This window comes from Aegilops tauschii, chromosome 2 (assembly GCF_002575655.3).
Source record: "Aegilops tauschii subsp. strangulata cultivar AL8/78 chromosome 2, Aet v6.0, whole genome shotgun sequence".
Taxonomy (NCBI): Eukaryota; Viridiplantae; Streptophyta; class Magnoliopsida; order Poales; family Poaceae; genus Aegilops; species Aegilops tauschii.
Window position 1 is genome coordinate 12,603,701 of NC_053036.3, and position 72,089 is coordinate 12,675,789.

The window sequence follows — 72,089 nt, forward strand, 5'->3', positions numbered from 1 at the left end:
TGATTTTTTTTAAAGGAAAGGTATTTCTGGAAAATGCAGGAGCAGGACGTCTGTATACAATTGTACACGATAAATAAATCATTGGCTATTCTCAAGAGAAAAAAAATTCCAATAGATGTACATTCTGAGATGGATCTTAAAATTGCTTCTTCTCCTTATTTTTATATAAAAGATCTTGTTGATTTTTCTGTTTTAGTTTAATTTTGTTTTTTTCTCCTAATGTTTTAGGGCATCCCGACAATTATATACTTCACCCTGCCTTACATTGTGTTAGAATGGAGTACATGTTTTTTATTTAAGGGCACATAATATTTGCACCCCTACTCAACCACGAGATTGAAGCGCCCACTAAATCACCAGAACCGCACCACTATTGGCGCTGAAGAACCTCGGCGTGGCGCTACGATAACCGCCACGAAATCATCTAGAAATCCCACTAAACATGGCAAATTCTATAACAACCTCCCGAAATCCTCTATCCCCAACTAGAAAATTGCCCGCTACATAGTTGCCGAGAGAGGCCACCACAAAATCGTTTCTTCCGCAATTTCAAATGCTATGCTCAACTCCACCCCCGCCACATCCATCCAAAAAATGAAAAGAAGAAACCTCACCTCACCCCCATCCATGCAAAGAAAAGAACGGAAATGTTACATGGCAAACATTAGCCAGGAGGCCAACACCTTCCCTGCCTTATTGCGAGAATGGCAGTTTTATGATTAACAAGATGGTGGTTTTATTATTGAGAGGCTGACATTTATTATTATTGGCATGGAACCTTTTTATTTTTTTTATTATTAATGGGATGGTAGTTTTATAATTTAAGTGGATCGCTATTTTATTTTTATTGGCATGGCAAAAAAATCAGTGACATGTCATTTTTAAGAATTTTTGCGCGGTCGACCACATAAAGGAAAAGAAATTACAGCATGGCATTTTGTTTTTGGTACTTGGAAAAAATAAAGAAATTTGTTCTCCAAAATATGTTTATTTTTAACAGTGAAGCATCTCCACGGCAGAATTCATAAATTTATTTATTTTAGAGCACACAACCCAATTTTCTTTAATCATAGTATCATTTTTGTAAATTTATAAAATAGCATGGCATTTTTATAAAGTAGCATAACATTTTTTTTTCTTCATATTTTCATATCATGGCAATCATACATTTTTGTTATGTTTTTCTCTGTGTTTTATAATAAGAAAATGTGTATTTTCTCTCTGTCATGTCGTTTTTCGAAGAAAAAAAAAACAGCAATATGGGCCTCTGGGTCAATGGGGTTCAGCCGCCCAGTTGAGTGAGTTCTTCCGTCCGGTCGCTCTACCTCGCGCGTAGACCTCAACGCCGCTCGCTCGCTCGCCGTGCTCGGCGTCTTGCCCCCTGCGTGCGTGCGGCGCCACTATGCCGGCCGGCGATGCAGATCCCCGCCGCGGGAGGCCACCGACCTGTGCCCCCCCTTTCTCCCGCCAAACTCCAAGCGGTAATATGCGAGAAGGCCGGCCGCGACGAGAGAGAAGGCGGCGGAGCGCCTGCACGACGGCCTCAGGAAAGCGCTCTTCCTGCGCCGCTCCGCCTGCTCGGCGACACGCTCTTCCACGACCTCCGGTTCAGCTTCCACGCTGCCAAGCGCCTTCGTCGTGAGCTCTCTCCGCTTCCACATTTCGTCGAACAGGTTCCGTGCGTGGCGATAAGCCCCGGTTTTGGCTGGCTTCCCCTGTTCGTTCCTCTTTGCGCGGCCGCACGCTGGGCTCAGGCAGCCGCATTTGGCCCGCCCGCCCGTTCCCTTCCCCTCCTCCTCGCCGTGTGCAAGCGCCGCTCCTAGGTGAGACCGGATGTTAATTATTGTTGACTCCTAATTTCGCGTATTTTTTCAAGTGGTTTTCTTACCCCATGTACCAGATGTGATGATTGCTTTGCTGAACTGATTTGATCATCCTTTGGTCCTGCAGCAACAGATCTCATCGACAACAAAAAGGTTGGGGTGATCATCGGTCCGCAGAACACTTTACAAGCAGAGTTCTTGACCTACCTAGCCAACAAAACCAAGATTCCTGTCATCACTTCCTCTGCAACTGGTGATTCAGTTAATCAACATCATGTTCCGTACTTTCTCCGGGCTTGTGTCAAGGGCTCCTTCCAGGCAGCTCCAATTGCCGCCTTCATCCAGGCCTATGGCTGGAAAAATGTTGTTCTTGTCTACGAGGACAACACTTATGGCGTCGGCATTCTTCCGTCCATTACTGACGCCCTTGAAGCCATCGATGTCCGTGTCATTAACCGTTCTGCCGTCCCTACTTCTTCCCCCGATTACCGCATTGATGAAGAACTGTACAAGCTCATGACCATGCAGACACGTGTCTTCATCGTCCACATGTTGCCAGCCGATGCTTCCCGCCTCTTCGCTCGGGCTTCAGCAACCAATATGATGACGGAGGGGTATGTCTGGATTGTCACAGATAACATTGGCATTGTCCTTGATGTGCTTCCCCAGGATACAATTGACACCATGCTGGGTGTTGTGGGTTTCCGGCCATATGTAGCAAAATCTGCGAGAATCAGCGGTTTCACGGCTCGTTTCGTCACTCGATACAGAGCCAAATTCCATCAAGATCCTAATGTTAGGGTGGCAAGACCCACCATCTTCCAATACTGGGCATATGATGTGGTATGGGCAATTGCGTCTGCAACTGAGAAAGCCATAAATCTAAGGTCTACTCCACGCAACTTAGTAGATGACCCGGAAGTATCTCCTGCTGGACAAGACCTTCTGAATTCCATAATGGATGGGGAGTTTGATGGATTGGCTGGGAGATTCAGGTTTGTTGATAGGCAGTTGCCGGTTCCAGCATATGAGATTGTGAACGTGATTGAAGAGAAAACTAGGCGCATTGGGTTTTGGAGCCCTGTTTCTGGACTATCACCTTTTCTCAACTCTAGCACTCGACCAGTCCAAGATAGACGTAGGTTACGCGCTGATCAAGTCCTGAGAACTGTCATTTGGCCAGGAGATTCAACAACAGTGCCCAGAGGCTGGGACTTCCCAGTAAATGGCAAGATACTCCAGATTGCTGTGCCCGTGAGACGTGATTTTAAGTTTTTTGTGAATGTCGAGGCTAGTCCTAACTCCAGTGAACTTGTTGTCAACGGCTACAGCATTGATGTCTTTGAGGCTGCTGTGAAGAAACTACCATATGCGCTGCGCTATAAGTACATTCCCTATGACTGTGCAAATTCTTATGACAAGCTGGTATCGGAGGTTTACTTCAAGGTTAGCCTCAACCAACTTCTTTCCTTGCCTTTGAATGTGAAGCGTTCTTCATTTCACACGTAATAATTTCCTCTCTGTTTTCATGTTTTGGTGGTAGACGTTTGATGCAGCAGTGGGTGATGTGACAATCATTGCCAATCGAACTAGGTATGTGGACTTCACAATGCCATACACTGAGTCTGGAGTGTCGATGCTTGTCCTAGCTAGGAAAGATGAAGATGAACCAACCATGTGGGTCTTCTTAGAGCCACTAACGAAGGACCTTTGGATGGCTACAGTAGTCTTTATGGTCGTCACTGGGCTATTTGTATGGATGATTGAAAATCCTATAAATGAGGAATTCAAAGGTTCCAAATGGAAACAGTTCAGCACTTCTTTCTACTTTGCATTCTCCACCTGGACTTTCACGCATGGTATGCCATTACGATCAGCCTTGTTTTATACAAAATCGCAAACTCTGCGCATCTTTATACTAAGAATTGCGACTTACTGACAATGTTATTTATTTCGCTCTATTGATATATAATTCCATTACAGATCAAAAGTTCAAAAGCCTTCAGTCAAAAGTTATTGTGGTGTCCTGGTGCTTTGTAATGCTAGTTATAGTGCAGAGCTACACAGCAAGCTTGTCATCAATGTTAACTGCAAAGAGGCTCCAGCCTTCAGTGACTGACCCAAGGCAACTTTTGCACAATGGTCACTATGTTGGATACCAGAATGGCTCATTTGTGCACTCAATGCTGAGGAGGCTTCGATTTGAGGAGCGCTGGATAAAGGTTTGTAGCACGCAGGAGGAATATGCAAAGGCATTGAAGCTGGGATCAAAGAATGGAGGAGTATCTGCCATCTTTGACGAGACACCATACATAAATTCTTTCCTCTTGCAGTACGGCAAAGGGTTCCAGAAGGTCGGTCCCATTGACAGGACAGTCGGTTTTGGTTTTGTAAGTTCCTTGAACCTAAGCCCAAGTCTTGGAGCATGCTGACTTGGCTTCACCTAAGATGTCATACCCTTGTGCAGGTTTTCCCTAAAGGCTCTCCGTTGGTGGAGGATCTTTCCAAGGCCATGCTGAATTTGATAGAAGGGCCTGAAGGTTCTCATATTGAGAAGAAGTGGTTCAGTGATCCGATTCTATCACTGGATTATGGCAGTCTGGACACCGACTCCTTGCGCCTCAGCTCACGGAACTTTGAAGGTCTATTCATCATCAATGGATGCGTTTTAGGTTTGATGATTCTCATAAACTTGTCGAGGCGTGCTTATGCAAAATTCATTGCCAAAAGAAACACTGTTTCTGCTAGTGATGACGAGGCTCAACCTTCGCCGAATGGCAACGGCGTGCCTGCTATCCAGTCCCTCTAGACTGGTGGAGAGTTTCCAAAAAGAAGTTATTTGTGGGTTTGAGTAAGCATATCTTTAATAGTATTAAGTATTACCAGAGAGGTTAGAATGCAGTTTAAATCATAAGGAACACAAAATTATCACAGTTTGTAACCGACTTACTATGACCCCACCACATTTTATTTGTTCATCCGTGTCTGTTCTTGACCAAAGAGTCTCAAGAGACCAAAATCCGCTATTTTTTGGTAACATATTAACATCCAGCAGTGTGTTTTCGGGCTTAAGATCCATATGCACAACAGGAATGCTGTGTAAAAAGAGTAAACCATCGCAGATCCCCTTAATTATGTTGAATCGTGTGTCCCTGTCCAATGGGATATCTACTTCTGAAGAAGAGATACTGAATTACTGAAGTACTACAAGATAATGACTTGAATATCATTTATTTGTAAGCATGCTAATAGCAAAAATATGATCACAAAAAACAAATTGTTAGGCACAATCGTAACTTCTTTTGATCATGTCCAGTGTTGTACCTGAACATAGTGTAACATAGATTAATGGCCAACCTCCAATTCACAGAGTTATCATATAGGAGTATGAGAATCTTCAACATGGATGCAATTTGAAACGGGTAGTATGATATACCAAAAATATTATTCATAAGGCTTCCCCGTGGTAAATATTCATAGCAGATTACACTTTGAACAACGTCAGCAATAGTATATCTTCAATTGTTCTGCTCCACTTTCTTTAGACTTTCATGACAGTAGCCAACCAACCTTACAGCATTTTCATGTTGGAGGGCCATAATGCTTTGGACCTCATTATTGAATGTTTTGTCTTGTGGAAAGGGCGAATTTTCGACAAGTTTCTTCGCAGCAATGGTTTCCCCATCTGGCACAGTTACCAGTTCAACCTCGGATTCTTTGGGCGACATTTTTGAGGAACTTTCAGAAAGACAGAAACTGTTAAAGCACAATCGCACCTCATGAATGATTTCTTAAAGTGCCATTACCAATTTTACGATTCTCTGAGAACTGATCTGTGATATTTCTTCAGAAAGTCTAACGGCAGATCCTTTCGCAGTGTGCTCAGCGCTCGGCCTGCTCTCTTCAGCTCTACCTCTGCTGGCACTAGTGGACATTTCTGATGATTTAAGAAACTTCGATGTGAGTTCTCATTTACCAGAGCAAAGACAAATTTCTACAAGCTATGGGTTGCCAAAATTCTCGTATAGCAGAGCAAAGATAGATATATATTATTTGGCGAGACAGCAGAGATAGATTAACAACACACAAGACTAAACATACATGAATTGTTTGTAGGCTAAGTCATACACATGTTTTTTCCTCTGAAATAGGTGCTCTTATTGATTCATTCATTAACATAGGGCAATAAAATAAAAGTATTTACAAGTTGAAAACAAAACAAATCACAAACATGTGTTGTAGAGTGTAGTACATTTTTGACAGAACACATGTATGGAACCGATAAAAGACCAAATACGTGTACATAGTGTTACAAAAACCAACCAGGTTTTGCAAAGACTTGAATGGGCTAGTGGCGGGTAGAATTGAATCCAACGAACAATCAGAAAAAAAAAATAGCCCTTCAAGACGGAAGTGGTAATCCCTCCATCTTCAAGACAGGTTTATTTGGGTGTTTGCCAAGTTTGTCCGCCAGTTCAGCCTTGAATGTAGCATCATTGCTACCAATAAGCAAGACTTCCTTGAGTTCAGATAGAAAATCCAGGCCATCAAGAGCGTATGTCGTCCCACTGGAACAGTCAAGCTTGAGCAGCTCAAGATTTTTCATCGTCTCTGATCCAAATTCCACTGATAATGGGCTAGAGCTGCAACCAATCTCGAGGATCTTGACCTTTTTGTAGACGGCCAACGCGCATGCGTCTATCTTAACAATAAAATTTAGGCTGGGGCCATTGGGCTCCTTGATACGGAGGCGAAGAATATATAGTTTCGGTGCCTCACCAAGGAATTTAATGTCTTGTTCATTTAAAGTGTCCATCTCCACATCCATCTTCGTGAGTTTGCTAAACTGGTCACTCAATACTTGCTGATATTCAAGGCCACTTGGTAACGGCAACCTATCTTGAAGCCCATACAATTTAAGACTCCGTAGATTCTTCCAGGGCAAGGATATCTGATCATCCAAGCAACAGCCTTGGTTGTCCTTGTCAAGCTGGACAGACAAGGATTCCAGATGAACATGACCCTTGATTGCAGAGAAAATATCCTTGCTGTTCTTCCTGTTAACGCCGGACACTCCAAGCTTGCGCAACTGGGTGAGCTTCTTCAGGGCTTTCGCCATGGCCTTCCCACCAGAAGTACCAATGTTGACAACACCAAGCGTGTGCAACGCCGTCAGTTTCCCAATACCTCTAGGCACCTTAACACCAACTATACGGCGAGGTTTGAAGAACCAGCAGGATGGAGCGGGTGGTGCTGATGCAGCTGGGTCAGTGGCGCCCGCACGTATGTACTGTAGCTTCTGCAACTTGGTGATGTTCTCTGGCAAGGTGAGTACAGAGGTGCTCCTGACATCCAAAGTCTGCAGTTGCCTCAGATGATCCATATTATCTGGTAAATGGTATATCTCACGCCGTCCTCGTAGTGAGAGGAACTTGAGACGACGCAACCATTTTAATATGTTCTCAAGATCCTCATACTCCACACCTGATGCATCCTCTAGATCAAGTACCCGAAGAAGCATCATACTTTCAGACATGAAGAATGATTCCCACTTGCCAAACACCGTCAGTGATCTTAGCCGTGAGAAATCCATGCTCTCAAACACAATTTTGTCTCTCTTCCAGTCATGCAATATGGTAAGGTGACGCCCTGTGCGTTGTGTGGTTACGGCACAATTAGCCCCCAGCTCAAACATAAGGTCGTCTTCTTTTCGCCCTGGGATGATGTACTCATGGAAAAAACCACTGACCTGACACAACAGCGCCATTCTCGTGGCATTCAATGGGTTTGTGACTAAGTTTGGCACCTGCTGGATTATGCTCAGATCAAGGAGCTCGGAGAACTGCCTCTCCCCATTCTCCTCTGCAGATTCATTGTTGCCATCCCTAGAGTATCCCTCTGCAATCCACCTCCTTACTAATCGCCTTCGCCGAATGAGGCGGTCTTGAGGAAAGATTGACAGGTAGAAGATACATGGCTTGATTGAATCAGGGCAAGTCCGGAAATACGAATGCATCCAACCAAATAGATCACATAGACTATCATAATCCGGCTCGGTCTCCAGGTGGTGCATAAATCTCTGATTCAAAGCAACCACAGTATCCATCCTTGTGACCGTTTGTTTGGCCAATACGCCAGCTATAGCAACTATCACTTTGGGAAGACCTCCACACTTCAAAGTAAGTTCTTCTACTTGAGTATGTTGTAGAGCTCTTGTGTCTAATGATTTTTCCCTGTATACCTATATTGTTCCAACAATTTAAGATTAACGTCAATTAAACCATATTCAGTCCTTTTCCAAAAAGAAAAACATATTCAGTTTGATTTTTTGAGGTGCAAAATATATGTGTGTGTGTGTGTGTGTGTGTGTGTGTGTGTGTGTGCACGCGGGATGTGCAAGCTATCTGCAACATTTTTACAGTGTCTTTGTTCCACCCTTTCTATGTCTCTAGACAATACATTGCACTGTCTTGACAGGCAAAAACTCCCAAGGCAGTGCAAATATCGAAAGCAATGTGCAACTTTTTCTACACGAATTGTGCAAGTAGTACAAATGAATGTGAAACAATAAGATCAATGTAAGACAGTAAAATATATCACATTAAGATTCTAAAAAAACATGTTAAGGAAGAACATAGCGCAAATTGAAGGCAATGCAAACTAGTTGCAGAACAACTATCTGCAACCAGTAATTGTAATAACCAATTGTAAAATTCGAGAGTAAATAGAGGAGAAGAATAATCACAGCAATGTAACCTTAAAATCTTTATAACTCAATGACAGATCCACAATACATCAATACTTTTTTTCAACTAGCACCTTGGCCCTCGCAAATGAGTGGGCATCATATTTAGTGTGTCAAAAATGCATAGTTATTATTTCTATCTTATGCAGTCATTTTTTCCCTACCATTTACCCCCTTCGTTGCAAAGTACACGATGTTTTAGACATGGATACATACATTCCTGGTTGTGTGTCTTCAACCTTTATTTGGTGTATGATTATATGATTATGTTGCTAAGAAATAACAATGAAACAAATTTTTTATGAAAAATTCAATGATAATGATTCAAAATTTTCTCAATGAACTGTTTCTACCATCAGGAGCGTGGAGTTGCAAAGACACCAACCAAAATAACCCACAATCTGCACGCCCACAAGATATATTGTTGTATGCTCACTAGCATGGATCTGCAGTTTTGCACCGATTTATCATTTTGTTCATTGCTATACAGAAATACAGACCAATTCAAATTTATTCCTTGGATACGCATACCTTGCCCATATGTCATTTTGTACATCGCTAGCATGGGTCTGTAGACGTTGCTATTTTTTTCCTAAGCTTGATCAAAGCTTTAAAACAAACTGAGTTTTGAAAAAAAAAATAAGGAACATAATGAGTACTATTATGTATCAATCATGTCATGCGCCTGCGCTTTTACAATTCATTAGCAATGGAATGCTTTCTCTCTGAATAGGGAGTATACTTCTATGAGAGCCAAAAATCCATTCTACATGCATATTTCGACAAACTGTAAGGGCAAATGTTGTTAAGTTGAACGTCTGTGAAATTTGTTCCACACATTTTGGAATGCAAATGATTATTTTAGGCAGCACCAATCACCAATAATATAAAAATACCAAATATAGGTTGAGATTTGAGACCATATATAATGTTTCTTGATCATCCTCAGTGAAGGGCGGCGAATATAATAACAATCATATAAGGTGTTATGTTTCTGAAAGCATGTAGGCACAAAATAAGAGAGTCGTTACAAAACACACCTTTCCGAAGAGAGTTGAGGCTGCAGCAGCTTCCAGACCTTTGACATTAAACACAAGCTCTTCGCTATTTGCACAATATGCGGCAATGCTTGCTTCAGTTGTGATGACAATAACAACGCTCTTAGAAGATTTAGGTATTACCAAGGAAGTTTGTATAAAGTCCCATTCCTTCTTGGACTGGACATTATCAATAACAATGAGCCAACCCGATTCCTCAAAATGAAAATCCGGAGGTAAGTTCCTTTGGAAGTCCTTTAAATTGAATGGATGAGATATATCCACCCAATGGTACTTTGCAAATAGGTTCGTGTCGTGCATTGTATCATCGTACAACTTTTTCACGAGAGCTGATTTCCCAACGCCAGCTATTCCCCACACAGACATCACCTGCCTAGAGTTTATACGTGCTTTTGCTGGATACTGACGAAGTTGATTCAGTAGCGACTCACGTCCAATGAGGGGAGAATCTTCCACCATTGGTTTCTTGCCTTTATCTCCATCGCGATCAGAACCCTGTATATGTGTTGGGAAAGGTTTTAACACACAAGTATTGCTAGAGATAGGCAAAATACATGAACAAAGTGTGATTTCTCAGGTTGCTTACAAAGAAAATGATGACTTATCTTATTAGACCAGAAGGTAGGTAACGAGACACATGTGCCATAATTTATAGTCCCTCTGTAACTTAATGTAAGACGTTTTTCAGTTCCAATTAAGTTATAGAGGGAGTATTTATTTACGTACTAGTCATGAACCCGTGCACTGGACGAGTTAGAAATTATACAAACATCATATTATAATTTCAGAAAGTTAAGGTGTTGTTACTTTATTTGATAAAAACTCCAAATATTTGGTCGCATAATAGCTAGATAGAGTAATGGTCATTAGATCTCACTAGAGTGAATATTTTTGTTATTACTTATACGCCGAGTAAGAGAAAAATTGAAAAGGTAGAGAACTAATAGATTTTCAGGCTTCAAATCTAGTACATGTTTCTGGAAGTCATGAAATTATTCCCACTTTTATGTATAGATGTGCTCAACATATCTACAAAATATTTTAAACTGTGAGCAAGACAAAAGTAACAAATGATTTTAGATTATAAGAAACGAAATGAATTTGCGATTTCGGTGTTTGAGGCACCTTTACCTTCTTGAAGAGGGCACAAACAGAGTGCTCATGCGAGAACTGTTTGAGCTCCAGTATCTGGTACGGGTGCCCGATGCACGAGCTTGCTACTTCGGGTTGCTGCGTCGACACGATGATCCAGCTGCCCTTCCTCCTGTCCAAAAGGAACTTCCTCAAAGCATGCCAGTCCGCCATGTTTGACAGGCCTTCCAAGACGACGAGGTAACTCTTCTCTGTCACCACCTTCTGGAATTCCAGGAAGAGGTCCTCCTGGGTGGCCTGCATCATTGTTAGGACATCCATACCTATAGCTGCTCCTTCTTGTTGCTCTTCTTCTGCGCAGAACTGAAGCATCAAGCTCCGGACGAAGTCGTGCGGACTGAAAGGATGCATGAGCTTCACCCAGGCGTGGCGGGTGAAGTTTCTGCAGATCTCTGGGTCACTGTAGGCCTTGGTGATGATGGATGTGGCACCGTGGTCACCGGCTGACCCCCACACTGAGACCACATGAAGCTGAAGGTTACCATGGTCGTCACCGGCTTCTTTGGTGAGCAGCTGGGTGAGATCGCCGCCGAGGACCTGCTCTCTCATGGCGGCATACCTTGCCTCGGCGAGCATGTTGGACGCGGCCACCGTGTCGCCGGCGGCAGCGGCGGCCGTCAGCTGCTGCTGCGGGACGGGCTTGGACCCGGTGTCGCTGATGAGGCTGTAGCGCGCGTTCCTGGTGCTGACGTCGGCGACTCTGGCCTTGAGCTGCTCGATCTCGTCCACCGCCTGGTCCAGCGCGGGCGGGCGCGGCGGGCGCGCCCAGGGGACGCAGAGCCGGCGGAGGCGGAACCAGAAGCTGGTCCTGCCCTTGTCGAGGTGGACGACGAGCTCGATGCAGTCCTCCACGTCGTAGGCCAGCTCGCGGATCTGGCGCACCCAGGTGCGCACCACCGGGTTCTCGACGCGCTCCGCGTTGGCCACGTTGAGAAACGACTGCATCATCTCGAACTCCCCCGTGATGAAGACGAGGTCGCGGCGCGCGCTGAGGCGCAGCTTGGCCTCCTCCTGCACCGCCGCGTGGGCCTTGCTCAGCGTCCCCGCCACCACCGACTTGGCCAGCCCCACCGCCAGCTCCGCCATGGCTGCCTCCTCCTCCTACCTTCCCCGAGTGCTGGCTGGTCCTCTTTCTTGCGTGGTCCTGGATCTAGCACATTCGATTCACTTGTCTGAAGAGCATTGGGGGTTTGGGGATTTGTAGATAGCAAGCAGAAGGGGAGGGAGTGGGAGGAGGAAGAAGGGGATCGGGAATTTCGGTCTGCTCTGCCCAGTCAAAGTCTTCGTCGCTACACGGAGACTTGCCCACTCGCCGGCCAAGTCAAGTCTTCGTCGGAACTTGGTGGCCTCCGACACCTTGGGCCCATGAAAAAACCCTCCCCGTTCTCGCGCCTCCATCCTCCCATTTTCTCTCCTTCAGTTTTTCTCTCTTGCCTTCGTCCCCGCTCCATCACCCCGGCCGCCACGTCATACCCCTGCTGGAACTCGACAAATCCATCACCTCCAACGGCACACCCATGATGATCACCATGCTCGGAAACTATTCGATGAATTGCCCGAGCTAAATTTGTTTGTTCCTTCTTCTTTGAAGCAATGGATTCGAATATGAAGTACATATACGAGCACTATGTTGAGTCGTTCGACTCATCCAACGAGGAGGACTACACAGATGAGACGGCGATGATGTAGGCGGTGCTTACAGACACGGAGCGTGCAAAGAAGCATGTTCTTAATTTCAAATGATCGGTCAAGGGTCATCGAATACTCAACCACAACCTACTGCTGCAGAGACATCAAGAAAAAACCAACAGGCCACAAAAGGCAGTGTCAAGAAGCAGCCGCTGCGCCTACGGCTTCAGCGTCTATTCTTATGGATTCGTCGATGTGTGACAGCAGACCGCAATATTTGTATGGATTCGTCTAATTGTGGCGCCACGGTGTTTGATCATGCATGTCCGATGGTGCCCGTGAGGAACGCGACCACAGCTTCTCAGTGTTCAACGTATATATGCACTCGATAACCCGAACCAGCAGGCCTCACGCATGCACGTAGAAGACAAGTAAACTGCAACTCTTGCTTTAAATTTCTATGATTCTTTCCCTGAAGCACATGTTTGATGTACAATTTTAGATGATTTATTAGAAGACTTGGCGTTGACAACACACAATGTCGGACGAGTTGGAAGTCACATCAACAATGAGAGGAAGCCAGTGTATTAAGTAAGATGAGACGAAAGAAATTAATTAATTTATCAGGTCTTTATTTTTATTGACATGAGTCCATAAACAACCGAGAACGGCTGCCCGTCGGCCTTCATGTTCCTGCTTTCACAGATATTAGTAATCAAATTGTATTAGAAGTTCATATCAACTAAAAATACGCTTCTTAATGCATATGCTAGGGTGAATCCCAAGACAAGGCAATGGTTGAGATATCAGTTGTATCTGTATATGAGAGTCAAATAAAATATATATAAAGAGTACTCGTTTTTTATACGATAAACATTATCCATGATGTATGTCATATTTATATTAAGCATTTTTACTTACCCACAAACCATTAATTATATCACGAAACATTAACGTTTTTTGACACATCCTGCAGCTTTAACTAATCTCCCCTCCATATCTAACAACATTAATACAAATAATTTTTATACTTGAATTTCACTGTTATTATAAATTCAAAGTGTTATGCTCGACCTCCATTTGTCACTAAAATCATGCTACTTTTTGAAGAAAACAATATTGTACATTTCACCAAAATAAATAATGTTAAAATCTATTCAAATAATAAATGTGATAGTATTAACGTTCATGTACTTTAGTTTGTGCCACTGAGATGTAAGTGTGTTTATATGTGCTTGTGTTTGTTTTTAATATCTTTACATATCATGATATAATTTTTTATAGTACACAAGTCCAAAAAATATCCTAATGAAGATTTGTAGTGTAGTATTTCCTGGCTTAATTATAACTAACCATAAATTCTGGATTCTACTAGGATTGTCGTTGACTTTCTCTCTCCTCACTTTGTATTGCTGGGGTTCTCACTCTTTCATGGCCATTCATCATACCACCACTATAGAATAGGCTATAACTGCCACCTCAGCAGTTGAGGACACATAACGCTCGTCACTGGTATCTAGGAAAAATAGCAGTAGCGTGCGTATATTGCTGCCCGGTCCACAAATAAAGCCCCGCCAGTGTGCTTCTCCTGCATCATAGATAGCTTAAACTGATCTCCCGGCGCGCCCCCATGACCTTGACAGTTAAACTTCCCACAGCTGTGCACGCCCTGATGTTTGCCCTCACGTTGTTGGCGCTCCTGACCGGCCTGCCTCGCCGTCGTCATTGATCTCGAGGTTGCTATCTCGGCCCATGGCTCACCTGGCCTGCTCAAATATCCACGCGGTGGCGTCCTGCTCGTTCGGCGTACCTTGGCAACAACATGGGCCGCGCTTTGCGACTGCCAAGCCGGACCCATGCCTGCGCAGCCCCCACCCCCTTGCTTGAGGTGAAGCTCTCATCAGACTATGTCGCCGCTGACCACATGGCCACCGAGGAGGACCATGCAGAGCACAATCGGGTGTGGCCCGAATTCGTAGAGGCCAACATCTAATGCATACCATTAGGCTGTTGGACCTGACCACTTGGTCACCGTCGGGCGGTAGGTCACCCTCCGCAAAATAGGCCATCGGTGTTGAAGCCACTGCTGCTGTGGACCATGACGTAATAGCATTTGCCAAAGCCTATGGACAACCCCCTTTTTATATATATAAATGAACTTCATATTATTCGGAAGGCTTTGACGTGAACAATTTAATGTGATGTATATGTTGCATGTACTAAAAACTTGGAACCTTTTTAGGTCATCAGTGAATAACAATCTAGTGGAAACTGGAAAATAGTACAACCATAGTGCATGGAAAGCTATGGCGTTTTCCTTGAAGATGCTTTGGTTTGAAACCATTAATGTACTACAGAATTTGTGAATCCTTTTGAAATTTTGAATTTAGGCTCTTGAGGTCATATCATGGTACCCCATGCCAAATCTCATGGAGTTTTGGACTAAGTAATCATTTTTTAAATAAAAAAATATGACATGCATTTCTGTACTTGACTACTTAATATTATTTGTATTTCAATTTTGAATCGTGTTGTAATATACATGTGTTGAAATATATTGTCTGCCTCCCTTCATCAGTTCAGACTTTTGGAGCAACTGGCTGGAGCATGAATTCAATATGGTATGAGAGCCAAGAGGTCTTGAGTTCAAAACCCTGCCAACGCAGTATTAAATAAAAACGATTATGCGGCCTACATCGATCCCACATCTATGGACTACAATAGCCTAGACGTGAGGGGGAGTGTTGAAATATATTGCCCGCCTCCTTTCATCAGTTCGGACTTTTGCAGCAACTGGGTAGAGCATGAATTCAATAACATGTAGTTCAAAATTTAGTAATATCCATTAAAAACCAAGAAATCCATTTAATGCCTAAAATATAGCAATTGAATCCAGAAAAATGCCAAACTTTGATCTTAACAGCCTAATGTTGTATGTTCAATGTAGATAAAGTTTAGAGTGTCCTGGATCAATAATTTATAACGCACTTCACATAGTTCCTTAATTTGGTGTTTCAAAAATACGAAAAATAGGCAGCGATCGTTTGATTTGTAGGATTCGAACCCTCAGGATTCACGCCTCAATTTGGTGTTTCATGTGGGCTCCTTTTGTTCAAAGAAAAATATTAGATTTTTGGAGGATTTTTATCTTTAGGAAAAATTCATATGTACATCGTTTGATTCGTAGGATTTGAGCCCCCCCAGGCATTGCACTATTTTTAAACAAACCTCGTTTTTGTAATACTTTGTTTTTCCCGTCATGTCAAGCACCCTTTGAAGCAAATTGCTGTGGTTTCCCAACCATATAGGATTAGGATTCAACACTACGTAACACTCTAAACCTATTTTTTTTCTATTCCTACTAGTGGCCTGTTTTGCAAACGCATCTGTGGACGATTAGGACTGCGGTTCAGCAAACAAATTGGTCAGCACCACCGCTGCTGTGCCCACGTTGTGCCAGTCGGTGGATCCAGCCTACAAGATGCGGCATTGGCGGGCGAGAGGCATATGCAGCCCTCATGGTTTAACTCCAAAATCAGGTAGAGATAAGCAGTACTAGTTGCTTGTTTATTTTTAAGCCAACTTGAACATCGTCTTAATTACGTCTGTCTTCTTCTGCGCATGTTTCAACGTCGTTCATCATTAAACGGTCAGGATGCATAAGCTAGTATGCGCCGCTTTGTTCCTGCTCCTGTCCCTCTCATGGTCCAAGCCGGTGATTACTTCCCCCTCCGGCGGCCCTCGGTACAAGTCCATCTTCAGCTTCGGCAACTCCTTCGCCGACACGGGCAACAACCCCGTCGTCTTCGGATGGTACTCCGTCTTCGACCCCGTCACACGGCCTCCCTACGGCACCACCTTCTTCAGCCGCCCCACCGACCGCAACGGAGACGGGCGGCTCATCATCGACTTCATCGGTACGTGTGCGCTCCTCCATTGATATCTGGCCGGCCGGCCACCGGAAAACGCGGCTGTCGATAACTATATTTGTGGGATCGAGTAGCTGAAAACCTGGGCCTGCCGTATGCGCCGCCCACCCTGGCGCACAACGGCAGCTTCCGCCGAGGTGCCAACTTCGCCGTCGGAGCCGCCACGGCCCTCGACGCTGGCTTCTTCCATGAGAGGGACATCCCCGGTGGCTCCAGCAAGTTCCCCCTCAACACCAGCCTTGGCGTGCAGCTGGAGTGGTTCGAGTCCATGAAGCCTACATTGTGCCGCACAGCCCGAGGTTACATCTGCATCTATCATGCATTAGATTAGAAGTCAACACTTGATGTGAACTCAATCAAATGATACGCTTCTTGCATCCAGAGTGCAAGAACTTCTTGCGCAGATCCCTATTCTTGGTGGGAGAGTTCGGAGTCAACGACTATCACTTCTCTTTCCAACGCAAAACGGTGCAGGAAGTCAGATCCTTCGTTCCACATGTCGTCGCAACCATTTCCATGGCCATCGAGGTACTCTAGCTCCTAAGCAGTCATGAATCATGATTGATCATGCTTTACATACGGAATGAATGACCAATCAAGCATCCATGTTAATTAAATCAATATTGCTGCTGTCAACAGAGGCTGATCAAGCACGGGGCGAGGAGCCTGGTGGTCTGTGTTTTGATTTTCGGCCACAAAAACTGGATTTCGGCCGAATTTCGGCCATCTCGGCCTGAGGCGAAAAGTATATTTAAGCCGAATTTGCTCAAATTTGTCAAATTTTGGTCAAATTTAAGTCAAATTGCAGTCAAAATTTGGTCAAATTTCAGCCGAAATTTTTGAAAATGGCCGAAATTCGGCCATCTCGGCCTAGGGCGAAAAAAAGCTCAAACCGAAAATCAAAACACTGCTGGTGGTTCCCGGCGTGATCCCGTCCGGATGCTCGCCGCCCATCCTGACCAAGTTCGCCGGCACCCCACCGGCAGCATACGACTCCAAACCCGGCTGTCTCACGGCGCACAACGAGGTGGGGCTGCACCACAACGCGCTGCTGCAGGCGGCTCTCGGCAAGCTCCGGGCCAAGCACCGCAACGTCAAGATCATCTACGCCGATTTCTTCGGCCCAATCATGGACATGGTGGAGTCGCCGCACAAGTTCGGTCAGCACCGCCAACTTTGCTGGAAGAATCTACATTAGTTGCTTAGCACACAGACAAAATGTCATCATGGAAGGTGGTTGACGCAGATGGATGATTGCAGGTTTTGAAGAGGACGTACTTATGGTGTGCTGTGGAGGGCCTGGAAGGTACGGAATGAACTCGACGGTTCCATGCGGCGATGCAGCCGCGACGAGGTGCCGGGATCCATCTGCTCGGCTGTACTGGGACGGCGTTCACCTGACGGAGGTGGCTAACCGGCATGTCGCCGATGTCTGGCTGGGCGTGATCAACTCCTTCACGGGAGTCAGCACCAAGCAGGGTGCAAAGGAGCCATGTCGACTGGGTCGTCACAGAATACAGGGGCGGAAACAGTGATGAAGTAAGGGAAAATATGTTGTGGAGCTTAGGCTTAGGTGCACCTTCTTATCTAGCTATTCATTTCTGCATCGTGATTCGTGCAAGCACTTTTCTCTTTTTTGTTTCTTCCATATAAAACAACATATGGACTTCAAACTTTGCAGCACAACAAAACATTCTAACTAGAATGTGGGAAAAAACTTTCAGATTTTTTCGTGCATCATAAAATACTAAAAATAACATTTTTTGTTCAAAAAGATCTCACTTTGTATATTTATGTTGGACAAAAAAAACCTGTAAGTTTTTCTCACATTGTACTAAGAATGTTTTGCTATCTTGCAAAGTTTAAAGTTCATATGTTGTTTTATTTGGAAGAAACAAAAAAAGAGAAAATTTCAGGTACTAAGTTAGTTGTCTCGTACGAATCTCAAAGCTATATTGGAGGGTAAGGATAGGTAGTGTCCAGGAGCCCGAGCTCTAAAAATCCACATCCGTGAAGTAAGTGAACCGAAAGATAATTTGTCCAGTAGATAGTTTCATACAAAGCGTTGCCAAGTAATTTGTTACCGGAAGGGATGAAGCTGCCAGGTCACGGGAGTAGTGATTTACTCTCTCCGTCCCATAATATAAGAATGTTTTTGACATTACACTAATGTCAAAAACGTTCTTATATTATGGGACAGAGGGAGTAAGTTTTAATTGTTTACTGCCATTTTCTTTTGAAGTCCTGTCATTTTCTTTTCTGTGAAATCCAGGTTCAGCTTCATGTTTGTGTTCACGGTCACACATCTTATTCTCGTGTAGCGCGCAGTGAGCTTTCTTTGGAGTTTTGTCTGTGAGGTTCTGCGTCCGATTGGGAAGCCCTAGAACTGACAAGGTTTATTCAAACCCGTGCTAACCCGATAGACGGACTTCTGACTATATCTTCAAATTCCTTGCATTTTTTTAGCATTGACACCCGCTCTGTAGACAGCGGGATCTTGTCTAACTTGGTCATAAAATGGACACGATAACTGCTGACGCATGTCGTCTCACTTCGCCGCAGATTTCCTGAACAAAGCTGACAACTTTACATGGACCCTCGTCGTCGTGTATGGGGCAGCCCATGATGAGCTCAAGGCCGTTTTTCTCCGTGAACTGGTTAAGCTAGCGAAAGATAATCCTTACCCCATTCTTATTGGTGGGGATTTTAATTTGCTACGATTTCCAAATGAGAAAAGCCGAGGTAGGTTTGATAATCATTTGCCTTTCCTTTTCAACGCTGCCATAGACAGTCTAGATTTACGAGAGGTTTCCATGATTGGAAGACAGTTCACCTGGGCGAATAGTCTTCCGGAGCCAACATATGAGAAACTAGACCACGTTTTAATGGATACCAATTGGGAATCCAAATTCCCAATGGTTTCTGTTCGCACTCTGCCTCGTATAGAGGCTATCTCAGACCATGCACCCATCCTCATAACCACTGGATTACCTCGACCACAGCACCGACACAAGTCAAGTTTGAATTGGGTTGGTTACATCGAGATGGATTCTATGAAATGGTCAAAGAGGTGTGGGATAAACCGGTTGCCGGGCTTACCCCAATACACATATAGAACAACAAAATGCGTGCATTACGTAAGTTCCCTGGTGGATGGGCTAGGCACACTACGGGTATCCTCAAAAAAGGGGAAGCTCCGTTTATTGATGATTTAGAAGCTCTGGCAGGGATTAGACCTCTCTATGATCTCGAAATAGAGATCAAGAGTCAATCGAATGCCCGGTTCGCTCGCATGCTGCGCGAGGAGGAACTCAAGTGGTACCAACTTTCAAACTCTCAGTTTATCCTGAAAGGTGATTCGAATACGAGATTTTTCCATGGTGTCGCAAATGGTAGACATTGGAAGAAACTTATTCATTCCCTGCAACAGGAGGAGGGCACGATTGAAGGGCATGAGAAACTTAAGTCTTATACCACTAGTTATTATAAAAATCTGTTTGGAACCCCTGAGGAAGCAAACTTCTGAATGGATGAGTCTCGAACAGATGACATCCCTCAGGGTTTCTGATGCGGAAAATAGCTTTCTAACAGCTCCATTTTGCGAGGAGGAAGTTAGAAAGGCGGTTTTCCTAATAGAGCATAACAAAGCACCGGGTCCAGATGATTTTCCCGCAGAGTTCTACCAGAACTTTTGGGAGGTCATCCAACAGGATCTCCTACTCTTGTTTGGATGTCTTCACGCTGGCCAACTAGAGATGTTTCTCTTAAACTTTGGTGAAGTTATTTTATTACCTAAGGTTAATGAGGCTGAAAGGATACAACAGTATCGTCCAATTTGCCTCCTTAATGTTAGTTTTAAAATATTCACTAAGGTAGCGATGATTAGACTAAATTTGGTTGCTGAACATGTGGTTCGCCCTTCTCAAACTGCTTTCATGCAAGGCAGAAACATCCTAGATGGGGTCGTTGTCCTTCATCAAACAGTTCATGAATTGCGTCCAAAAAAACTGAATGGTGTGGTTCTTAAAATCGACTTTGAAAAAGCTTAAGACAAAGTCAAGTGGTCTTTTCTTTAACAGACTCTCAGAATGAAAGGTTTTCTGCACAGTGGCGCGCAATGATCCATAGTTTCGTGACTAGAGGTAGTGTTGCCATTAAAGTCAATGATGACATTGGCAACTATTTCCAAACGAAGTAAGGATTGCGACAAGGTGACTCAATATCGCTCATGCTATTCAATATAGTGGCTGATATGTTAGCGGTCATGATTGAGCATGCCAAGGTTGAGGCCAAACTGATGGTGTAGTGAATCATCTAGTGGATGGTGGCCTCTCTATCCTCCAATGTGCCGACGATATGATTATCTTTATTGATCATGACCTCGAGAAAGCAAGGATCTGAAATTAATTTTATCAGCACTCGAGCAACTCTCAGGGCTTAAGATCAATTTCCATAAAAGTGAACTGTTTTGTTTTGGTGAGGCTCAAGACGAGGCCCATCTATATGCTGACCTGTTCGGATGCGGATTGGGCCAGTTTCCGATCACTTACTTGGGATGCCGATACATTATCTACGAGGCCCATCTACAGGAATTCGGTTGCTGAACATGTGGTTTGACCGATAAAGATCTTCGTAGAATATGTAGGAACCAATATGAGGATCCAGGTTCGCTATTGGTTATTGACCGGAGAAGTTTCTCGGTCAGGTCTACATAGTTCTCGAACCCGTAGGGTCCGCACGCTTAACGTTCGATGACGCTTGGTATTATGAGTTTATGTGATTTGATGACCGAAGTTTGTTCGTAGTCCCGGATGAGATCACGGACATGACGAGGAGTCTTCAAATGGTCGAGAGGTAAAGATTCATATATAGGACGATAGTATTTGGACACAGGAAGTGTTCCGGGGGTACCAGGTATGTATCGGGTGACCGGAAAGGGGTTCCGGGCACCCCCGGCAACGATATGGGCCTTATTGGGCCTAGGGCGGGACAGACCAGCCCCTAGTAGGCTGGTGCGCCCCATATATGGCCGGATAGGGTGGGGGAAAGGAAAGGAAGAGGAGAGAAAAGGAAGGGGGCAATTCGGCCTCCCCTTTCCCTCTCCCCCCCTCCTCTTTCCTTCTCCCTCCGAAAAACATGGAAAGGGGGGAGGCAGAATAGGATTAGACCCCAAGTAGGATTCCTCCTACTTGGGGCGTGCCACTTGCTGCTCCCTCCCCCTCCCACCTATATATATATGGGGGGGGGGGGGAGGGGCATCGCTAGAACACACAACGGACAATCTCTTAGCCGTGTGCGGTGCCCCCCTTCACAGTTACAAACCTCGGTCATATCGTCATAGTGCTTAGGCGAAGCCCTGCACCGGTAACTTCATCATCACCATCGCCACGCCGTCGTGCTGACGAAACTCTCCCTCGGCCTCAACTGGATCAAGAGTACGAGGGACGTCATCGAGCTGAACGTGTGGTGAACACGGAGGTGCCATACGTTCGGTGCTAGGATCGGTCGGATCGTGAAGACGTACGACTACATCAACCGCGTTGATAAAACGCTTCCGCTTTCGGTCTACGAGGGTACGTGGACACACTCTCCCCTCTCGTTGCTATGCATCTCCTAGATAGATCGTGCATGATCGTAGGATTTTTTTTGAAATTACTGCGTTCCCCAACACTGGCATCCAAGCCAGGTCTATGCGTAGGTGTTATATGCACGAGTAGAACACAAAGAGTTGTGGGCGATAATAGTCATACTGCTTACCAGCAATGTCATACTTTGATTCGACGGCATTGTTGGATGAAGCGGCCCAGACCGACATTACATCGCAAACGTTTTACACATTTCTGACGGTTTTCATACACCACCGTTTGCGATTATGGCATCGCACACAGTTTCTCGAAGGGTCTCTGATCGTAGTGCCGCGTTAGCAGCATCCTGCAGTACTGATAGCGCAAATTCTCAGGCATAAAGCAACCACTCACCAGACGACATTTACACCGCATTAGGTCCGTTCCGACTCGGGACACACCTAAAAGGATAACGAGGAATCATATACATCTTAATAAATAAAAATTTACATGATACGATATATATGTTACTACCCACTATAAAGATAATAATATAACTAGTCTAGAGAGAAGCTCGAACGCAGGTTGTGAATATATAACAGAGAAACATCACCGCTGGTCAGTGACCATGAAGGTAGAGAACGTCCTTTGCATGGCTACGGGGGGCGGTGAGAACAGCTATATACGGTGTCAACTCTATAACCCTCTATTTGGCAAAAAAAGAAAACTCTATAACCCCAATTTTTATCCAAATGAACATCGGCCTTCTAATTGTATTATGCCCTGGTGTCTAGTGGGCACCAGATGGCCCCCCTCCAGTAGTTCTTTCCTCCAATATTTATTAAGTATTTCAAAATAATTTTTCATAAAATTTCAGCTCATTTGGAGATGTGCCGAATAGGTATCTCTGACGTAGCTTTTTAGGTCCAGAATTACAGCTGCCGGTATTCTCCCTCTTTGTGTAAACCTTGCATATTATGAGAGGAAGACATTAAAATTACTTCAAAAAATATTATTATGCATAAAAACACTATAAATAACAGTAGGAAAACATGATGCAAAATGAACGTATCACCACGCCATCCACCTGCGGCTTGGGTCGTGGGACGGTCCAGCGAGCGGCCGAACGCACGCCTGATGCTGGCCAGTAGAACTCTCCCCTGTCGGTCACACGCCGACTGTCTACCTTGTTAGCGACAGGGCCCGCGACAACTGTTGCTGCGCATTCGCCTGGTTCTTCCAGGAGCACAGGCGCGTCCAACCAATCGCCGCGGGCGCCACGCGTCGAAGCGGCGGGTGCTGCACCGGATCCTACAGCGGGATCTTCTGTGGACGGGACAAGCACTCCATGAGCTGTGCTGCCTCGTTCCACACATGTGGGCACACAGTTACAAATAGGAACATTACAGCCTATGAATTACAAAAGAATTTTGAAATTTGGATTAACTTGTTCTACAGGAGAACCACACTCTGTTGAAGATGCATTGGGGGATGCTAAATGGCACAAGGCCATGGAGGAAGAATACATGGCTTTGAAGAAAAACAAGACTTGGCACCTGGTTCCACGTGGTCAAGGTAAAAATTTGACAGACTGCAAATGGGTTTATAAAATAAAAAAGAAGGCAGATGGATCTATTGATCGCTATAAGGCTAGGTTAGTAGAAAAAGGCTTTAAATAGAGGTATGGTATTGACTATGAGGATACATTTTGCCCAGTTGTTAAAGCTGCTACTATCAGATTGGTTTTGTCTATTGTTGTGTCTAGGAGATGGAGCCTAAGGCAGTTGGATGTACAGAATGCGTTTTTACACGGCGTTCTGGAGGAGGACGTTTACATGAAACAACCACCTAGGTTTGAAAACAAGGATGCACCTTTTCATGTGTGCAAACTTGATAAGGCTCTGTATGGTCTGAAGCAGGCCCCAAGAGCCTGGTATTCTCGTCTGAGCATGGAATTGCAGGATATTGGTTTTGTTCCCTGCAAGTCTGACACCTCATTGTTTATTTTCAATAAATCCAATATAACAATGTACATGCTCATATATGTTGATGATATCATTGTTACTAGTTCATCTGATGAAGCAATAACAACACTCCTAAAGGACCTTGGCTCAGAATTTGCCTTGAAGGACTTAGGAGACCTGAATTTCTTCTTGGGTGTTGAAGTCACGAAACACAAAGATGATATAGTCTTATCTCAAGAAAAATTTGCAACTGATCTTTTGAAAAGAGTTGGGATGCAGGGTTGCAAGCCTTCACCAACTCCATCGCCTAGCTCGGAAAAACTATCTTTGCATGAAGGTGAGCCAATAAGTTTGGAAGACAGCACTCAGTACAGAAGTATGATTGGTGCACTCCAATATCTCACCCTGACTAGACCAGATTTATGCTTTGCTGTGAACAAAGTGTGTCAGTTTCTGCATGCACTGACCACCTTGCATTGGACTGCTGCTAAACATATTCCGAGATATGTAAAGTATGCATTAAAGGTTGGACTAATATTCAGCAGGTCTCAGTCCACTCTTGTCAGTGCATTTACTGATGCTGACTGGGCTGGAAGTATAGATGACAAAAGGTCCACGGGTGGCTTTGCTATATTCTTTGGTCCTAAGTTAACATCATGGTGTGCTAAGAAACAGACAACTGTCTCCAAGTCTAGTACAGAGGATGTGTACAAGGCTTTGGCAAATGCTACTACAGAAATTATCCGGCTTCAGTCCATGTTGCAGGAACTTGGAGTGACACAAGTGCAAGCTCCTTGTTTATGTTGTGATAATATTAGTGCTACTTATCTTTCTACCAATCCAATCTTTCATGCCAGAACAAAATATATTGAGATAGATTTTCACTTTATAAGAGAACGTGTTGCTAACAAACAGTTGGATGTTCGTTTCATTCATTCTGGAGATCAGATTGCAAATGGCTTCACCAAGGTGTTCCCACACAAAGCTTTGAGAAATTCAGGCGTAATCTCAACTTGGTCAAGTTGTGATATCTCACGTGGCCCTAGGCACACATATATTTGTTAGTTCGAGTTCTGGTTAGACTAGAGATAATTTAGTATCTACTTAAACTACTTCCTCTCTATCTCCTAATCCCTTGTACTCCAAGACATGTATGCGATCATCGGATATGCCCCATCTCTATCAATAAATACCACACGGCCCTCTCACGAGAGGGTAGAACGCTTCCCATCGTTTTCTACAAAAGGTGCTCGCAGAAGGTGTGTGTGCGTGCATTCACAGGGATGACTGTATGTGCATATGTATGAGCGGTGCATCTGTACTATTAGAAAAAACACAAATCAAGTGGGCACGTGCGACTTGAATAAACCTGAATTTAATAAATTGCTCCTAATTAACCACTACGCAACAGTATAGTTGGCTTCCCTTTATATGGCTAACCGTAGTGGGAGTAACTTAACTAGTTACCGAACGTACTCAATGCAGATTGGCTTATGTGGTAGGTAGTTAATGAGAAGAGAGATGCTTCTGGTAATATAATATGTTACAGTAAACATAACGTGTCACAAGGCAAAATGAGTCTACATCTTAATAAAAAAAAAATTACATGATACTACACATATGTTACTACCTATTATGTGAAGGTAATAATATAACTAGCCTAGAGAGAAGCTCGAACGCGGGTTCTCAATTTATAACAGAGAAACAGCACCGCTGGTCAGTGACCATGAAGGTAGAGAACGTCCTTCGCATGGCTACGGGCGAAGGCGAGAACAGCTATATACGGCGTCAACTCTATAACCCCCTATTTGGCTAAAAAGAAAACTCCATAACCCCAATTTTTATCCAAATGAACATCGGCCTTCTAGTTGTATTATACGAGAACATGTCTATCAGTTTGCTCACGCCCCTCGCGCTTCAATACCCTTCACTTTATAGTATTGTTCAACGACGGGATGCGTATGTTGCAACAGTACTTCAGTCCACCCCCTTAATATTCAGTTTAGAAGGACGCTAACCGGTAACCGTTGGGAAGTTTGGCCCCATTTAGTGAGTAGATTGATGGAGGTCCAACTGTCTCAACAGACCGATCAGTTGCGATAGAAGCTTACTACGAATAGGGAGTTTACAGTTAAATCGATGTATCTCGATGTTATAAACTCTAGTTCCATTCCTAGTTCCAAACATATTTGGAAAGTTAAAGTTCCCCTGAAAATTAAAGTGTTTATATGGTTTGTAGATAAACAAGTCATTTTAACCAAGGACAATTTGACAAAGCGCAACTGGACAGGATCTACTAGATGTAGCTTTTGTGATCAGGATGAAACTATCAAACACCTCTTTCTTGACTGCCCGCTAGCAAAAGTGCTATGGCGGACGGTGCACATAGCTTTTAATATTACTCCTCCGAATTCTGTCAACACGTTATTTGGAACGTGGCTTAATGGGATAGAGGCCGATACAGCGCGACATATTCGCGTAGCAGTATGTGCTTTATTGTGGGCAGTATGGAACTGCAGAAATGATATGGTTTTTAACAGAACAACAAATCTTCACTTTTTGCAGGTTATCTTCCGACGTTGATCCGTATGTGGTCGCTACTCACCCCGACGGAGGCCGGGAGCGTTTGGTTACTGGATCTATCCGGTGGGAGATGGTAGTACGGGATATTTTCAACCGGCTTGGATGGCGGTCATGTAATAGGATAGGCAATTAGTTTCCTTTCCTTGTTTATGCCGGCCGGTTGTGCCGTTTTTGGTCACTTGTTTTAGGCTACGTGTGAGCTTTTCTTTACCTTTTTGTGGCGTTAAGACCTTTGTCGAACTATTTATTTATTTAATAAAGTGTGGCCGTATGCATCGTTCTGATGCAGAGGCCGGGAAGTCCCCTTTTCAACAAAAAAAAATCAGTTTGCTCATCCATCACATGGCCGGCCAGCCACGACGACGTCGTTACCTCCACCAATGGAACAAAGCACGAGTCACAAGGGACGTAGACAGGCTCCGGGCTGCCCGGAACATGGAGAGAAAACTATTCGTGAACAGTGGCTACAGTAGCTACTGCAGTATATTCAAACATGCATGGTCTTGGAGGGCCGAACATGATTTCCAGTTCTTGATTCTCATTACCAACACGATCGGAGATGCATTATTTCAGATTTCCAGCTCGCCCGAACATGCATCATGATCCTCATCGATTCTATCGAACATGCACAAACACGCGCATCACGACGCAGGCAAGCACGCAAGCCCAAGCTTTCGCCGTAGAAACACAAGTCGAAGGGGCACGTGTGACGATTCACCCGTGATTGCATACCAGTTGCCCTCTGAACAGGCCCAAAATTATTTAATTGCTCATAATTAACCAGTACGCAACAGTGTAACTGGCTTACCTCCATATAAAGAAGAGCCGGCGATCAACAGAGAAACACCACCGGCGATCAACGACAATGAAGGTAGAGGACGTCCTCCACATGGCTACCGGCGACGGAGAGAACAGCTACGCCGCCAACTCCAGGATCCCAGTTTGTATCCAAACTAGCTTCCTGCACTCGTTTCTTTCTTTCTTTCTTTCTTTCATGTAATCAAGCTATGCGTAGCACCTCTTTATACATGCTTTTCGCAGATGAAGGCCATGCTGAAGAACAGGCCATTGCTTCAAAGGACCGTAGAAGAGGTATACACCTCGCTCTCCCCTGCGAGCACCATGGTCGTTGCTGACCTCGGCTGCTCATCGGGCCGGAACGCTCTATTCATCGTCGCCGAGATTACTGGCATGATCTCTGACTACAACCAGAACACAAACGAACAACATGGCGTGGAGCTGCAGTTTCTCCTGAATGACTTGCCGAAGAACGATTTCAACCTCATCTTCCAGTCGCTTGATCAGTTCCATACTGTCACTAGGGAAGGGGAGGGCAATGAGGCGGTGACGCCACCGTACTATGTCGTGGGGCTACCGGGATCGTTCTACAACAGGCTTTGTCCTAGCCTGAGCGTCCATCTTTTCCACTCGTCCTACAGCCTCCATTGGCTCTCCAAGGTACACGCATGATTGCACACTTGTCGTACTAAATTATGTTCCAGCCTAAACTAAACATCAGATTGCAACAAAACAGTACTCATCCACACTTGATCATACACTTATATTTAAGCATCATCCAGTGTTTATCATTCCAGTTTTCTCTCCACGAGAAAGCATAGCAAAGGTTATCTATAATACCATAAAAAAGAAGGGACCTAGCTTAGTTAACAGGGCCATACTTTTAAACATCCAAAAATTATGTACAAAATGACCATGTTACTTCTTTACTGGAAGGAGTAAGATGCATGAAAATAATTGACTTGCCAAGTAAGGAATAACTATTGTGGTAATGCGGTTTAATTGGGTCTACATTAGGAGTCTATCTTATAGTAAGTGAAACTTGTATGGCTTCTTTGGTTCATAGAGAAAGTAGAGGAAAAATATAGAAACAGAAAACTTCCTTTAGGAGTACTATTCATTCGCTTGGTTCGAAGGAATGGACCAAAGGAGAAGTGGAGGAAATTCTCCTCTGACCCCATCCTCAAGGGAAAAAATGCCGAAATTTTACAATCCACTTGGACCTCTTTTAATGATCTCTTGCTTGGCAGGACTCCAAAAGTGTAGGAATAGGAAAACGTAGGAATATGATAAGAATGGATGTGCAAAATGGATGATGGGAAAACACATATATTTTGCAATAATGCGGTTTAATTGGGTTCTACATTAGGAGTCTATGAAACTTGTATGGCTTCTTTGGTTCATAGAGAAAGTAGAGGCAAAATATAGAAACAGAAAACTTCCTTTAGGAGTACTATTCATTCGCTTGGTTCGAAGGAATGGACCAAAGGAGAAGTGGAGGAAATTCTCCTCTTATCTCATTTTCAAAGGAAAAAATGCCGGAATTTTACAATCCACTTGGACCTCTTTTAATGATCTCTTCCTTGGCAGGACTCCAAAAGTGTAGGAATAGGAAAACATAGGAATATGATAAGAATGGATATGCAAAATGGATGATTGGAAAACACATATATTTTGCAAGACACGTTTGGTTCATGGAAATAGGAGAAACACATGTATCATTACAAACTTGGCTAAACCAAGTCAAACCAAATAAAATACTATAATTATAATGACATACGCTCTAAGGATCTTAGTCTCGTTTTTGTGCGTAGGAATTTGAAAAAGAGGTCGACATTGATTTTAAAATTCCCGTGTTTTTCCTTTGAAACATAGAGCAAAGGCATAATACCATCCTAATTATAGTTTAGTGTGTGGTTTGACTTTGATTAGACTGTGTTTAGTAGGATTGTTGCGTTTTCCCTATTCCTATGAACTAACACGCAAAATTACAGAATTGATTTATTTTCTAATTCTCAGGTTTGTACCTGCAATTCTATCTTATTATTGTATTTGTCCTATTCCTATGTTGTCCTTCAAATCAAATAGGTTGGTAAAGAATTTTACATACCCATCGGTTATTTGGAATCAACAACGCTTTCCAGATGTCTAAATCTGGAAGAAAGGAAAACATTCAGATGTGGGCAACATGTTACACCACCAAACATTGGAGTCTGTTATACATGCGCCGTGCATGATCGCTTATTTATGCGTGTTCCTCTTTCCCCTCTCTCATCTCTTACATATGGACCAACTAGCATTGCCACCGACACACTAATCCCTTCCAACAACAACTTGGTTAATTCACCATGCTCTAATGTATCAAACCAAGCTTTTTCCAGCCCATTGGAGATGGTCTTAGGACATGATTATGTACACGCAAAACATTATGATAATATAGTCATATATAATGTATCAAATTAGTAAATAGTATTCATACTACTGCAAATTATTATTAGTTTTACGAATGGTAATGTTTGTTCCTCATTTTTACATGTAACAGTATACATGCTCTATGATATTTTTCTGTAGATTGATTAGTCCCACTCTAAAATCTGGTGCTTATAATCATGCACAGTTTTTCCCATTTGATCTCAGGTTTACTAAATAATGTCTCGTTTGATTGTTCTAAATGTCTTAGGTGCCCGAGCAACTCTCAAGTGGCAACTATGTAAATGAAGGAAACATCCATATTGGAAAGACTACTCCGCATTCAATAGCAAATCTATTCAGAGAATAGTTTCAAATTGACTTCGAGTTGTTCCTTACACTGCACTCAAAAGAATTGATAAGTGGTGGGCGAATGTTTTTTATGCTTCTGGGACGAAAGAGCGAAGAAATGCTGACACATGGGGAAATTGGCACCGTGTGGGAATTGCTTTCTGAATCTCTCCAGTCACTTGTCCTCAAGGTATAGTCGGCATGCCTATGTTATTTTCAAGTTTAATATTCGGTTATGATTAGACACTAAAATCTTCTGAGCATAGATCGTTCCTATTCACCCTAAAATACATAGTAGTGGTTTTGTTCTTGTGAATCTCGATCTCTCGTAGAATCTATATCTATATCTATATCTATCTATATCTATATCTATATCTATATCTATATCTATATCTATCTATCTATATCTATATCTATACTTACTTCTACTAATTTGTGACTCCCAAGAAAATCCCACGTTAATCAGAAATTAGGAACCGTTAATCATGTGGGGCCGAATTATTACGGTCTAGATCAATCTTGGAATTTACAAATTAAAAATAATAATTCCTATGTTGCTCTTTGGCCAGAATCCCTACGTAACTCTTGGGCCAGAGAAGAGAACGGACCGAACCAATCTGGCATGTCTCTCTCTATTTCTTATGTATATCCTAGACCTGATTCTAAAAAAAAAACAATTCTGACATGTCTCTCTCTATTTCTCACGTCTATCCTAAACCTGATTCTCAAAAAAAAAAACGTATATCCTAAAGCTGACCCAAACTCTCACGCATCCCCTTTTCCCTTGAGCTTATCCTGCGTACGTATCTACCATCACCCTCTCAAAAAAAAGTCTCTCCCAAAAAGATCAATGTACGATTCGCCGGACGGTCGTTTTGACTTAGAAAACACTTGCACGTATAAATCATCTTTAGCTTAATTACATAAAGAAATTAACTGTACGTCACGATTAGCCGGCCGGTCGTTTTGCTTTAGGAAATACACATGCACATACAAATCAACTTGAAGTAGTCGATCGATTCCCATGTTGGCTGAATGCATACGTATGTACGAGAAAAAGCTGCTGGATCAATCGGTATGGAAGCCAGGTCGTGTCACCGGCAGGAAATACATAAGGGAACTCACGTGGGGCACAAATTTGGATCACAACAAGAGCGTGTTGTTCTATCTCACAATCCTTCTTGGCATCACCGCCATCGCTGCACTTTCAGCATCGACTTCTCGGCGGGCTTCTCAACTACAGATCTCTCATTCCCACGACGCCTCAGATGGGGTCTCCCTTTCTACTCCTTGGCAAGGACGGTCTGGGTGAATAGGCCGCTGCTATTCCGGACCTTCCATCAACATATTTGGAGGCCTGCGCATCATGGGACTTATAATATATACTAGGTGCATCAAGTTTTTCTGTGTTTGGATGATTAGGTTGGAATCGCAATCACTGGCTATGACCGAATGGTGGAAAGAAATGCCGCTAATCTTCATACTCCATGGTGACTTCAAGGGTAGTTGTCTCTTACTACTCTACATTTTCAATCTACCTCTTAATTACAATCTTAGACCACAATCATCTGAGATGGTGATCTGAGTTTTTTTTCCTAGGTTCAATGAGAATACATATATCAGGTTTTTTTGTCCCACATATCAACATGTGAATGATGTCATTCAGGAGCACATATGAATTGTTTAACAGACCTGTAGCACCTATACAAATACTAATATTCAAGTAAAATTTACCATATACAGCTCCTTATATATGTCAATAGTTTTGGAAGAGTGAGAACTTAACAAATTAAATTAAAATTTTATCTCCATGGAAATAGAATCCCTCCCAGGAAGTTCAGTTTAAGATATGCAATTGGTTAATCCATCCTCACATACTGACTCTTGCATGTACACTTCTAATCTATATAGTTATATATGCATGATTTAATGATCACATGAGAAATACAATTATCACATCCGTACAGAATTGGTCTTATTTGCACATTTTAATTTATTTTTCTTTAGAGTTCAAAGTAAAAAAAAGGTGGAGTGCACTTTATGCTAAATGTGCTTTTATGCAAATCATGTTTCATTGTGTCATTGCGTGTTAAATCTTCCTGAAATTTCTTTAGATGTGTTATTACTTCCCTTAATGCGAAGCTTCATTGTCTGTTGACATTGTGGGACATGTCGGTATTTTGATTTCCATGGTGAAGGGAGTGGCAGAGAAGGCCATGTGCGGTAAACAGGTTACAAAGGCAAAAAAAAAGTAATTCACAATGGTATATGAATGGTAGTTGTGTCATGCCGTTAAAATTCTTTGCAGTACGCAAATTTCACTATATTATGATTGTCCCTTAGAACAATATCGTTATTTGCTTTGTTTGAATTATAATTCTATTCAGACTCCTTATGTGGATAAATGTGGTTAATCCATTGAGTTCTAACATAACAATCGAGCAAGAATATTTTGAAAAAATATACCACTAGACCGTGCAAGTGCACGGGTTTACGACTAGTTGATACTAAAGCCTTTTGCTATTTTGCTTTTCATAAATAACCTTATGTAATACAAAAATGCCTTTAGCTTGTGCTGAAACGCATCGCCTGGAAACAATCTCTACGATATTCTATATTTATTTGACATGAATTCTATATCAAGTCTAACTGGGGTTACTGGTCCATTGCAAGGTCGCGTGGAAAAAAGAAAACTTGACTCATTCAACCTGCCACTCTACGCCCCATCAGTGGAGGAGGTGGAGGCAGTTGTCAACCACACAGAGCTCTTCGACATTGAGCATATGGGGATGGTCGAAGTCAACTAGGGCCCTCAAGATGATGATTCCGACGACGAGCACATGGTGCTTGACCCTTCTAGCAGTGGGAGAAACCTCTCCATGACCATCAGATCAGTCTTAGAGCCGCTTATTGCTGGCCACTTCGGCGAGGGCATTATTGATGAGCTGTTCGCAGTGTATGCATGCGTCGTTGCAAAGCATCTTGAGAAACGGAACGCCAAGTTGCCCAGCATCATGGTCTCTCTGAAGAAGGCCATGCATTAAAACCTGAACTAGTGACATGTGCGTGAACGATTTATATGCCAATATGTATGAATAAAGTATATGTTCTACATGTATTGTAGCTATTACGATAAGCCCTCATATTTGAATGTATTTCAACTTCTCAACGGAGGATATTAAGCACAAAATACTTAGTAAATGTCCATGTAATATGTTATACTTCTAAAATACATGTGCAGGTCATGTGTGAGGCTGCCCGGTACAATTTCTGGCGGATCACATCATGGATCCCCACATTATTAAGTGAATCTGAATACATGTAGTGTCAGTGGAGACTTCAATATCATTGGACATAATGGTGAAAAGACTTAGAAAATGCATCATTGTCATTTTACTGATTTGTTCATTCTACTATTCATACTCTTGCTTTAAGGGAGTTCTATATCAGTGGAATCATCTATACATGGACTAATAAGCAAGCCCATCCTACTCTCAAGAAATTAGACAAGATCCTTATGTCTAGTGAGTGGGAGGATTTATTTCCTTTAGTTAATGGGAGAAATGTGGTTAGATGTGTATCTGATCATAAGAGCAGTTTTAGCATGCTCCCTCTTACCCCCTCTTTTCACATGAGAGGTAAGAGTATATAATAAATCTGAGCCGTTGATCTCACTAATTAGTGGTTTGATTAACTCTTACCTTCTTACCTCACATGTAAAAATAGGGGGTAAGAGGGAGCATGTTAAAATTTGCCAGATCATAATGCTCTAATATTACCCTCTGGGAACAATGTCATGACATCACCTAAAATCAATGAATTTAGATTTTAGTTGAGCTAGATTAAGAATGATGAATTTCTTCGTTTGGGTCGTAAAATTTGGAACAAGCATGTAAGATATAAGGATCCCATTGATATCATTAACATAAAGCTTACAGTATTTAGTAATTTTCTTAAAGGTTGGAGTTCCAATAAGTTTGGGCATTCCAAAATGAGGAGAAAAGAGCTCCATGAGGAGTTGGAAGTTTTGGGTAGTATGGATTAACTTGGACCTGTATATCCTAAATTGTTTAGTAGGAGGACTACTATTTGTGTGGAAATAAATGAGATTTTGGTTGATGAGGAATGTATTAGTTACAACAATTTCATGCTAGTTGGTTGTTGTAAGGTGACCAAAACACTTCCTATTTCCATAATATTGCTAATGGAAACAAGAGATAGTACTCTCTCTCTCTCTCTCTCTCTCTCTCTCTCTCCCTCTCTCTCTCTCTCTCTCTCCCCGCGAGCGCGCGTTTATATGTGGTGGTAATACAATTGAAGGGACAAAAAACCTCCTGCCTCATGATATATATTGGCAGCTTAGGGCCATGGTCCCAGGGGCTCTCGGCGGTGGCTGTACCTGTACAGCCACGGCTATGAGGGCAGTGTGGTGGCCAGCCATGACGCCCTGTCGTGGCGGCTCAGGGCTTCGCCTCCCAGATCCATTCTGCTGGAAGTGGTGAGCTGATGGTGGCTCGCTCGACTGCAATGTGCAACAGCGAAGCATCTATAATTGACCATTAGATCAGCATTGTGTAGCAGAGCAACATGTAGAATTGTGTTTTTTTCATGGTAATACGTGTCTCATTTTAAAAATAAACATCAAAACACCTACCTTACAGGACTGAAAAGATACATCTAGAATTTTGCCTGACAAATTACTCGACTGCAATGCAGGCGGATTAAATACATTAACATTTTATAAATGGCCATGCTTTTTCACGGGAATACAATGTGTTCTAAGATTGCGTGCCGTTTGGGCTATATAACTAAACTTTCCTCCTGCTTTACAAATAAAGCAATAATCTGCGGCAAGTTGACGTGACGCAACGAAAACATAAATAATCTACTGGGACATAAACACATAACGCCCCAAAAACAACTTTTCGAGAAGGGACGCTTTATTACTTAAAAGGCTTGAGCATTACACCCGGTCTCTGCATATTTAAGATACACACAACCAACAAAGTCCTCACGACAAGGCAAAATAAAAGAAGAAGGCGAAATACAAAGATGAATATTTGTATGACGCCTAAACCATAGGTGGTCCAATCCTAAGAGCATCTCCAGCCGCGCCCCCAACAGGCCCTCCCCAGGCGTTTTTTTGCAGCCGGCGCCCAAAAAATAGCCCAGTCGCGCCCACAGGAGCCCTTTTTCGCCGGTTTGGGCTGAAACTGGCGCCGGTGGACACAGGCCGAACCCGGCGCGCTGGGGGGCGCCGGGGGACGCGGTTTTGGCGCGAACGAGGATGGGCCCGCCGAGTCAGCGAGACGCCGCTTCGTCGTCCTCATCGCCTCGGTTCCCGTGGGAATCAATGTCAAGGCTGGCCAAGGCTGCCGCCATTGATGCCTCAAGGGCGGCGCAGTGAAGGCGCCACCGACGCGCGTCCCGCCCGCTCCCGCCACGCGTCGCCCGGCATGCAGGCTCTCACCGCCCCGCATCGGCTATAAAAACCGATCTCTCCGCCGGTGAACGCCATAGTCGCCACACCTCGCCTCGTAACGCCACACAAAGCAACACTCCCCCCTCTTCCCCACCGTCGAGCAATGGGTGAGAGGTACCCCGGCGACGCTGCGGCACGCCTCCTCTACGAGGACGACTACCCGGCGCCCCTGGACATGTGGGTGCCGGTGTCGTGGAAGTTGAGTGCCGGCGGCGTCCCGGTGCCACCGGTGCCCGAAGGGGCTGCACGGCGGGCCGAGATCGCCCGCATCCGCTCATCGCTGATGGAGGCGCAGCGGAACGAGCTTAGGTACGCCGCCGACAGCCACACGCTGTGGACGATGTACTTCGAGCGCCGCCGTGAAGACCAGATCGCCTCCGCCAACGGCATCATCCCTCGCGGATGCCTCAACTGCGACGGGCGGCACGAGTGGTCGGGCGTGCCCGGCCGCACCCTCGAGGCCGTCCTCGACCACATCGAGACCGGCAACATGCCGCACTCGTCGTTCTCTCGCCTTCGTGGCAGCTCCTGGGCGCCGCGGCGAATGGAGCCAGGGACGTCCTCCTCGTCGGGCTCCGGCCCCCTCTCCTCCGGCGAATGGAGCAGGGCTGGGCGTAATCTAGGTGTAGTTTGCATGTTTATCTGTTTTTGTACATATTTCTATGAAATATCGCCGAGTTTATGCTAGATCGCCAAGTCTGTTTAAATTTCTATGAAACATCGCCGTGTTCGCGCGATTTTGGCGGCGACCTGCGGGCGTCGATTGGGAACGCAATCGCCCCCAGGCGGCAAGCAAATGCCGGTTCGGCCCCAGACGACTCTCTTTCGGCGTCCTGGGGGGCCAAACGGCTGGAGATGCTCTAAGATCATGTTGCCACCCATGTTGGGTAAAAGTATCCCTCGCCGCAGCCTCCAATCGTGTACACACCTCCGTAAATAGGTTTCGATTCTCCACTCGCTATAGAGAGGACCATAAACGAAGCGTCTCGGTACATCTGTAGATAACCTGCATAAGAGAAGTACTTTTATCATTAAAAACCTTATCATTTCTACATGGCAAAAGCGACCAAATCACGGCAAGCGCTCTCACCCTGAGAAGAATTCTAAACCTGTGATCAATCCCATGTAACCAATTGCCAAATATATTAGCAACACTACAAGGAGGATACAAGCCAGAAGCTATCTGGATGACTGACCACATAGAACGAGCCAATTTACAATGGAAGAACAAATATTTTATTCTCTCTTCCTACGGACAAAATACACATTGTGTACTTCCATGCCAATTCCTCTTAATAAGGTTATCTTTAGTAAGAATGACTCCGCGACGAAGATACCATGCAATGATTTTATTCTTAAGAGGTATCTTCATCTTCTTATTATTATCAACTGGCACGTCTGACTAAATCAAAGCTCTATACATAGACTCCACTGAGAATTGTCTATTCCCATTTAGGTTCCAACGAAAGACATCGGACCCTGTGACAACTGTACCGTGGTTAACCGTTGTAGTAGTATGTTCCACGATTGGAGTCTAGGTCCAATTAAATCCCTTTTGAGTTTTACATTTGACGGAAATGATTCCAAAACCTTGGCAATAGTATCATCCTTGTGACGCATAATATTGTATAGAGCTGGATATTGTTCCCAGAGAGTTGCACTACCTAGCCACTTATACTCCCAAAATCTAATTTCTGAGCCTTCCTTAATTGAGAAGGAGCCATAGCGGAAGAAATGTTTTTTCGTTGCCATTAGTCCGGCCAAAATATGACAGTCCCCAAGCTTCCAGTATACTTGTTATACGGCCTTAGACCCCACATATTTTCTCCTTAGGAGGGTTTGGCATACACCATCTTCTGTCAGCAACTTAAACAACAATTTGCCGAGGAGGGCCCCATTCTTAACCTCAAGGTCATGAATGCCCAAACCGCCTTGGTCCTTGGGATGGAAAACCACACTCCATTTAGCCAGTCGATATTTCTTTCTCTCGCTATCTCCTTGCCAAAAGAATCTCGATCGGAAGTAATCCAATCTATGTAATACTCCTTTCGGCAATTGGAAGAAGGAAATCACATATAGTACCATGTTACTGTTGGGGACGCAGTAATTTAAAAAAAATCCTACGATCACGCAAGATCTATCTAGGAGATGCATAGCAACGAGAGGGGAGAGTGTGTCCACGTACCCTCATAGACCGAAAGCGGAAGCGTTTTATCAACTCGGTTGATGTAGTCGTACGTCTTCACGATCCGACCGATCCTAGCACCAAACGTACAGCACCTCCGTGTTCAGCACACGTTCAGCTCGATGACATCCCTCGTACTCTTGATCCAGTTGAGGCCGAGGGAGAGTTTCGTCAGCACGACGGCATGGCGACGGTGACGATGAAGTTACCAGCGCAGGGCTTCGCCTAAGCACTATGATGATATGACCGAGGTGTGTAACTATGGAGGGAGACACCGCACACGGCTAAGAGATTGTCTGTTGTGTGTTCTAGCGGTGCCCCCCCCTACACACACACACACACACACACACACACACATATATATATATATATATATATATATATATATATATATATATATATATATATAGGGATTGACTATTCGTCACCCTGGGTGAGAAATAGTTATTCTTCACCCCCCTCTAATTTACCACCAATGCACCGTAATTTTACGTTCTGTAAGTTTTGTCTTATTTCTGATGTAAAAAGAGACCGCAGGAAAATATATAATCGCCGTAAAAAATATCTTATGTCACGTAAAATTACAAACGTAAAAACATAGTGTAAAATGAACATAAACTGCAAATTTTCATGTCTTATGACCTATATTTTTATTTTCTTATACCAAATTTTACGTACTGAATCAGTAGGAATGTAACTATTTGAATTCCAAATGTAATTTAATTATGAAGTGATCGTATACCTCGGGTGAAGAATAACTTATTCTGCACCCTAGGGAGCAGCAGGAGACGCGCCCCAAGTAGGAGGAATCCTACTTGGGGCCTATTCCTATTCGGCCTCCCCCCTTTCCATGTTTTCCAGAGGGAGAAGGAAAGAGGAGGGGGGAGAGAGGGAAAGGGGAGGCCGAATTGCCCCCCTTCCTTTTCTCTCCCCCACCCTATTCGGCCATATATGGGGCGCAACAGCCCACTAGGGGCTGGTCTGTCCCGCCCTAGGCCCAATAAGGCCCATATCTTTGCCGGGGGTGCCCGGAACCCCTTTCCGGTGACCCGATACATACCTGGTACTCTCGGAACGCTTCCGGTGACCAAATACTATCGTCCTATATACGAATCTTTACCTCTCGACCATTTGAGACTCCTCGTCATGTCCGTGATCTCATCCGGGACTCCGAACAAAGTTCGGTCATCATATCACATAAACTCATCATACCAATTGTCATCGAACGTTAAGCGTGCGGACCCTACGGGTTCGAGAACTATGTAGACATGACCGAGACACTTCTCCGTTCAATAACCCATAGCGGAACCTGGATGCTCATATTGGTTCCTACATATTCTACGAAGATCTTTATCGATCAAACCGCACAACAACATACGTTGTTCCCTTTGTCAACGGTATGTTACTTGCCCGAGATTCGACCGTCGGTATCATCATACCTAGTTCAATCTCGTTACCGGCAAGTCTCTTTACTCATTCCGTAATGCATCATCCCGTGACTAACTCATTAGTCACATTGCTTGCAAGGCTTATAGTGATGTGCATTACCAAGAGGGCCCAGAGATACCTCTCCGAAACACGGAGTGACAAATCCTAATCTTGATCTATGCCAACCCAACAAACACCATCGGAGATACCTGTAGAGCATCTTTATAATCACCTAGTTACGTTGTGACGATTGATAGCACACTAAGTGTTCATCCGGTATTCGGGAGTTGCATAATCTCATAGTCATAGGAACATGTATAAGTCATGAAGAAAGCAGTAGCAATGAAACTGTAACGATCATAATGCTAAGCTAACGAATGGGTCTTGTCCATCACATCATTCTCCTAATGATGTGATCCCGTTCATCAAATGACAACACATGTCTATGGTTAGGAAACATAACCATCTTTGATAAACGAGCTAGTCAAGTAGAGGCATATTAGGGACACTCTTTTTTCTCTATGTATCCACACAGGTATCAAGTTTCCGGTTAATACAATTCTAGCATGAATAATAAACATTTATCATGATATAAGGAAATAAAATAATAACTTTATTATTGCCTCTAGGGCATATTTCCTTCAGTCTCCCACTTGCACTAGAGTCAATAATCTAGATCACATCGCTATGTGATTTAACACCAATAGTTCACATCACCATGTGATTAACACCCATAGTTCACATCACCATGTGACCAACACTCAAAGGGTTTACTAGAGTCAATAATCTAGTTCACATTGCTTATGTGATTAACACCCAAGAGCACTAAGGTGTGATCATGTTTTGCTTGTGAGATAAATTCAGTCAACGGGTCTGCCACATTCAGATCCGTACGTATTTTGCAAATTTCTATGTCTACAATGCTCTGCACGGAGCTACTCCAGCTAAATGCTCCCACTTTTCAATATGTATCCAGATCGAGACTCAGAGTCATCCAGATCGGTGTCAAAACTTGCATCGATGTAACTCTTTACGACGAGCTCTTTATCACCTCCATAACCGAGAAATATTTCCTTAGTCCTCTAAGGATAATTTTGACCAATGTCTAGTGATCTACTCCTAGTTCACTATTGTACTCCCTTGCTAAACTCAGGGCAGGGTATACAATAGGTCTGGTACATAGCATGGCATACTTTATAGAACCTATGGCTGAGGCATAGGGAATGACTTTTATTCTCTCTCTATCTTCTGCCGTGGTCGGGCTTTGAGTCTTACTCAACTTCACACCTAGCAACACAGGCAAGAACTCCTTCCTTGACTGTTCCATGTTGAACTACTTTAAAATCTTGTCAAGGTATGTACTCATTGAAAAAACTTATCAAGCGTCTTGATCTATCTCTATATATCTTGATGCTCAATATGTAAGCATCTTCACCGAGGTGTTTCTTTGAAAAACTCCTTTCAAACACTCCGTTAAGCTTTCCAGAAAATTCTACATTATTTTCGATCAACAATATGTCATTCACATATACTTATCAGAAATGCTGTAGTGCTCCCACTCACTTTCTTGTAAATACAGTCTTCACTGCAAGTGTATAAAACTATATGCTTTGATCAACTCATCAAAACATATATTCCAACTCCGAGATGCTTGCACCAGTCCATAGATGGATCGCTGGAGCTTTGCACACTTTGTTAGCACCTTTAGGATCGATAAAACCTTCTGGTTGCATCACATACAACTCTTCTTTAAGAAATCCATTAAGGAATGCAGGTTTGACATCCATTTGCCAAATTTCATAAAATGCGGCAATTGCTAACATGATTCGGACAGACTTTTAAGCATCGATACAAGTGAGAAAATATCATCGTAGTCAACACCTTGAACTTGTCGAAATTTTTTTTGCGACAATTAGAGCTTTGTAGATACTAACACTACTATCAGCGTCCGTCTTCCTCTTCAAGATCCATTTATTCTCTATTGCTTGCCGATCATCGGGCAAGTCACCCAAAGTCCATACTTTGTTCTCATACATGAATCCCATCTCAGATTTCATGGTCTCAATCCATTTCGCGGAATCTGGGCTCATCATCGCTTCCTCATAGTTCGTACGTTCGTCATGGTCAAGTAACATGACCTCCAGAATAGGATTACCGTACCACTCTGGTGCGGATCTTACCCTGTTTGACCTACGAGGTTCGGTAGTAACTTGATATGAAGTTTCATGATCACTATCATTATCTTCCTCACTAATTGGTGTAGGAATCACTGGAACTGATTTCTGTGATGAACTACTTTCCAATTCGGGAGCAGGTACAATTACCTCATCAAGTTCTGCTTTCCTCCCACTCACTTCTTTCGAGAGAAACTCCATCTCTAGAAAGGATCCATTCTTAGCAACGAATATATTGCCTTCGCATCTATGATAGAAGGTGCACCCAACAGTTTCCTTTGGGTATCCTACGAAGACGCATTTCTCCGATTTGGGTTCGAGCTTATCAGGTTGAAACTTTTTCACATAAGCATCACAACCCCAAACTTTAAGAAACGACAGCTTAGGTTGCTTGCCAAACCATAGTTCATACAGTGTCGTCTCAAACGGATTTAGACGGTGCCCTATTTGACGTGAATGTAGCTGTCTCTAATGCATAACCCCAAAAAGATAGTGGTAAATCGGTAAGAGACATCATAGATTGCACTATATCCAATAAAGTACGGTTATGACGTTCGGACACACCATTACGCTGTGGTGTTCCGGGTGGCGTGAGTTCCGAAACTATTCCGCACTGTTTCAAATGAAGATCAAACTCGTAACTCAAATATTCGCCTCCGCGATCAGATCGTAGAAACTTTATTTCGTTGTTACGATGATTTTCCACTTCACTCTGAAATTCTTTGAACTTTTCAAATGTTTCAGACTTATGTTTCATTAAGTAGATATACCCATATCTGCTCAAATCATCTGTGAAGGTCAGAAAATAACGATACCCGCCGCGAGCCTCAATGCTCATCGGACCGCATACATCAGTATGTATTATCTCCAATAAGTCAGTTGATCACTCCATTGTTCCGGAGAATGGAGTTTCAGTCATCTTGCCCATGAGGCATGGTTCGCAAGCATCAAGTTATTCATAATCAAGTGATTCCAAAAGTCCATCAGCATGGAGTTTCTTCATGCGCTTTACAAGTGCTACATATAAGTTGCACTATCATTATCAACTTTGCATCTTTTGGCTTCAATATTATGAATATATGTATCACTACAATCGAGGTTCAATAAACCATTTATATTAAGTGTATGACCATAGAAGGTTTTATTCATGTAAACAGAACAACAATTATTCTTTGACTAAAATGAATAATCATATTGCAATAAACATGATCCAATCATACTCATGCTCAACGCAAACACCAAATAACATTTATTTTAGGTTCAACACTACTCTTAGTAGTGTGCGATGGTGATCTTATCAACCTTGGTTTCTAATACACATCGTCACCTCGTCCTTAACTAGTCTCTGTTTATCTTGCAACTCGGTTTTTGTGTTACTACTCTTAGTAACTGAACTAGTATCAAATACCGAGGGGTTGCTATAAACACTAGTAAAGTACACATCAATGACATGTATATCAAATATAGCTTTGTTCACTTTGCCATCCTTCTTATCCACCATAGTATCTAGGGCAGTTCGACTTCCAGTGACCATTTCCATTTTAGTAGAAGCACTCAGTCTCAGGCTTAGGTCCAAACTTGGGCTTCTTCACTTGAGCAGCAACTTGCTTGCTGTTCTTCTTGAAGTTCCCCTTCTACCCCCTTGCCCTTTTCTTGAAACTAGTGGTCTTGTTAATCATCAACACATGAGGCTCTTTCTTGATTTCTACCTTCGTCGATTTCAGCATCGCGAAGAGCTCGGGAATTACTTTCGTCATCCCTTGCATATTATAGTTCATCACGAAGTTCTAGTAACTTGGAGATAGGGACTAGCGAAATTTGTCAATTACAATCTTATCTGGAAGATTAACTCCCACTTGATTCAAGAAATTGTAGTACCCAGACAATCTGAGCACATGCTCACTGGTTCAGCTATTCTCCTCCATCTTGTAGGCAAAGTACTATTAGAGGTCTCATACCTCTTGATACAGGCATGAGTATGAAATACCAATTTCAACTCTTGGAACATCTTATATGCTCCGTGTGTTCAAAACATTTTTGAAGTCCCGGTTCTAAGCCGTAAAGCATGGTGCACTAAACTATCAAGTAGTCATCATGCCGAGTTTTTGTCAAAACGTTCATAACGTTTGCATCTGCTCCTGCAATAGATCTGTCACCTAGCGGTGCATCAAGGACATAATTCTTCTGTGCAGCAATGAGGGAAAGTCCTCAGGTCACGGACCAAGTCCGCATCATTGCTACTATCATCTTTCAACTTATATTTCTCTAGGAACATATCAAAAAATAAACGGGGAGCTACATCGCGAGCTATTGATCTGCAACATAATTTGCAAATACTATCAGGACTAAGTTCATGATAAATTAAAGTTCAATTAATTATATTACTTAAGAACTCCCACTTAGATAGACATCCCTCTAGTCATATAAATGATCACGCGATCCAAATCAACTAAACCATGTCTGATCATCACGTGAGATGGAGTAGTCTTCAATGGTGAAAATCTCTATGTTGATCATATCTACTATATGATTCACGCTTGACCTTTCAGTCTCCAGTGTTCCGGGGCCATATCTGCATACGCTAGGCTCGTCAAGTTTAACCCGAGTATTCTGCATGTGCAAAACTGGCTTGCACCAGTTGTATGTGAACGTAGAGCTTATCACACCTGATCATCACGTGATGTCTCAACACGAAGAACTGTAGCAACGGTGCATACTCAGGGAGAACACTTATACCTTAAAATTTAGTAAGGGATCATCTTATAATGCTACTGCTGTACTAAGCAAAATAAGATGCATAAAGGATAAACATCACATGCAATCAATATAAGTGATATGATATGGCCATCATCATCTTGTGCCTTTGATCTCCATCTCCAAAGCACCGTCATGATCACCATCGTCATCGACTTGACACCTTGATCTCCATCGAAGCATCGTTGTCGTCTCGCCAACTATTGCTTCTACAACTATCGCTACCGCTTAGTGATAAAGTAAAGCAATTACATGGCGATTGCATTTCATACAATAAAGCGACAACCATAAGGCTCCTGCCAGTTGCCGATAACTTTTACAAAACATGATTATCTCATACAACAATTTATATATCATCACGTCTTGGCCATATCACATCACAACATGCCCTGCAAAAACAAGTTAGACGTCCTCTACTTTGTTGTTGCAAGTTTTACGTGGCTGCTATGGGCTTAACAAGAACCGTTCTTACCTACGCATCAAAACCACAACGATTTTTCGTCAAGTGTGCTGTTTTAACCTTCAACAAGGACAGGGCGTAGTCACACTCGATTCAACTAAAGCTGGAGAAATAGACACCCACTAGCCACCTGTGTGCGAAACACATCGGTAGAACCAGTCTCATGAACGCGGTCATGGTTGCTCAAGTTTGTCATTGTACCAGATCCTTGGTTTCCTTTTCTTGGCCCCACTCTTCCTCCCTTTAGGTAGAACAAATGACAGTGGCTCATGTTCACCATCTTCATCCTCAAAAAGCAACACATCATCTTCTTCATCTGATGAAGGAATGAAATTAGGTTTCACGTCCTCCAACACACTTGAATGTGACCTAGTAGTAGGGCTCTCCTAACTACCAGCTTCTTCCTCCTTTTTGCAGTTTTTTGCATTGCTGCTTCTTCTGTTGCAACAACATTGACCTCATCCACCTTCTCCTGCTCCTCCTCCTCCTCCTCCATCTCAAACAAATCCTCAACCTCAGTGTCACCCTCATAATGTACTTGTTCCTCTTCTGAATCCTCATCTGAATCTTCATCTGAATATTGATCTTCAACTTCTTGCTCTGCTAGTTTATTCCCCTCAATTATCTCTGTGTCTTCACATATCCTGTACTTCTCCATGCAGAAAGGATTGTTATCACTGCCATATGCATCCTCACAATCATCACCGTTATTATGTCCCTCCTCTAGCAGTGCCTCTTCCTCCATTACAGCTTTGAGCTTCCCCTTACTGAAATTTCTGCTCTCTTGTGTGCACTGACTATGAAAAACAACACCTTCTTTATCAATAGGAAGAACTGCAGGCTCACTAAGATCATACACTAAAGGTGGTTCATACAATATAGTTGCTAAATCTTCTTCTCTCCTCTGACAGACATTGCTGTACTTTGATCTCACTAAATCTTCTTCTATTTGACATACAAAAGGTGTTGTTGCCCTCACTAGCAAATTCAGAACTAAACTATGCTCATATTCCTTCTTAAGTTGCTGCAGTTCGATGTTTGTCTCAATCAATTCTAACCCATGCTCTCTTTCCTCTCCACTGCCTAAATTCTTCATGTGGTACAGTTCATCAGAGAAGGAATAATCTTGTGTGTGCATTAGTGCATATAAGTTCAGAAATGTCACATCTGAGCTGCATATCTTCCTATCCAGATTATGTTGTGCATCAAAATGAATCCGAACATCCCAAATAGCATCATCCAAACTACAATTGACAGAACAAATTCACACTATCATGAGCAACTAACCCTAGCCCCCTGTTTTGAAATATATAGAAAGAAGGAGAGAAGAGAGGGACTTACAGCACGCCGCCAACAGCTCCACTGGTCCACTGATGGCTACTGGTAGGGTTGGCGACCCATATCTCTGCCAGCCTCACCCTGTCCTCCATGGACAGCGCCGCCTCCTCCTCCAAATCCTCGTCGTCTGCGGTGGAGTAGTACGAACTGGAGCCGTCGACGTCATCCAGACCTAAGTGGTCATCGCTCCCAAGGCCGGGAAGGTCTCCGTACCCGCCCGCACCGTCGCCGCCGCCATCACCTGAGAGGGGAGAGGGAGACGAGGGAGAGGGGAGAGGAAACTAGGGTTCGTCCCGTACGGGTTTGACCCGACCCAACTACATGGTGCGACCGAGCCGGCTGGGATGAGTGACCGCGCGGGTGCGAGCAGGTGCGCGCGGGTAGGCCACCATGGCACCTGGCACATGGGCTCGGTCGGTCAGATACGTGGTCAATACGCGCTTATACGGCTATCAGACCGTTTTGTAACACTTAGGGTTTGAGTTCGTATTGAACTGCAAAAAAAGTGAATAGTGGTACTGACTCGTAACGACGTGCCGAAGTGTGGTAGTGCCTTGCAATTAACTCCAACGGCATGGCGCCTCTGTATTTTGTCGCCTGTATTCGTCGGTCTAATGGGTGTCATGGCGCTGTAGACCCGAAACTTATTCCGACGTAGTGTAGATGTGTCCGAAGTGAAATTTTGTTACCCTGCAATATTTGTATATTGACTGTTAGAATAGGTTTTGTTGTTTTGGGTGAACTAGATTTCTTTAGTTTATAGTTTTTTAGCTCGAGGTAGTGATCAGAGTGTACAGCATGACATAGGTGGTGCAATTGGTGTTCATATGGTGTACATTATGTAAGTAATAAGTTGTAGGAGTGAGTGCATATCAAATTAGTGCAGTTCATTCTTACTCAGGATGTGAATGAGCTGTGCAATACATTGCACAATGTCATCATGGCAATCGATATACAGGAGCCGTATATCATATCTTCTTTTATGCTTGTAGATGTTCCTTGTACGGGTCTTGAGCCTAAAAGGTGAAGAACATGTCTATTGCTCTCATGGCTTGGCTCCGATGAACTTGTACAATGCAATGTGCTAGTGAAAATAAACCAAAATTTTGATTGAGCGTCGTTGCTTGTTTTTATAGCAGAGGTCTGTAAGCAAGTCCCTATGCTATATATAAGCATCGACGCATAAGAAAAAACTGGTTTATTTTCATACGCCCCTCTCAGCATCTTGCATTGTACTTTGTACGTGCCCTAAGACCAATAATTTCTAAAGAACATTGTGTTATGTGGATTAGTAGAAGATATATCGACCATCACATAAAGAGATTCAATATACTTAGATTCCTGCCGATCATAGGGTTCAGACCCAAGATCTTAGGGCTTAGCGTAAGGTCGAACGCTTAGCCCACAGATCGGGTAAAGACCTGCTTTTCTACATTGCTTGTGCCCACACTCCTCATGCTTGTTGGCCACAGATATCCCGCTGAAACATCTTAGATGAACTTCATGCGACAATTTTTCACATGGGCTGCAATGTTTTGAATAAATGTTGTGTGACAATGAGTAATCGTACTATTTATGCCTATACTATGTATGTTGTATAAGGGGTATGGACCTAGTTATATGTAGACCTTGGTGCCCACACGGAGACCACCAACCTAGTTGGTATATGCTTGGGTTCCCTGAAATAAGCCTACTCGGAGAAGAGGAGGCTACCACCATACCATGAATACATAAAGGAGGCCAAGACTCGACATGGGCAACAAGTTCTACACGCACAACTAAGAGGCATAAAGGGTGTTTTCTATTAACTCATAGTATAGAGCATGAAGGCAATACAAAGCATCATGAACACACACCAAGTTTGAGAATGACCGATGCACATACTAGGGTTATACTTCACTCTTGATTGTGCGTTCCAGCTGGGCCTTGAACATGGGTGGCTTCCTCACTTTGGTAGCCTGCTCGAATGCATACGCCATCTCGATCAGCCTTGGCTCGTACCCCTGCAGCCCGCCGAAGCATATGCCAAAGGGAACCCCTTGATCGTTAAACCCCGCTGGCACAACAATGCCAGGGTGACCACCTGTGGCGAGAAGGCTAGAAGCGTCACTGCTGGGTGTCACAATCGCATCTAGTTGGGGTTCCTTCATTAGCTTCTCCAGCCCATTAGCTGACAGCTCCTTTAGCCGTCGTATCGCCACTCTTTCCACGGGGCCAATGCCGTCTGTATTTTGTGCCGCGGTGAGGTCGTCCTGCCCGAAATCTTTCATCCGCTCCTACAACAAGCATGTCATCTGTTAGGCTTTAGCTTGCCTGTTGGCCAGACGAAATCATGACACCCTAAAAGGGTAGTAAAGATTAATTTGTATTACTTGCTTTTTTTAACTTACAACAAGAAATCAAGAGATGATATTAAGGTTTTTTGGGTTTTTGTACACTAACTCTTACCTCCACAGGATGCTGGTTGTTGAAAGCTATGATGTCTGCTAGCGAATGGACCGGGGAGTAGACCAAGTCTGCCAAGTAGGCGTTTATGTTGAGCTTGAACTCTGCCTGTACTGCGATCCCCTCGTTGGAGCTGATCTCATCCAACAGAGCTGTCGGATTGGCCGCGACGTCCAGCTTCTCGATCACCACCGCTCCGAGTTTCCTTTGGAGAAATCATCAAGAACCAATTCACATTTACACTAGCAGCTGCCTGTCATAATCATATTCATCCATCGACAGTGAAATGTAAAGGTCAGTACCTCATTGTGGCGAGGTGCTGCTTGTACACGTTCAGCTGCGTCTGTCCATATCCTTGGAAGAAGCCATTCGGGACGCCGATCCTCTTCCCCCTTAGCCCATTTTTCATCAGGAACTGCGCGTACCCGCCATGCGGGATGTACTTGGACGCCGCTCTGGTGGCCGCGGCGTCGAGCTCGTCGTAGCCGACGATGGAGTCCAGTACGTGCACCTTGTCCGACACCGTCCGGCAAATCGGCCTGCAATTCGTGTCGACTCGCCATGAAATTTCGTGTTGAATGAAACAGCAGCAAGAAGAAGAATAATAATTGCCACGGTTCTATATCCAGAAGAAATGCCACACTTGGGAAACAATATCTAGCTCTATATAATATTGTTTGTCATAAGGGTGATACCATCGCCATGCTTCCGGAATCCTTTCCTCCGAATGTGATATTCCGACGAGATTTAATGGGCCCCAGACTTGCATGGTGAAATGATTTGCTAAATCGTCTCGCCACGGTACATTTTTCACATGGAGTCGATGCATTTCGGTGGAATCTAAATACGAGTGGTAAATTCTCGGTACATTCAATGTATAGAGCGTTGATTCATCTGATGTGCCAGTTGACAATAACAAGAAGATCTCGCGTAAGAATAATCCTTACATGGTATCTTCGTCGAGAAGTCATTCTTACTAAAGATAGCCTCAATTATTAAGAGGAATTGGCTAGGAAATACGCAATGTATTTTTTCTCATTGGGACGAAACAATAAAACAGTTGTTCTTCCATAGCAAATTAGATCGGTCTATATGGTCAATCAACCAAATAGTTTCTGACTTGTATCCTCTACGTAGTGATATTAATATTTTTTGGAACTGGTTATATGTGATTGATCACAAGTTTAGAATTCTTATCAGGGTGGAAGCTCTTGCCATTATTTGGCCGCTTTGGCTATGTAGGAATGATAAGGTTTTCAACAATAAAAGTCCTTCTCTTATGCTGGTTATCTACAGGTGTACCGGTACGCTTCGTTTATGGTCATCTATACAACGTGTGGACAATCAAGACCTGTTTAAGAAGGTGTGTACATGCTTAAAACACACGACGAGGGATACTTTTACCTAACATGGATAACAACATAGATCTTAGGATTGGCCATCGTACAGTTTAGGTGGCATGCAGACTCGATTTCTTATACTTCGCCTTTACTATTTTTTTTAGCTTCCACTTAGCAAGACTATGTGTACCTCAGTTATGCAGAGACCAGGTGTAATGCTTAAACCTTTAAGTAATAAAGCGCCATTTATCGAAAAGAAGAAGAATTGCCCACCCGACGGTGTCCTGCAACAGGGTGATGGGCACGACGCCGGCGCGGCTGGTGAGCCCGAGGGTCGGCCTGATTGGAGTATGGAGCCGTCGGTGTCGGTGCCCAGCGTCACAGCCGCCATGTTCGCCGTCGCAGCCACGCCCGACCCGGCGCTCGACCCACACGGGTCCGACGACAGCACGTACAGGTTCCGCGTCTGGCCGCCGCGGGCGCTCCACCCGTTTTCGACTTGGCGGAACTCGGACCACTCAGAGGGGTTGGACTTGCCGAGCACCACGGCGCCGGCACGCCGTAGCCGGGCCGCCACGCCGGCGTCCCGCCTCACCACGGAGCCGAGGAGCGCGAAGGATGTTGTTTACCGCTCTCTTTCTCTCACTCGCACAAACGAAGGTGAAAGATGGAGCACATAATTTTTTCCAGCGCACAAACGCCTCCGCCGCACGAACGGCGTCTCGGCCGCTCAAACAGCCTCACTTTACTCGGCACATACCCGGGCGCGGCAACACACCGCAGCCTACCCAGAGGAGCTCTCTCACAGCCGACCGGGCGCATACCACGGTCCCGGCGGAGACTACCTCTTCTCTGGCTCCTAGACTCGGCTCATACCGGCGCAATCAACCAATACACAGGGAATGGGTTTTTATACCAACTCGCACACACACCTAGCTAGCTACCACGCACCCACTCACGCACGCATGACCCGGCCACCACCGGCCACTAACTCAACTAACCCACGGCCTGCCTAACCAACTATGCATGCACACGCACATGCACTAACAAACTACTGCTAGCTACATGCATGGCTCCAGCACTTGAGCAGCTCCTCAACGGCCGCAAGACCGAGCCTCTCCACGCGCCAAAAACTGCTGCACGTCTGGCTGCCCAACTTCATGCGCGGAGTCTCGCATGTTGCGCCAACGGACGCGCTAAGTCAAGATTATGGCTGACAAAGGAGCCGGCCGTGGTGTTGAGCGCGTCGCGGGTGGCGATGTTGTCCTTGTGCAGGACGGGGACCCTGTGCAGCGCACCGGTGGGCTGGCCGCGGCTGCGCTCGGCGTCGGCGCAAGCCGCCTGCCGGAGCGCGTCCGGGTTGACCTCGATGACGGCGCGGTTCAGGGCCGATCTGGTCCAGGGTAGAACCGGACGAGCGCCGCCGACGTGAGGCTGCCGTTGCGGAAGCCGAGCTGGATGGCCTCAACGGTGGCCTCGTGGAACTCGAAGTTGTGTGCGGCGCCGGCACCGGCGACCAGAGCGAGGACGGCGGCAGTAGCTTGCAGCCGCAGCCAAGCTATGCTTAGCTGAGCTGAGCTGGACGGTGCCAGTGTCAGTGTGGTTAGTGGCTTGGCCAGTGCGCTCGTTGCTTTAAATTAGTGGCATTTGAACATATTTTGTGGCGGTCGCTTTTGGCATTTTTCAGATGCTCCATGAGTATGTCTGTCCCAGTCACTTTTCAAACGATACATTTCCTGGAAAGATATTCTGAAAAGTATCTAAATATTTGTCGACAAATTTGCGGAAAATGATTACACCGTAAATGTACATAAATATCATAAAACAAACAAAATAAATCCCGATACCACCTTTCTCTTGTCAATTCTATGGCAAGAACGTGGGGGTCTTCCTCACCATGGTAACCTGCTCAAACGCATACGCCATCTCGATCAGCCTCGGTTCGTACCCCTTCAACCCGCCGAAGCTGACACCAAACGGCACCCCTAGCTTGCCGTAACCACCAGGTACGGTGATGGCCGGCATGCCGCCCATGGCGAGCACGGAGGACACGGAGTCGTTGGGCGTCACGACCGCATCCAGCTCATGCTCCCTCATTAGCTTCTCCAGCCCGTCGGCGGATAGCTTGTTCAGCTGACTGATCGCCGCTGTCTCAACGGCACCAATGCCGGTCGTGTTCTCGGCCACCAGGAAGATGATCTGCCCAATTTCCTTCATCTTTTCCTGCCATGTGTGTCAATCTCGTAATTTCAGTTTCGTGACTCTTACGGGAAACAAACATATAAAATCATAACATACAGGGTAACGATGAGAAAATACATGAAGAAGAAAAACATTCAACTCTGAACTAAGCTGACCTCGATGGGATGTGCATCGTTGAAAGCTATGATGTCTGCAAGCGTTCGAACTGGAGAGTAGGATAAGCCCGACAGATATGCGTTGAGGCTTAACTTGAACTCTGCTGCTAATGCAATCTCTTGGCCATTGTTAAGGGAATCCAATATGACACTTAGATTCGCTATGTCAAGGTCCTCGATCACTATTGCTCCATGTTTCCTTCAAATGGACAAACAAGATAATGTGATATGACATCGCTTAGGGTTGATGTACTCTCTCCGATCCAAATTAGTTGTCGCTCAAACGGATGTATCTATCCCTAAAAAGACATATATTTAGGAACGAAGGGAGTAGCATTGAAATACGTCTAGAAATATCCATTTTAGCGACAATTAATATGGATCAGAGATAGTAATACTTTTCAGCAAACTTTGCAGTACTTCAGGCATTGTACATCTCACAAAGAGGGCAGAGATCGAAATTAGGATTGCTCCAATATGGTAAAAGAAGGCAAATTACCTCATTGTGTCTATATGTTGCTGGTAAACTGTGTGCTGCATGGTCCCATTCGCGTAGCTGAAGAACCCATTGGGGATGCCGATCCTCTTCCCGTTTAGTCCGTCTTTCTTCAAGAACTGTGTGTATCCGCCATCGGGGATGTACTTCGAAGCTGTGCTTGTGGCTGCCGCGTCGAGGGTGTCGTAGCCGACAATGGCGTCCAGCACGAGCACCGCATCCGTCACTGTGCGGCAAATTGGCCTGTCGTATGAAACATCAAGGTCTCCATTCGTTTTACTTTACTTGGAGACACGGTTCATATGGCAACCATTAATAATAGTGATTGTGTGCCTCATAATGATGCAGAGACCCGAAGTTTAACCATCATTTCGAAAAAACAACAACTATTTACTGTGTTGTAGTACAGTAGGATGTTTAGCACCATTTGCAAAATACCACTAGGATGGTTTATAAACCAAGGAAAGAGTAGCAACTACCCTAGCCAATTGTCAAGTTGAATATCAAAGTGGACTTAGCGAAACATTTTTATTCAAGAAAAAGGGGGTTGCAATCTCGATCTCTAGATCTGTTGATGTCCATAGCCAGATTGTATGTAACAAGTTGTCCTGCATCTCAATCATTCAAAGCCCACTTTTCGATCTCTCTTTTTGAAAAAACTTACTTTTTGTCAATTCAAGATATATCATGTCACGTGTACCCTCAACAGTTAATCCATAATTTAACCTCACATGACATGCAAAATTCTACTAATTTTAATTGGTTTGGAACAAAGAGGGTACAAAAATAACTATGGAAATGTTAAAAATCCTGTCATAGTTGTAAGCATGGTAAATTTGACGTTTTTCATGGCAATATATATTGCCGCGATGATGGCAATGTTAGTTTGCAAGCACGGTAATCTTTCTGACAAAAAACGAAGTAAGGTGGATTTGCCGTGCTCGTCAACTACACTTGTCATCCCGAACAACATAGTTTGGTATGTTCATTTGCCATTGTAAAAAAATCTGACGTCAGATTTGTAGTGGAGTCCAAGAACTAAAAGTGATTGTTTTATTTGGGTGATATGACATGCACCGTTATTTTCACATTTTTGACAGCTACGGAGTAGTTGACAAAGCCGATTTATTCCGCTTTAACTGACAAACTTCATAGAATTGGCATCAGTATCATAACATTACTACCTCCTTCTGGATTTGTAATAATGCCTACATGAATCTCTAGATTGGCAATTTGACCAATGATTTAATAGCAGTTGCGTATTACAAACTTTATACCGCTGGAAACATCATTTTACTACGAATCTAGCTCGTTCTATCAATTAAAATAAACACAAGCTTTTGCGTATGCGTGAAAAAAAACTACACTCTAGTGATATACAGTACTTTCTTCGTCATTCTTATATTATGAGACAGAGGGAATACTTGTTTATCGAATTATTATATTTCATTGGTTAGATCGATGGTCTATGGATACAGGCAGCAGTGGCGGAGCCAGGATTCGAGTATAGAGAAGGCCGAGTACGTATATTGGTCTAATCTCATTGATAATTACTCGTCACTTCTATTAAAATTGTCTAAAATTGTCTATCGTTGGGGGTGCCAGGCCCCTGCTCGTCCCCCCGGCTCCGCCCCTGACAGGCAGGGATCAGTAAATTAAATCAATCACTTACCCGACGGTGTCTTGGCGTGGTGTGATGGGGACGACCCCAGCCCGGCTGGTCAACCCCACCGTGGGCTTGATCCCCACCACCGAGTTCAGCGACGCCGGGCAGAGTATCGAGCCGTCCGTCTCGGTCCCCAGCGTCACCGCTGCCATGCTCGCCGCCGCGGCGATCGCCGACCCCGTGCTCGACCCGCACGGGGTCGCCGACAGCACGTACGGGTTCTACACCACAGAATGCAGAGCACAATGCGAGGATTAGTTCGTTCGCCATTAGAGCAAGCAGAGTGAGAGGATCACTAGATGTGCTCGTGTAATAAGTTACTTACCCGGGCTTGGCCGCCGCGCGCGCTCCAGCCGTCGGTGCCGGCGAGGCTGCGGAAGTTGGCCCACTCGTCCATGTTGGCCTTGCCGAGCACCACGGCGCCGGCCCGCCGCAGCCGACGCACCACGCCGGCGTCCCGCCTGGCAACGGAACCGAGTAGAGCGAAGGACCCGGCGGTCGTGTTGAGCGCGTCGCGGGTGGCGATGTTGTCCTTGAGCAGGACGGGGACACCGTGCAGGGGCCTGCCGGCGGTCACGCACTTTGCGGAGGAAGAGGAGCGGCGCTCGGCGTCGGCGCGCGCGGCCTGCCGGAGCGCGTTCGGGTTGACCTCGATAACGGCGCGGAGGAGCGGGTTGAGGCCCCGGATGCGGTCGAGGTAGAAGCGGACGAGGTCCACGGAGGTGAGGCTGCCGTTGTTGAAGCCGAGCTGGATGCTGGTCACGGTCGCCTCCTCGATCTGGAAGCCATGGGCGCCGGCGGCCAGCACGAGCAACAGCGCGAGCGCCGCGGCCACTGCCAGGAGCGGCCGAGGCATCCTGGAGCTAACGCCGGCTTGTCCAAGATGTGAAGTCTAGTGTTGACTCAACACAAGCTCAACTGCTCAACCCATGTACTATGCCTGGCCCTGTAAATTCATATCCCATCGCTGCAATCGCTTATCGATGAGATCAACATAGATTAATAACTTTCCCATGATTAAAAAAACCCGATTGTTTTGCCAATGGGCAGTCCAAACGGAACTGGCCAAAATAAGTTCCGTTTAACCAACGGAATCCGCAGACGCCCTGATTCCTTCTAAGGGCATAAACAATGGTTGTTAAAATGCAATTGGCCGAACCAGGCCATTAGAGTTCAAGTTCTAATTTTGGCAATGGTGCTTGCTTTTTTGACTGGGATAAGTATATTTTTCGTCCCTGAACTTTCTTGAAAGTATACAGATCTGTTCGACAAGATTTTGTACTATATATAGTACGAAAATAATGAGAATAAATAATTCTAAAGAAAAGGAGTTGTCTGAATGATAATGTGCCCATATGATATACATATACTAGTAGAAAACAGTGCTTTCGTTCGGGCCTGGCCAGCCCATTAGTCCCGGTTCTGCACGAACGGGACCCATGGGGTGCATTAGTCACGGTTCGTGAGCCCAGTGGGCCACTGGTCCCGGTTTGTCTGCACCTTTTGGTTCCGGTTCCACGCACGAACCGGGACCAATGCGCCTCGCCCCTGGCCCATGACCATTAGTCCCGATTTGTGCCACAAACCGGCACTAAAGGGTTGGCCCTCGTTGCGGTCAGAGTTTAGTCCCACCTCGCCAACCGAAAGGCGCTCACAGCGGTTTATACGCCCGTCCCTCTCTGCTTTGTTCAGCTCCTCTCAAAATGAAAATAGATGCCCTTATACAGGGAATTTGACCTAAATTCAGAGTGAATTTCTCTGAAATTTATAGAAAGTTATTATGAATTTAGGTTGAATTCTCTCTATAGGCGCATCTATGCTCATTTTTTTTATGTTGGGGTTGGCGATCTTTACAAACTTTTTATGTGTTGAATATGCACCATTCAAAATCTGTCTCTGCTTTGAATGGTTCATTTTGAACACACAAAAAGTCTGGAGTTCAAATAAGTTCAAGAAAATGAAATCCCTTTGTAACAGATGAGTTTTCGTCCGAAACCCTGATACTTCGTAAGAGATTGTCCATTTTGTTCACGAAGTGCATCCACCTTTTGTCGGGACCCTCTCAACTTTTTAGCACAAGAAATGCATGAAAAATCACAAATGAAGTCAAAAAGGATTGAAAAATGATGATGTGGCTTTGAATGGTGCATTTTGAACACACAAAAAGTCAGGAGTTCAAACAAGTTTAAAAAAATAAAATCCCTTTGTAACAGACGAGTTTCCGTATGAAATCCTGATACTTTGAAAGAGATTGTCCGTTTTGTACACGAAGTGCATCCACCTTTTGCCGGGACCCTCTCAACATTCTTGCACATGCTATATGGATGAAATGATGATACCATGCCAACTTTCAACCTTTTCGGAGTTCATTTGAAATGCTTTTCAATTTTAGGGTCTTATAGCTCAAATATAATTAGTAAATGCATGAAAAATAACAAATGAAGTCAGAAAGGATTGAAAATTGTTGATTTGGCTTTGGATGGTGCATTTTGAACACACAAAAAGTCAGGAGTTCAAATAAGTTTTAAAAAATGAAATCCCTTTGTAACAGACGAGTTTCCGTATGAAATCCTGATACTTCGAAACAGATTGTCCGTTTTGTACATGAAGTGCATCCAGTTTTTGCCGTAACCCTTTCTACTTTCTTGCACATGCTATGTGGATGAAAGGATGATACCATGCCAACTTTCAACCTTTTCAGAGTTCATTTGAAATGTTTTTTCAATTTTAGGGTCTAATAGCTCAAAATATTTAGTAAATGCATGAAAAATAACAAATGAAGTCAGAAAGAATTAAAATTGATGATGTGGCTTTGAATGATGCATTTTGAACACACAAAAAGTCAGGAGTTCAAATAAGTTTTAAAAAATGAAATCCCTTTGTAACACACGAGTTTCCGTATGAAATCCTGATACTTCGAAACAGATTGTCCGTTTTGTACACGAAGTACATCCAGTTTTTGTCGTAACCCTCTCTACTTTCTTGCACATGCTATGTGGATGAAAGGATGATACCATGCCAACTTTCAACCTTTTCATAGTTCATTTGAAATGCTTTTCAATGTTAGGGTCTTATAGCTCAAAATAATTAGTAAATGCATGAAAAATAACAAATGAAGTCAAAAAGGATTGAAAATTGATGATGTGGCTTTAAATGGTGCATTTTGAACACACAAAAAGTCAGGAGTTCAAATAAGTTTTATAAAATGAAATCCCTTTGTAACAGACGAGTTTCCGTATGAAATCCTGATACTTCGAAAGAGATTGTCCGTTTTGTACACGAAGTGCATCTAGTTTTTGCCGTAACCCTCTCAACTTTCCTTCACATGCTATGTGGGTGAAATGATGATACCATGCCAATTTTCAACCTTTTCGGAGTTCATTTGAAATGCTTTTCAATTTCCTGGTCTTATAGCTCAAAAAAGCAGTAAATGCATGAAAAATAATAAAATGCATAAAACTATAATATTTCTTATGATCAACTAAAAACCTAAAATCAACTAAAATATTCTATTATGATGAACTAAAATAAAACTATAATATTCTTCAATAGCAAAAAGAATCAACTAAAAAGCTTTTATAAAACTATAATAGCAGAAGGAATGAACTAAAAAGCTTATATAAACCTCTAGTATTTTTGAAACTAAAATTATATAAAATTTATGCAACTTAAAACAACGCATTTTTTGTTCAAAACATTAATAGCAAAAAGAATTTAATAGCAAAGAAATTAACAAAATCTGGTTTTGATTAAAATAGATATTTAAAATAACCTAAAATTACCAAATTGAGTATAATGTTAAAACATATTAATATTAAATATCAGGAAATGGAATCACTCAAAAATCTATTTTTATAGTAAATTTATTCATAAAACTAGTGATTCACATACATTTAAAAAAATAAATTTTAAAACTAATGGCACTAACAGAAAGTTTATAATTTTTTTGACCTAAAAGCGAAAAAGAAATCACTAAAAAACTATAAGTATTCAATTTTAAGTAGAAATAAAAAAATAAAAAGAAAAAAGGAAAAAATGCCACCTACTGGACCTCCACGGCCTGAATACGACTAGAAACCCTACAATGGGCCAGGATTCAGGCCCGCAGAAGACCCAATAGGCTCAACAGGCATGGCAAAGTAGAGATTAGGCCCGTAAGCCTGCAATAGAGAGGAGCTCGAGAGGGTTACGACAGCAAAGCTTATAAACCACTCCGAGCCCCTCTCAACTAGCAAGGTGGGACTAAACTTCCCACCGCACCGTGCCAGCACAAGGCCTATGGTCCCGGTTCATGCCACCAACCGGGACCATAGGTGGGCATTCGTACCGGTTCGTGGCACCAACGGGTACCAATGCCCCCCTATGGTCCCGGTTCGTGCCACCAACCGGGACCATAGGCCTCAGTTTCCCGCCCTTTGGGCTGCCGAAAAGAGACCTTTGGTCCCGGTTCGTGGCACTAACCGGGACCATAGGCGGGCATTGGTACCGGTTGGTGCCACGAACCGGTACCATTGGTTTTCCTATATAAGGTAGCACTTGTGAAAATTTCGCCAACTGCTCCCATTCCCCCCGACGCCGCCAGGCCGTTCCTCGTCGTCGTCGTCGTCGTCGCCGCCACGAGCCGCTGCCCCAACGCCGTCGCCCCGCCCCTGACACGCCGTCGACGTCGTCCTCGCCGTCGCCGTAGCCGCCCCCGAGCCGCTCCTCCCCGAGCCCTCGCCGCGCGCGTAACCCCTCCCCCACGAGCCCGCCGTCCTCGTCGCCGTCATCGTCGCCGGCCTCGTCGTCGTCCTCGTCACCGGCCTCGTCGCCGTCCTGCCTCGAGCCCCCAGTGAGCCCCTTCCCATCCCGATCCGTGCGCTGCCGCGGCTGCCGCCACCCCTGTGCGCTGCCGCCGCCCCCCTGCGTCTCGCCGCCGCCCCTGTTTTTGTATGTATGTATGTATGTATGTATGTATGTATATGGATGTATGTATGTATGGATGGATGGATATGCATGTATATGGATGGATGTATGTGTATGTGTTCATAGTTTTTTTTTTGTTCATAGTTTTTTGTTCATAGCATTTTTAGGCTGTATAATTTTATTTTTTTTCAATGTTTATGGTTAGAAGAGGAGAGGAAAAAATTGTGTTGCAAAAGTTACATTTAAGGTTAGTTGATTTAGTGCATTTTAGGTTATTAGTTCTACTGTTAGTGCATTTAAAGTTAGTTTATTTTTAGTTGAACTAGTTGATTAATTAATAAAACTACTTTATTTTACTATATATAGAAGTAGTTTATTTTTAGTAAGTACTACTTTATTTTATTTATAGTAAGTGCTTAATTAGTAGTTGAACTAGTTGATTTAACAAAACTAGTTTATTTTACCATAGAAGTAGTTTATTTTTAGTAAGAAAATTAATAGAACTAGTTTGTTTTTTTAATCAAAGCAATTATTCCCGCATCGACGTCGACGATGCCTATCCCGCATCCTCGTCGTCGACTCGGCGGAGGAGGCCGGCTTGTTCAGAGGGGCCATGTCCGGGACTGGGCTCCGCCGGGCTGGTTTTGGGAGGTGCTACCTTCCGGTGGGCGTAGGTTGGTGAGGAGCCAGCCCGTCGTTGACCCGATCCTTGTTTGGTGGCGGTCGCGTGGGCCAGTGACGGTGCCGAGGCTTCAGGACACCGCGGAGGTGGTACGTCACCGTGTCAGTGAGGAGGACCAGCACGTCCGTCGCTACATGGTTGCGTTGGAGGGCAGGTTCGACAATACCTGGCAGGTTCTTCAGGGATCTCACTGGAGCTATGATCCTGTGATGGTTCTGTCCCTTTTGGTGTCCACCGCCCGCGCCGATACCTGTCGGGCGCTACGGTTCTAGCTGTACTAGCGATGCTATATGTATGATAGTATTCAAGGTGTATTAGTGATAATATTCGACGATGTACGGACGCATGGAGATGATGTAGTTTTGCTTATAGTTGAATGCATCCTAATTTGAATACTACTTTATTTTGTGATTTGATTTTGCTTATTGAATGCTCAAAGTGGAAAACTACTCCTACTTTGAATGCTAAAATTGGAGAGCACTATGCAAGGCGTATGCAAATGATTAGTTGATAGCTTATAGGGTTTTTGTGTTCGCAGAAATCTAGGAGCCCCCGGCCCCTCCATCATCCCCGCCGTCGTCCCCGTCACTGCCCCCTCCGACATCGAGGTGAGACCAGCAAAATCCTCTTTTAGAAAGATAATTAAACGATATTTCGGGTTGACTTTAAGTCTGTCGAGTCTCCACCATATATGAGAGGACGAAGAATCCTGACTGTTGTCGTGGGGGTAGCTTCTCCTTCGTTCCCGTGTGCTAGACAATTTGCTGTAATGCACTCGAGAACGAAAGGAGGAGCTACCATCACCGACGGTCGCAAATGTCAGAGAGGAATCAGTGAGGGAGAGTTCCACCATATATATATGAGAGGACGAAGAATCCCGACTGTTGTCGTGGGGGTCGCTTCTCCTTTGTTCCCGTGTGCTAGACATTTTGGTGTAATGCACTCGGGGACAAATGGAGGAGCGACCATCACCAACGGTCGAATGTATACACCAACGTGAGCTGAGAGTTTTCAAGAAAAGACTCGACAAACCGATAGTCAACCCGTGATGAATAATAATGATCTAACTTAGGTTTTTTAGTACATATATTTAATTGTAGACGTTTAATATTTGAATTATAAACATAGGAATGTCGTACTCGGACGACGAAAGTCTCCCGGGGGAGTGCGACTGGTGCCACGACGACCGAGGTCAGTGCGACAGGCCTCACCTGGACGAAGATTGGCGCTTCAGTATTAAGCTGGAGGAGACCTTCGATGTTGAAACGGTACGCAACGACGACAAGTGTTATTTTTTCGTAATTAAGCACGACTTCAACTATTTCAACGTGTATTTTTCATCTTTTACAATTCGACTAGCTTATCCCATGCCATGCAAGACGCTACGTCTTGGAGAGGATGGGTTTTGAAGACCATGAAAGTATGGAAACATAGAAAATTCACCTAAGAACCCATCATGATATAGATTTTGAAGTAAATCTGTATAATTCTGAGAGCGTAACCCATTTTGGTTGCAAAAATTGGAAAGCATTTTGCAAGATGTATGGTTTTGATGAGGGTATGCTTGTCACCATGGATCTTGATGATCCTGACATCGAGCAAGACAATATGGACATTTGGGTCCTTGTTGATACGCCTCCAATTCTACCACTATGTGAGTTTCTCAAACATAGTTATTAGCTAATTTATATTGTTCATTTCAAAATAGTTGACAACTTATTTTCATTGACAGCTTATTTTGATTGTTCAAACAATGTGCGGAACATGGTAGACAGAACCTACTACACCGATGGCTCTGAGTTAACTTATAAGGAGAAAACTCATATGGTCGGATTTTATACTGATCTTGAGAATTACAGTATCTATTGTAAAACTCCTCCACATTATGGTCAATACGTGCCACTAGTGCACGTGTTGAACTACGGTAACTACTATGGAGATACCCTGGTAAGATTTCTTACTATTACGACATCTGTGCATCTTTTGCATACTTCTAAAACTAGTACATCATTGCTAACTATGAAGTTATTACTATGTTTTTCAACAGATAATCCCAGAGAATTGTGTGCCTCATTTGATGTATTAGAATGGTAGGCTCGATGTTTTGAACATACAACCAGGTCATCCTACGAATCTCAACTGTCCATACCGGATTTCTAAAAGAAGTGGGGACATGCAAATCAAGGAATGGAAAAAATGTATGGACAGTCGTAAGGAGGTTCTTGGAAGCAAAAGAAAGCGAAGCGCAAGAATTGGAGACAGGATGATCTTCATTCTCCATAATGGAGAGTCAGGGTCTATATTGTTTTATGCTATTTTACCTTAAACAGGGTATTTCGGTCCTACCTAATACTGATGATCATGTGCTAAGAACAATTAAGTAGGGTTGGTTCGATGACTATGAGGATGATGATCGTATGACTTGTTATTAATAACGAGTAGAAGTTGTATGATGATGATTAGTAGGACTTGTTATTATATATGATGATGCATGATGCGCGCATGAAGAGTTATTATATATCAGCGGGTGAAATGAATATGGATTGGACTGAAGTGAAGGCAACATGCATGTGGTGCATGTCGAAAGTAGTACAATCCAAACTTGATCAAGTTAGGATTAGTATTACTTTCGACATGCACCACATGTTGCCTTCACTTCAATCTAAGCCATGTTTAGGCATAGCAGTACGTAGCGTTGGTAAACCAAGCACGGAGATATAAGAGAGGACACTTCTCTCTAATAGCTACCTAATAACAACCTAAATTAACCCCCAAAACCCCTAAATCAGCCCATTTCAAAAAAAAAACAAAAACCTCAGCTCCAGCCAGACGCTGACGCGTGGATGCCTATTGGTCCCGGTTGGTGTCACCAACCGGGACCAAAGGCCCCCCTGCCTGGGCTGGCCGCAGCGGCCACGTGGAGGACCTTCTGTCCCGGTTCATGTAAGAACCGTAACTAAAGGCCAAGGGCATTAGTAACGGCCTTTTAGTCCCGGTTCACAAACGGGATAGAAGGCCCTCACGAACCGAGACAATAGGCCCTTTTTCTACTAGTGATACATGGAGCAAGGAGTTCCCTTGCCCGTGTACATGCCCTTAGATCAAAAGTGAGGGTTAATTGGCTATTGACCAGTCAGTTAGCTAGCCCAATCATTTAACTTGCACTTGGCTCATTATATGTGGGCTTAACTAGTATACTTGGGCTGATTGATCGAAGTATTGCATGTTTCATGCATCAGATGCATGACAAAACTACATACGTGGGTACTAGCAGATGATATGACTTGGTACAGGCCAGTGCGTACACGCATGACCTGGCCGGGTTGTACGTGGTCCCAGAACCCAGTGTATATATGATACATCAAATATGGGTACACCGGCCGGCCGCGTATGCATACGCGAGTACAAGAATACCCTTATGCCTGGGTAACCCATGAACTCAGATTCACACATTTGGAGAGGAACAGGCCTACCAGCAGCCACGTGAACTAGGTGCGTTTCAGGTAATTGTTTCTGTGTGCAGATTTGTACGTCAAGAAGAACCGCCAAGGAGATAAGCGTCGCCGCGAGATAGAAAGGATTGGGACGAGCCAAAGCTAAAAGATCAGGACGTTCCATCGCCATGCATCCATATCTCCTCCATTAAAATCGGGAGCAGCTGCTCATGACGCAGCACTCGGCGGCCTACCTCCACTGCCTATATATATACCCATGCATCAGATCGCAGAGGGGAAGGCATGACCAGGGGGACGCGAGACGGCACGCGGCGGACGCGGCCAAGAGCAAAAGAACACGTCCACGGCGACGACGGTGGCTTGCCAATGATCCGATGTTGGACACGCCCACAGCAAGCAGGCACCGGACAAGATGAAGGACGGGCAGCAATGCATACCCTGCTGACTAACTTCTTTTGCTCTATATGTATGCTTTCGTCTAGCAGGCGGCCAAAGAGAAGACACCCAGCTAGGAGGCGACGGCGCGGGTGGCATCACCCAGAAGCGGAGCCTCGCCCGAGGAGAGGCGGACGCGCCCAGGTGGAGATGCGCATCGCATGTGGTGCGGCATCGAGCATAGGGCCAAGACCCCATGTACGAACATCAGAAGAGAAGCCACACATAGGACACGCCTACAGCGGCGACGATGCGGAGGCACACACTTGGCAGCAACGATGAGCGCGCGGTCAATGGGTTGCCTCCAACTGTGTCAGGCTGCCCGCAAGCAAACCGGCGCCGGCTGAGACGGAGAACAGGGAGCAGAGCAAGCCCCACTAATTTATTGTACTTCTTGCCTTTCATCTTACATGTGTTGCAGCAAGTAAAGGAGGGAGAGGCATGCACGCATAGACGCCGCAAGGCTGCTGCCTTTCACATCCGCGCACCCCAGGGTTCACGCACGGGCAGGGAGGGGTGAACCCTCGCACGCAAACATCCATCACGCACACCTCCAACATCCATCCATTCACCAGCGCTCACACCCATCCATCACAGGAGGAACGCAGCAACCAGAGACCCGGAGGCCATCGAGAGATCGCATCTCGCGGAGGCGCTCGGCGGCGAGAGAGTCCTTGGAACCCCGCACATCAAGTCACCACGCGCGCAACACCAACACCGACGACCGTCCCGTACAAGCGCTAGGAGAAACTAGCCGGCCGTGACATGGAGGCGGGGCTCACGTTCCCGGATGGTGACGCGATCGTCTAATTTCTTTTTCTCCTCTCTCACCTTTGGAACAGCATGTATCAAGCACAAAGTCATCGCCAACCAAGAGAGCCGCACCGACGCTGCCGAAGCTTTGCCTACGCAAGACTTTCGTTTCAGGTATCATGTTCTTCGCCCGAGATGACTCGCGAGCAGCTGGAGCTCACCAACGATGTAGACCAAATGCTAGCCTCAGCGCTCTATCATGACGGCCTTCATGGTGCTCGGCGAATAGCCCATGGTGTACAGGTCGCGACGCACAGATTGCAACGAACAGGGCCATGGTGAACAGGTTCATCGCGAAGGAGACACGGGCGTACATGTTTTGCACCACGCTTTTGGAGGAGACGGCGTGACGGAACCGGAGCTTGTCGCCGACGCAGCCCGGGACGCGGCTTTACCTTCATGACATACAGATTCTCTACGGAACCAGTGTCCACAGCGACGCGGCTCACGACCGGCCCCTCCTTCATGAGGCGCACGTCCCTGGCGTATAGTTCAATGGCGAACAGATCATAGGCGTACAGGTTTTGCACTACGTTCTTCAAGGAGATGGTGTGACGGAACCGGAGCTCGCTTACGACACAGCCCAAGACTCCCTTCTCCCTTCATGGCATACAGATATTCGTCCGAACCAGAGTTTGCAACGACGTAGTACAAGACCGGTCCCTCCTTCGAGAGGCGCACCCACCATGGCGAACGGGTCCTTGGCGTACATGTCCATGGCGTCGCCGGCGCACAGGTCACACTTTCGCGCAGCACCGGCCCAAGGCGACGCGGCCTCTACGACACCAACCTCCACGGCCCATGAGGCGGCACCTTGGCCTTGGCAGACCGCCAAATACTTGGCGTCTAGTCGAGAAGAGGCGCCAACCACCTCGGCCACGCCAATGTTAGCGCGCGTCAGTTTTTATACTGATGCCGGTCTATCCGAACCATTACTCCCGCAAGGCATAGCCCCTTGAACACCCCGATGAAGCAACCGATCATCGAGAAGTCCAAGCCGAGCACGACCCATGCTACCCCAACACCAATAACTCCAATGCCGCCAAGACCGACGAGCACGACGGCGAGGGCGAGCGAGACCACCGCAAAGGCCATGCTACATGCGGCGCGTGTACAGATGAGGACACGGGCTCTGCCGCCGCCCACACACACATCACCATCATCATGCATGGAGAATGCGAACCAAAGACGACGAACACGACCACACAGCTCAATCGGAGGTATCCCGTGGAGCCAGGGGAGTAATTAACTAGGAGCCTTCCAAGGCCCCGGGAACCAGGAGACCGCAATCGACATAGTCAGGCCGGCCGCGCTAGGAGGCCATGGAGCGCATTCATGTTTATGGGATCTTGTAGTCTTGTTTATCCAATGAGATTAATGAAATACTTGTTTCCAATACTACTTTTCTTTGTGTACTACGGTACACTGGCACACCCGTATTATATTTTCCCCGACGCATGAGAGAAATCAAACTCCTTTTCCCTTCTCCACGGAGTTTTAGATATTTTTCTCGTGTCAAACAAATTGGTAAGCCCGGTGGTGTAGGGGAACGCAGCAGAAAACAAAAAATTTTCGACCTACGCACCAGCCTAGGACAACTATGAAGACTGCATACAAGGTTTGATCTTTTTCGTTACCGACTCGTAGCGCAGCGAAAGTAGAGTCGATGACGATCAGCGGTGCAGATCCCCGCAGCTAGGATTTACAACCTCCCAACCGCGAGGATGTATACCCTCATCCGCCATACGGACAGCCCTCCGGGAGGCGGTCGAACAGTCCCCCGGACGATGTCGCGGACAGCCCTTCGGGAGGAGCTTCGAAACTCGAACGGTCACTCGGACAGCCCTCCGGGAGGACCCATAGAAATCGGACCGTCACATGGACAGCCCTTCGGGAGGCACTCACGAACTAAGACCGAAACTACGATCCCTCTACAGAGTTGCACACACACGGTGTCATCTATCCGGCAGGGCTTCGCCGTCCAGAACTAGTTCCTGCCGGAATCCAGACAGCCTTTCGGCTCTACGAAACTATTTCGCGGGGAGGGAGAGAGAAGCCAGATCATTGCATGGCACTTGTATGTGAGAAGGGATGAACGTGGAGGGCTGCCCCTCCACCTCTATTTATAGGAAATCCCAAGGGGTAGGGTAGTTTCACACAAAAACCCAAAATGCACATGAATGAAGTCCTTCCACAAGGACCTAAAAGTGAAACCAATGAACAAGAGGGTCCCCAAGGGGGGATACCCCATGTGGCCGGCCACACCCCCATGAGGGGCCCAAAAAATGGCTCCTATCCATCCATGTCAGCCCCAAAATCTTTTGGAGAAAAGCCCCAAAAGGTGGCTTTCCATAAAGTAACCATAAAGCTGATTTTCACTATTCACGACGACATTTTTCAGCGTCCGTTCGAACTAAAAATATTTGTATGGGCTTGGAACATTTCCAGTACCCACCAAAATTATTTTCAACGCGTTCCGAAACAATTCCGGTTTAATGATTTTCATCTGCGAAAAGCATCTAAAGTGGTTCCGGCAGCTCCGGAGCATATCCGGTTATTATGCCGGAAAATTCCAGAAAGCTTCCAAAATGATTCTGACACCCTCCAAGAATTATCAGGCATGTGCCGAAACCAATTTGACTTTATGGTATCGCCTGAAACAACTTTTCAGTTTCACCGGAACTCATCCGGTGACCTCTCTCTGCGGAACTTTTCCGCTATCCGAAACTTTTCCGGTGTCCGAAACTTTTTCGGTGATTTTCTCTCAGACTCCCTGTGTAGTATTCAGCAGATAGATGACCCTTAAGCGTGTGACCCTATAGGTTCGGTGAAGTATAGACATGACCTGGAACCCATTCCGATCAATGATCAACATCGGAGCCGTGGACACCCATATTGACCCGTATACCCACACGAATGAATATTCAAGTGAACCTCCAGTTGCAGTGAGCTATTCCTGTTGCTTCACGATATATCACAAACACCCGAGGTGATATTTATTGCATCCCCGTGGGCCAACACTTTGTCCACTATGCAAGTTACCTCGTTACCGGTTTTGTTCTCTTTTCTCGTTTCGTGTTCCGGCATCCCCGTGATCAAATCACAAAGTGTCTGGCCAGACGATGATGGACACCGTAACACCGAGAGGGCCCGAGTATATCTCTCCATCATCGGAGGAGCAAATCCCAATCTCGAGCTATCAAGTTACTTAACATACTTTCCCATGAACCCGTAAGCCGCCGTAATAGCCATCCAGTTACGGATGACGTTTAACAAACTCCAAAGTTCATGAAGCAAGCATGAAGAAACTCGATACTCTCATGGTCTAAGGAATTATGCAAACATTAACTATCTCTGTGTTATAAACCATTAACTTGTGACGAATGTATCTCATAGCATAACATCAATTCGGGTCAATTCGACACAAATGTCCTTCCTGACATTGTGCCCTCAAAGTTGCTTGGCATGGGAAAACATAATCATCATGCAACACTTGAGCTAGTCTTAGAGGCACGGCTAGGAATACATTTTACCGTTTATTATTCCACACGTGCATATGGGTTCTCCCCAGAGCCTTTATGGATATACGGGCTCGGGAACCACAGCAGTTATAGCATGGAACATAAACATAATTATGAATAGGGAGATAATCAATAACATTTATTATTGCCTCTAGGGCATATCTCCTACAGACTCCCACTTGCACTAGAGACAATAATCTAGCTTATGGTAATGCACTTCACACTTGTGGCACACCGGTGTAAATATGCTTCGCTTGTGGTATAGCCTGATGTCCAACGGATCTGACGACTTCAGCTCCGTGTGTATCTTTGCATGTCCTCACGTTTTCACGTTTTCAGAAAATTCATATTTTGTGTGGACTTGGCTTTGTATGTATGTGAATCACAGGTCGAACCTAGATTCCTCAGACTGAGTTATGGAGCAACTATCTGCAGTAGTGTCCCATTGTCAAAAGCCATCTTGGAACCATACTAAGTTCATGAATGAACTATATGATTCAACATCTTCTTTATCGCTTCTAAAGCGTCAACATACTTAGCCCTTGTTATAGAATTCGCCACAGTAACTAGTTTGAACAAATTCCAACTAACTGTGCCACCACATTGTGTGTTACACAAAACCCTTAATTTAAATCAAAAATCGCATGGAGAAAAGATGAAGACTGTATCGATGTAACATTTTACAACGAACTCTTCATGATCTCTGCTTGCGAGAAAACCATGTCATCAGTACTTACTCTAGTACTCTGTGACATCTTTCACTGTTGTCCCATAATCAGTAATTTGATCACTTTGGTATCCATACTCGCAACACCTTGGGAGTATCGGACATATCTGGTTGTTTTACATACCATGGAACACATGATTAATCCAAACACAAGATTGTGTGGAATCTCCATCATGTATTTTACTCATCAGTGTTTTGGGACACCGAGTCTTGCAAAAACTCTTTCCATGTGACTTCGGCAAGAATCACTCCTTGGCGTTTTAAATGCTAAAAGGTTTTAGCATCTTGTCAATATGTATTCATTGCTTAGCCCCATTAGGTAAATCTATCTCCATAGATCATCATGCCTAATATTGAGGCCATTTATCCTAAGCACTTCATCGAAAAACTATTTTCAAATGAAGTCCTAATTCGTGTCAAGAAATTTATTTCCAATTACTAATGTGCCAAGCACATAAGGTTTTTAGAAATATTATTACGCTCCCACTTACTTTCTTGAATTATAAGCATCTTCGTTACCCATTGATGAAGTCAAAACCCCTTTGACCATTTCATCAAAACACGAAGATTCCAACTCCATTTTGCTCTCTTCTGTCCATTGCTGGAACTCTAAAGTTTGCATACCTACTAGCATCCTCTGGATCGAGAAATTACTTTGTGTATCATATACAAGTCCTAGTTTTCATTTCCATCAGATGGAAATCCTTTTATCATCCATGTTTCATATCTCATGATTGAAATATGTATTAATTGCTAGTTCAACCCGAATCGACTTTAAGTATCGCTACGATGAAAACAACCTCATCGTAGTCAACTCTTGAACTTGTTATTTCAACAAGTCGAGCTTTATGGATAAAACATTTTTATCCGTATCAGTTTTAAGTTCCATAAATATTCGTTAGACTCTAAGTCTTCCGAAAGGTGTATCAAGGTTTTAATCTTGAATCACTTATATGGAAACTAACTCGGGTTGTATTGGCATTTAGCCAATTCCGGAGTTAGGGCCCATCAATGCTTGCTTGTGTATCGTAGGTATATTGTTGTCTAACAACAATATCTTGTTTGCGCACCTGAGAGGTTTGCACGAGCTTTGTCTACGTGGTTCAACTGCAAGTTCGACCGAAGTCCATACATTTTATTGTTGAGACTTCCGTATCAGTCGCAGTAGGAAACTCTGGAATTTCTTCCAAGGTCTCTTTCCTTTGATCTGATGAAGATACTGTTTATCTCGTCGAGTTGCACTATTCTCCCACTCACCTTTTAGAAAGAACCATTCTCTTTAAAAGCATACCTTTCTTTGTGGCAAACCTATTTGCCTCGGTATAGTGAGGGAGGAATACCCAATGACTTGGGATAACCTACAAAGTAGCACTTGTCTGATTTGGAATAGGTTTGTAACCTTTTACACTAGCCCCATATTCCAAATGTTAAGAAAAGATACAACATGGTTGGGCGTACCATACCATGGCTTCATTTCAACAGACCTGATGAAGCTCTTTTCAGTGTAAAAGCCGTAGTCTCTAAAGCATCACTCTTTAAAAGGGATAATGGCAAATTTATTTATGTCATCTTTGATCTTACCATGTCATAAATGGTTCGATTACATTTTCACGGACTTTCCACTTGAAGTGGTGTTCCGGGAGGTGCAAGTTTATGAAACCCCTTTCACAACTCATTAGACATTCGCTAAACTTGTAACTCAAACTTTCCTTTCTGCAATCGAATTGTAGAAACATAATTTTATTGTTACAATAACTTCTACTTCATTTTTGAAAACCTTTCGAATGATTTCAAAAGATCCAGACTTACGTCTCATCAAGTAAATATCAACATATGTACTTGAGTCATTTCTGAAGATAGATAAATCCACTACTTGCAACAACATTTATTGAACTACATACATCAAATGTATGATCACCAATAAGCTTTGTTGCTCGTTCCTTATGGCATGTGAACAGTATTTCAGTCTCTTCACTTTTCGGAGGAAAGTTGCAAGCGTCAGATGATTCAAATTCAAACGACTTCAAAATCCATCATAATGGAATTTTCCATGCGGGTTTCTCCAATGTGACCAAATACAGTGCCACACTTGTGTGGTATTCTTTTAGTCTTGCGACATTCAGCGTCAGTGTTTATGGATGTACCATATTACCATCAATATTCATAACATACGTCCCATCGATGATGGAAGTATGGCCCTTATGTTATTCATAATTCTGAATAACAATTGTTCTTTTCTGAACAACCCTCTTGGATCAAACATTGTGCAATGGCTAGAGTGTATGAAACTCTAAAATGAATTATGAAAGTAAATACATGGGTAATACACCGATGGAAGGTATAGTAACATTTACTATGTTCCATGTGTGTATCTTAACCTCATTCCTGGCTAGTCTTCCAGGCCATAGTAGTTCTTACATCGAGTTGCAATAGAATGCAATCGAGCGGGCATTTTTGTGGTTAACTCACAATACCCAAGAATTAGTGATTAACATGTTTAACCATAATTCGCAAGAACTATATCTTTGACCAGCCTTCTATACATCAAAAACTTGTATGACATTCATACATGAGCTGGATATTCCAGTCTTCTTTCCTTTTGCCTTTATACTTCTAACAGTTTAACTTTTAGTATTTCTCCTACTCTCAGAAGAAGCACCCAACTTAAGAGTGGCATTAGCCCCAGACTTCATAGGCGTGAAAGTCTTACTAACACCCTTCGGACACTTCCTTTCTCTTTAAGTTGTTGTTTTATTCACCTTTCATCATATGGCAGGCGTTCTCCTGGATCCCTCTTTTATCAGTCTAATGCATAGTAAAAACTTTTACTAATAGTTTGCAAACAAACATTGCTTTGGATATCTCATATCTTTTAGCTTTTGTCTGTCTCTGAAAATGATTTTCAGATTCCATGAATATCACATAACTATCCAAACTTTCGAAGTTCGGGTCTCATGGAAGCAAACATATTGCACTTGACTCAAACAGAATTATAGCTTTTGGATCGAAGGACGAGAGTCGCATGATCCATAGCATTAGCGGGATAATACCAAAAGCATGCGATAGGACTATGTCCTTCTCGGCACTCTTGAGGACGATCCTCACATTACGTTACCAATCGTAAAGTTTTAACCAGATATTTAACAGCTATTCAATTTTAATAGAAAAGGTGGAAATGCGAGCCATTATTCTACAACTATTATGCAAACCACACTTAGACAGTGTTCAAAGTTAATTACACTAAGAATTAAACATGTTAATTCAACAGTGCGCTCCCACTCAAATCAATATCTCTCAAATTGATTGTGAGTGATACAAGACCCACATTTCAATTGTTCGCCATTGGTGTAACACCACTGATGACGAAAAATCTCAACCGGTAGGCCAACTTGCCAATCAAATCTCTATGTGACTCTTGTTC

At 44.2% G+C, this 72,089-nt stretch overlaps 4 protein-coding genes and 2 pseudogenes across 4 annotated transcripts; 3 read left to right on the forward strand and 3 right to left on the reverse strand.

Moving 5' to 3' along the window:
- The first annotated feature begins 1,953 nt into the window (after positions 1–1,953).
- LOC109752466 (glutamate receptor 2.8) lies at positions 1,954–6,197 on the forward strand. The gene is made up of 4 exons (XM_040401320.2): positions 1,954–3,269; positions 3,367–3,682; positions 3,807–4,213; positions 4,291–6,197. Exons 1-4 carry the CDS (start codon positions 2,340–2,342, stop codon positions 4,630–4,632), a joined length of 1,995 nt encoding a protein of 664 aa, XP_040257254.1. The 5' UTR covers positions 1,954–2,339; the 3' UTR covers positions 4,633–6,197.
- On the reverse strand, positions 6,028–12,099 carry LOC109752459 (disease resistance protein Pik-2). Its single transcript, XM_020311350.4, has 3 exons — positions 10,758–12,099; positions 9,609–10,121; positions 6,028–8,064 (listed from the first exon to the last, which is right to left on the reverse strand). Exons 1-3 carry the CDS (start codon positions 11,862–11,864, stop codon positions 6,226–6,228), a joined length of 3,459 nt encoding a protein of 1,152 aa, XP_020166939.1. The 5' UTR covers positions 11,865–12,099; the 3' UTR covers positions 6,028–6,225.
- A 3,963-nt stretch (positions 12,100–16,062) lies between these two features.
- LOC109752451 (GDSL esterase/lipase At5g45910-like) lies at positions 16,063–18,001 on the forward strand. Its single transcript, XM_020311344.2, has 6 exons — positions 16,063–16,324; positions 16,411–16,635; positions 16,719–16,864; positions 16,976–17,005; positions 17,223–17,496; positions 17,597–18,001. Exons 1-6 carry the CDS (start codon positions 16,063–16,065, stop codon positions 17,869–17,871), a joined length of 1,212 nt encoding a protein of 403 aa, XP_020166933.1. The 3' UTR covers positions 17,872–18,001.
- A 9,312-nt stretch (positions 18,002–27,313) lies between these two features.
- LOC123497302 (anthranilate O-methyltransferase 2-like) lies at positions 27,314–33,226 on the forward strand (annotated as a pseudogene).
- Positions 33,227–45,825: 12,599 nt separating this feature from the next.
- On the reverse strand, positions 45,826–51,344 carry LOC109752450 (probable amidase At4g34880; annotated as a pseudogene).
- LOC109752482 (probable amidase At4g34880) lies at positions 51,284–55,015 on the reverse strand. The gene is made up of 5 exons (XM_020311367.3): positions 54,456–55,015; positions 54,137–54,351; positions 52,468–52,707; positions 51,969–52,167; positions 51,284–51,834 (listed from the first exon to the last, which is right to left on the reverse strand). Exons 1-5 carry the CDS (start codon positions 54,984–54,986, stop codon positions 51,478–51,480), a joined length of 1,542 nt encoding a protein of 513 aa, XP_020166956.1. The 5' UTR covers positions 54,987–55,015; the 3' UTR covers positions 51,284–51,477.
- Between the last annotated feature and the right edge of the window lie 17,074 nt (positions 55,016–72,089).

Coding starts and splice junctions, on each gene's coding strand:
- LOC109752466 (XM_040401320.2), top strand. CDS start 2,340: ATGACCATGCAGACACGTGTCTTCATCGTCCACATGTTGCCAGCCGAT. Junction 3,683..3,806: donor CACCTGGACTTTCACGCATG/GTATGCCATTAC, acceptor ATTCCATTACAG/ATCAAAAGTTCAAAAGCCTT. Junction 4,214..4,290: donor GGACAGTCGGTTTTGGTTTT/GTAAGTTCCTTG, acceptor ACCCTTGTGCAG/GTTTTCCCTAAAGGCTCTCC.
- LOC109752459 (XM_020311350.4), bottom strand. CDS start 11,864: ATGGCGGAGCTGGCGGTGGGGCTGGCCAAGTCGGTGGTGGCGGGGACG. Junction 10,122..10,757: donor TTTGTGCCCTCTTCAAGAAG/GTAAAGGTGCCT, acceptor ACACATATACAG/GGTTCTGATCGCGATGGAGA. Junction 8,065..9,608: donor CCTCAACTCTCTTCGGAAAG/GTGTGTTTTGTA, acceptor GGAACAATATAG/GTATACAGGGAAAAATCATT.
- LOC109752451 (XM_020311344.2), top strand. CDS start 16,063: ATGCATAAGCTAGTATGCGCCGCTTTGTTCCTGCTCCTGTCCCTCTCA. Junction 17,006..17,222: donor AGCACGGGGCGAGGAGCCTG/GTGGTCTGTGTT, acceptor GGCGAAAAAAAG/CTCAAACCGAAAATCAAAAC. Junction 17,497..17,596: donor GGAGTCGCCGCACAAGTTCG/GTCAGCACCGCC, acceptor GGATGATTGCAG/GTTTTGAAGAGGACGTACTT.
- LOC109752482 (XM_020311367.3), bottom strand. CDS start 54,986: ATGCCTCGGCCGCTCCTGGCAGTGGCCGCGGCGCTCGCGCTGTTGCTC. Junction 52,708..54,136: donor CCACGCCAAGACACCGTCGG/GTAAGTGATTGA, acceptor TTCATACGACAG/GCCAATTTGCCGCACAGTGA. Junction 51,835..51,968: donor ACGATGCACATCCCATCGAG/GTCAGCTTAGTT, acceptor CACACATGGCAG/GAAAAGATGAAGGAAATTGG.